We start from the raw sequence: 72,089 nt of genomic DNA, 5'->3' as shown, positions 1-72,089 counted from the left end.
CCTTACAGTAGCCTCTTGTCCAGAGGATAGGTTGCACATCAGGACAATCAGAGGCTGTGGTACCCCCATTTCTTTTAAAGCATTCTATAATTTTCATGATCTACACAGTCAAAGGCTTTGCTGTAATCTATAAAGCACAGGGTGATTTTCTTCTGAAATTCCTTTGTCTGTTCCATTATCCAAAGTATGTTTGTGATATGATCTCTGGTGCCTCTTTCCTTTCTAAATCCAGCTTGGACATCTGACATTTCTCACTCCATATATGGTAAGAGCCTTTGTTGTAGAATCTTGAGCATTACTTTACTTGCTTGGGATATTAAGGCAATAGTTCGATAATTGCTGCATTCCCTGGGATCCCCTTTCATTGGAATTGGGATGTATATGGAACGCTTCCAGTCTGTGGGCCATTGTTTAGTTTTCCATATTTCTTGACAGATTTTAGTCAAAATTTGGACTGATTCAGTCTCAGTAGCTTGTAGCAACTCTATTGGTATGCCATCTATTCCTGGTGATTTGTTTCTTCCAAGTATTTTAAGAGCAGCTTTCACCTCACATTCTAAAATTTCTGGTTCTTCATCATACGGTTCCTCCGTGAATGAATCTGTCATCTGGGCGTCTCTTTTATAGAGTCCTTCAGTGTATTGCTTCCATCTTCCTTTTATTTCATCTCGGTCAGTCAGTGTGTTCCCCTGTTGATTATTCAGCATCCCTGCTCTTGGTTTAAATCTCCCTTTCATTTCTCTAATCTTTTGGAATAGAGCTCTTGTTCTTCCCTTTTTGTTGTCCTCTTCTATTTCTATACTGTAACTATTGTAATAGTTCTCTTTGTCCCTACGTACTAGTAGCTGTATTGTTGCATTTAGCGTTCAGACTGTGTTTCCATCTCCTTTTGCTTTTGCTTTCCTTCTCTCTTTAACCATTTGAAGAGTTCCTCCATATGGATAGGCTTGATTACCTTTACCTGTGATGCTCTGACTGATTTCCTTCCATTATTAGACTGCTACGTCTTAGGGAAGCTTATCTGCCCCTCCTCCTTCTGCCCTTTCCCATCTTCTCTTCTTCGACTGTCCCAAAGAGAGGAGACACCTTTGTCTCTGCTCTCTCTCTCCTAGCCATGAGGGCAATTCCCAAGCCTGAGTGTTGCTCCTCCAACTTAGTTAGTTAGTTAGAACTAGGTATGCCTTTCTATCTACTATGTATTTCTGTAAATAAAGTAGCTTTTCTTATTTTACTAAGTCTTAAGTCTCAGTAATCTCAATGCAGGGTAAAAGCCTGATTTCTTAGGCAAATGCACACACTGGCACACAAGCATTTCAGACTGCTGACATTCTTTGCTAACATTTATACAAATTTACATAACAATATGGAGGCAAGCTAGATACAGGCCAAGTTCAAGGTTCTAGTTTTGGTGTACAAAGCCCTACACAACTTGGGACAGGATACCTGAAATATTGTCTTCCTCCATATATACCCAGTCGATCACTGCACTCTGCAGGCAAGGGCCTCCTGCAGATACCATCTTATCAGGAGGTCAGCTCCACACAACGTAGGAAGTGGACCTTTAGTATTGTGGCATTGACACTTTGGAATTCCCACCCTTAAATATTAGACAGCCATCATCTCTATTATCTTTCTGGTGCCTACTGAAGGCCTTCCTCTTTCAACAAGCCTTTTAAGTAGAGTCTTTATCCCAGTCTGCGACTGTACTGGAATTGTTTTCAAGATATTTTTTAAGTTGCTTTTTAGATATGTTTTTAAGATGTTTTGTTTTAACATGTTTTAAAGTCTTTTGTTTTTAAGATGTTTTAAATTGCTTTTAGTGTTTTTGTTTGCCGCCCTGGGCAAGAGAAAGAGCAGGATATAAATTTAATAAATAAGAATAACTAAGAATAATGAAGACCAGACATGTCTGGGAGGGAAACAGATGGGACCAAGCAAATAATACTCTGTATCTCCGATCTTGTAATGGAGGGTAGGGGTTTTTTTGGGGGGGGGGGAGTTGCGTTCAATATCTTTTAAACAAATAACAAAAAAGCACATTAGCAGATAGAGACATTCTTTTTTTGCAGGCTGCAGACCTCTGCTGGAGCTGGTGGGTAAAGATCCTGCCCTGATGGTGTCTCCAGTTGTGACCCTCTTGGACTATTCACTGGTTAGGGATAAGAATACATTTCAGCAATTCAAACAATGGGAGCCCAAAGGGTCACAGCTTGGAAAAGTTACTTTTTTTGAACCACAACTCTCATCAGTCCAATCCAGTGGCCATGCTGGCTGGGGCTGATGGGAGTTGTAGTTCAAAAAAGTAACTTTTCCAAGCTCTGCAAAGGGTAATATAGCTTGAAAGACTATTTGAAAGGGGCTAGTCAATTACAGAGAACAGAGTACATCAACTTCTGCAGGGTACAATATGAAATAGTTCACCTGCATGCATATGCAGAAAAATGTAATGTGGTTGTTAGATGCTGGATCAGCACAAAGGTCATTAATGATGGCTGAGAATGTTTGTGTCCAAAAAATGATGGAATGGAAAGAGATGATGGCAAACATATACAACTGACTAACATCAGAAAACTACAGTAATTCCAAAAAGTTGAAAGAAGGGTGGGAGGTTGATTTGAAGATGGATATGGTTAAACTGGGATGGGATGCCATATGGGACCAAGAAATTGGACAAACTGAAGGAATCTTCACTTAAACTGACTCATAGGTGGCATCTCACCCCAGCAAAGCTATATTAATGTATGTCTCTCAAAATGTGTTCGAGGGCTTGGAACAAGAGGGCACATTAAAAGATGGGACTGTGAGCATGTACACAAGTTTTGGGGTAAGAAGATTTGCAGAATTGTCTGCAACTGGTCAGCAAATAATTCCTCCTATCCCGATGTTGGCATCCTTTGATGATGATCAGCAGATAATATATTGCATAAGGATTTAGTGTGACTCTTCTTAACATTGTTGATGATGCAGGTTGCCAGGCATGGGAAAATAAAGATTTCACAGCACGGGGTGATATTCAGCGGTAATGCTCTCTCAGAATAAATTTATGGACAAGGGTATTAGGTAAACAAGACAATTTTCTAGACATTTAATTCCCATTCCTGGCTTTTGTTAACAGAAGTGGGAGAAAGTGAGACTACCACTAGCACAGACATTCTGGAGACTATCATAAAGTGAACTGCAACAGTTTTGTAGCATAACACTGACACATACAACATACTGACACACATTCTTCTGAGCAGAAATGTTTATTGAAAAAATTACTCCATACAGTTTGGTTCTTGGTTCTTGTTATTTATTGTTTATAGTGAAGACAGAATATAAACTTAAATTATATACTAGGAAAAGTACTCTCACAATAATCTCTACAAGTTCAGGGAAGAACTTGCTCAAGACTTCCTTGTATTTTGGTATGACCAAGCTGAAAATTTGATATGGATATCTATTCCCTTTTAATAAAACACCAAATTCTATTCAAGATAAAAATGACAGAAAAACAAGTTCTGCAGACTTAAAGTCTTTGGCACACATAGTAAACAATCGTTGAGTGGCCATTCCTTTTGTTGGACAGATTGCTGGTTAAGAGCCCAGAATATGTGACTAATAGTGAGTAACTGTTAGGACATGGTCTACAAATTGGAGATCTCTCTTGAGACATCATGAAGGAGACATCTGGGGAAGGGGAGTCCCTTCAAGCTAAAGATCTAGTATGTGTATGTGCAGATGAAGCCCACATGGGAAGAAGGATGGGATGATAATGATGATGATGGTGAAGATGATGATGCACTTTGAAAGAGACAGACTCAGCGACAGAGAGATCAATGAGTTAACTATGATGGTGCAATGCCTCTTTCCGGAGATGTGAGATGGGAATGGGATAGAAGAGTTTCTGCCTTATTGGAGAACTTGCCTCAGCATATACTCTACTTGTTATATTTGTCAGTAAAGAATATATATACTCAAAATACATAAATCTCCAGTATTTCAGTAAATTTCAACCAAATGAAACCAAAACTAGATAATGCTGCCCTATGAACTTCTAATTTCTGGTGGAGTATGCAACAACATGGAAGTGTAGCACATGTAACATTTTTTTTAAAAAAACCTGTGATATAGCTGCACATTATATCCTAAATTCATTAAATTTAATGACACTACTTACATAAAGTTATTCTACAACCAAACTGACTTGCTTGTATAAAAAACATTTGTTTCCCTTTACTTTAGTAAGTTGAAGCTACTATATTGTGTGACTTGCCCTTTGTTTATTCTACAGTGGGTGAATAATGTAACACATTGCATTAAAATAATTATGTACAGTAGGGCCCCACTCAGACAGCGGGTTATGTTCCGGACCCCTGCTGTAAAGCAAAAACTGCTGTAAAGCGAAACCCACTGAATAGAATGGCACGCGATGCCCGAAAACTGCCGTAAAAGCAGAACAAGCGCTGTATGAGTGAGGCTTTAGTCTAATTGCATCTAATGGGGTACAATTGCCCCTGAAAGACCAGGTCCGCAGCCTGGGGGTCATTCTCGACTCCCAGCTGTCCATGGAGGCTCAGGTCTCGGCTGTGAGCCAGGCAGCGCTGTATCAACTCCATCTGATACAGAGTCTGCGCCCCTACCTTCCCAAACATCTGCTCCCATCTGTGGTACATGCCCTGGTCTCCTCTCGCCTAGACTACTGTAATGTGCTCTATGTGGGGTTACCCTTGAAAACGGTCCGGAAGCTGCAACTGGTACAGAATGCGGCGGCTTGCCTGTTTAAAGGCAGCCGCCAGCGAGATCACATGACTCCAGTGCTGAAGGAGTTGCACTGGTTGCCAGTTGTTTTCTGGGCCCAATTCAAGGTGTTGGTTTTGACCTTTAAAACCCTATACGGTTTCAGCCTAGTCTATCTGAAGGAACGCCTCCAACATCATCAGGGATGCCGCTCAACAAGATCAGCCTCAAAGGCCTTCTCTCTATCCCACCAGTTAAAACAGCTAGACTGGTGAGGACTAGGGAGAGGGCTTTTTCAATTGTGGCCCCCACTTTGTGGAATTCCCTCCCAAATGATCTCCGCCATGCCCCGTCTATGATGAGCTTCCGCTGGGCTTGAAGACCTGGCTCTTCAGACAGGCTTTTGTGGTGGGTTAGGTTTTATTACTACTGTTTGAGATTTTAATGTTTTAATGTATTTGTATGTTTTTATTCTGTATGTCGCCCAGAGTGGCTGGACAACCAGCCAGATGGGCAACTAATAAATTTAATAAATAAGTAAATAATCAAGACTGCTGTATTAGTAAATCGCTGTAAAGCGGAGCCCTACTGTAGATATCAATAAACATTCTGTTTTGTTCAGAATGTATTGTATTTCTTTTTAACAACAGAAATATCACACCTTGTGCCAGGTGTGGGGAACCTTTGGCCCTCCAGATGTTGCTGCATTACAACTCCCATCAATCCCTGCAAGCATGGCCAATGGTCAGGGATGAAGGGAAGTGTAGTTCAGCAACATCTGGAGGGCCAAAGATTTCCTACTCCTGCCATATGTATTCTCAGATAAAGTATGAAACGTTCAAAATATTAAAAAAGACAACCCCAATGGGTTCCCATATTCTCTTGGCTGTCATATTGAAATCTGCACATTTTCTAATAAGTGCTTCACATCAGAAATCAAATGCATATCTGAAAGGGGGCTTTTAGTTCACATTTGCAATTTTCTTATCAGTAATTTCACTTACTACTCCAACTAAAGACACATTTTGCTGAACAGAAGCTGAATGAGTTGGCACCTTAGGTGTTACCTAGGTAACATTTGAAGCCGCCCTTCAGCTTATATAATGTGGAGGAGGGAAGTACAATGAATTGGAAAGCTACCTGAGAGTAGTTGGAAGATGCACACAACTCATGACAGCTAACTCCTTGGGGATCCAGCTACTCATTTATATATTTTATATTATATATATAATATATATTATATATTATATAATGTATATATTTCACTGTATTTTTGTATTGTATTCTGCCATATTTATTGTATGTACATCGCCTAGAGTGGCCACTGGCCAGATAGGCGACACATAAATTAAATTAAATTTATTATTATTATTATTATTATTATTATTGTTATTATTATTATTATTATTACTACTCATGCCTACCTGGTTGTAAATAAAGATGCGGTAGAGCAGCTATCCTTGAGATGGGCTCTGGGGGTGAAATGTGGGCTAGCTTGGTCTCACACCTGAGGATTAGAGTCACCTGGAGCTGTGGCAAACATGTAAGGTCACCCGAGTATGCAATCCTAAACCTTAGCAGAGCTTGGAAAAGTTACTTTTTTGAACTATAACTCCCATCAGCCCAATCCAGTGGCCATGCTGGCTGGGGCTGATGGGAGTTGTAGTTCAAAAAAGTAACTTTCCCAAGCTCTGAACCTTAGATACACCACCTTGAGGGGGGAGGGGCTTTAAGAAGTCCTGCTAGTCTGGCATATCTTGAGATAAGGCACTTCTAGTGAAGACAGGCTGCTATTTGGGGCATAAAACTTAACACCAGTTGCATTCCAGGTGCTATCAGCAAAACTTTCAATGATTCTTATGTTCCTTATCCCAGCACCATTTAAATTTATATTCAAGAAACAGCTGTGGAGGGGCTGTTTTCATGGACAAATTAGGGGTAAATTTTCAAAGATATAATTCACCATCCCCCAAAACTGCTGAACATCCTTCCTCACTGTGGGTAATTTCTTTTTCTCAGGTTTTGCCCCTTTAAGTCTGTAATACTATTCTTGACACACTTAACTGGGAGTCAGTTCCTTTGAACTGGATAGGAATTACTTCTAAGTATCAATCAGTCTCTTAATCTTTATTTACAGCCAACTGACCACTAATATATAATTCACTAATAGGCAAAAGAAACCTTGTGGTTTAAGAATGTATCTATAGCCAACAGAATGTACCTATAGCCAACATAGAAATATCAAACTTTAAAAAGCAGGGAAATTGGGCAGCTACCATAAATGCACCAGGGGAGCAAGGAGACCTGACCTCCTCTTTGAGATATTGTACTGCCCTACACATTTGTCAAAATGCAAACATAATTTGGGTTGGTCTTTCACAGTCCAATCCACTTCCTGCATAGCTTGGAAGAATTTGGTAACATGTGCCTCTGAGCATATGGTGAGTGGTAACAACACCTGCAATCAGGACTGCATCTCCAAAGATGGAGCATTATATTTTTTGTATTTTGTTGGTGTTCTTCTTACTTTGCTTCTTTTCTGGTTACTTCTATTTCTACAGAGAATCTAATCTAGAAAATTATATTTCTCTCATTATTCATCCTAGAAATCTGTGTCAAATTTATTTTTATTAATTTCAAAGCCTTTTAATTGGTCATTGTCATATGATGGTGAAGACAAACTGGAGGTTATATTCTATTTCTGTTTTGGGTGCATTAACAGTTGAATCTGAAACTGCAATTTGATGTAAAATTGTATTTTACAATACTTTGCTACTTAAGCAATGAATCTAGCTGTTGGAGAAAACAAACTTGGCCTCCCAAGGTGCATGTGTTCAGCCTGCTATGCTTAAATCGTTCCACTTAAGGAAGGGTGGGCACGATCAATTAAAAACATAGAGCACACTTAGAAATTTCCTTGAATATATTTTGTCTCCCACTGTTTTATCTTGTGTATACTGAGACACTCCTTATGTCCACTGGAGACTAATCTGCAGAATAGTCAGTGCCATTTTCCCACAATTGTTTTTGGAGGTTTTTTTAGTGTAAATTATGCAACGTGTTGCTGTACTTCACATATTCACAGAAACAGAAGCAAAACTTTTAAATGCAGAAGATGAAGGTCAGAGTATGGAGCAAGGTCAGTAAAAGGATTGCAGGTACTCTGTGAACATGGCTGATTTTTTAATTAATTTCAACAAATTATGAAATCACTGACAGAAAAAAGTCCAACACTGATTTGGATTTTTTCTCTTGTTTTACACTTTGAAATCCAGATCAGTGGTTCCCAACCTGGGAGCTGTGTCCCCCAGAGGGGGTGCAAAGTAATCCAGAGGAGGTCGCGAACAGTAATGAATTATTTATTAAATTTTTTTTTAATCTTCACTCCCTGGATGCTGGATGCTCCCCACTGCTGCTGCAGATGACACCTCCCCCTTGCACCAACTGAGAGCAGAAGACTTTTGCTGAAGAGCCAGAGTGTCTTTCAGGTGCACCAAGTGCAGGCATCTGCCTATAAAACGTGTGGCAGATGCCAAAGGAGGCTGAGGGTGGAGCTACCAGGAAGAAGAGGGGATTGCTATCGCCAACTCCCATCTCCTCACACTGCTGCTGCTGCTGACAACGCCCTTATTCAGAACAAGAGGAGAGGGCTTTTCGTGAAGCAAAAAGAAGCAAGGTTGCAAGGAAAGGCTGCTTTCCCTCTTCCTTCCTGACAGCCAGACAGCCTGCCTGACTTTCTTGGCTTCTGATTCACTGCCATCACCGTTTAAAAATTATTTTTATTTGCGAGACTGCTCAGATCTCACCTTTGGCCTGGATGGAGCCAAGGAGCAGTGAGAAAGCCCAGGACTTGCTCACTCCCTATCTCTGAGGCTAAGTGTGTGTGTGCCAGCATCCCCCCTTTCTTCCACCTACACTCCGCTCCCACAATCTCTCTCTCCAAGATGCTGTTGAGGGCTTCCCCCTCCCATGTGCCTGAATGCATGCACGCCTTCAGGTGCTTGCAGGAGGGGCAGGTGTGTTTGTGTGCGTGCGTGCGCTGATCTATCTTCTGCTCCACGCTCATTCCCCAAGTGCACGCTAAGCAAGTCATCAGTTCTGATGATCATCCCAAGGCCTAAAAACCATATACCCAATTGCACTATAAGTCTCCTTTAAATGTGAGAACTAGAATGGCAAGCAAACTTCTGTTTATTCAGTGTCAGGATAACAGCTCTTGCACCATTCAGGCATTCCCAAAGTCACGGATTGTGCTCATCTTACTTATTATTTATATATTTATTTATTTATCATTTGATTTATATCCCACCCTTCCTCACAGCAGGAGCCCAGGGCGGCAGTTCCATACAGCTCCATATTAAATGGTCTTCATAAAGGTGTCCACCTCACTGATGTGCTAATAGAGCATATGCATAGCCCATTGATGTGAGGCAGATGTAATGTCAAATGACAGGCAAATACATTTATCCCATCCAAATGGAGTGTTGAAGATACACTGTTTTCAATTCTCTTTTATTAATTTTAACTTTCAAAAAAGCATTCAGCTTGCTAAGGAATTCTGCATTTGCAAAGTGGGCTGTTCTTCCCTCTTGCATTACAATTAAAATGGTTATACAGCCACAAGAGTGGCTGTATACTATAGTCAGCATGGATTTTTTGCATTCAGCAATATTAAATTGAAAATACCCCATGCCATCCTGATGCTTCCCATAAGCTCATTTCAAAACAAAACCTTACAAAACTTATAGTTCTGAACTCAGAAATGATTGTGTAACAACCCTCTAAATTTTCACAGTGATACACAAAACAGTCAGAGAGAATTGAGAATTCAAAGTTTAAAAAGACAGAGAGAAAAACAGACACCTTTTGGACTTTTTTCTGTCAGAGTTCTCATAATCTGTTGAAATGCATTAAAAATCATCCATGTTCACAGAGTACCTGTAATCTTAACCTTGCCCCATACTCTGACCTTCATCTTCTGCCGTTTAAAAGTTAAAAAAATGCCTGGCTGATTTTTAATTAAATTAAGAAATTTTGCATTGAACTCAGTGATAATGTTGGGCACATGCTCAGTTAGAACTAACTGGCAGTGTTCTAAAAGTCAGACTCACAGCTGCTGGGCTTGCCTAATCAGAGGGCCACAACCACACCAGACATTTATTTCATTTTAGACAGTCATGGTTTCCCCCCAAAGAATCCTGGGAAGTGTAGTTTGTGAAGGGTGCTGAGAGGAGACTCCTATTCCCCTGACAGAGCTCCAGTGGCCAGAGTGGTTTAACAGTCAGCCACTCTGATTGAAGCTCTGTGAGTGGAACAGGGCATCTCCTAGCAACTTTCAGCACCCTTCACTAACTACACTTCCCAGGACTCTTTGAGAGAAGCCATGACTGTCTAAAGTGAAAAAATGGTCTGGTGTGGATGTGGCCAGTGACAGCTTTGGTTTAAATTTGGGTGGGAGGCTACATGTGCCTGCTGTAGAATAAAAAGGCAGGGGAAACCCTGAAAAGCAATGATACCATACACAATATTTTCCTTTTGGAAAGGAAGGGGCTTCCCCGTTGCCCAGTGCCAACCCACCCAATCTCCTCCCCTCCCCTCCCCCAGTTAGTTTCCCCTTTCCTAAGCATGATTGCACAGAAGTAAATCCCACTGACTAAAAAAGCATGCAAATGATCAAACCTGCCCTCCCCTCCTCTTCCTTCCTATTCCCTCCCTCTTCCCCTTCCCTCTCCCTTCTTTCACCCCTCCCTTCCCCTCCCCATCCCCTTTCAATCCCCTTCTTCCCACTCCTTCTCCTCCTTCCCCTCCACCCTCCTCCTCCTCCTCCTCCTCCCCCATGGTCAGTTTTACCTATCCTAGGACTATGACCCCGGAACCAGGGTTCAGATCCCCCCACAGCCATGAAGCTCACTGGGTGATCTTGGGCCAGACACTGCCTCTCAGCCTCAGAAGAAGGCATTAGTAAACCATCTCTGAGTACCGCTTACCATGAAAACCCTATTCATAGGGTCGCCATAAGTCGGATATGACTTGAAAGCAGTCCATTTCATTTTCAAGCATGATTGCACTGGAGTAAATCCCACTGAACTCAATAAGCATCCAAATGATCAAACCTGCCCTCCCCTCCTCCTCCCTACCATCACCTCCTTTTTGCCCCTTCCCATCCCCTCCTTCCCCCTCCCCTTCCAATCCCCTCCTTCCCCCTTCCCCCTTCTGCTCCCATCTCCCCCCTTCTTCCTTCCCTCTACTCTTCCATCCCCTAACCTAGCCAATGATTGCACAGGAATAAATCACATTGAACTCAATAAGCATGCAAATGATCAGAACTGCCTTTCCCCTCCTTCCCCTGTCTTCTCCCTTCCTCCTCCCTTCTTCCTCTCCTTCCCGCTTCCTTCTTCTTCCTCCCCTGCCCACTCCAGGCTTCCCTCCCCATGGTCAGTTTTATCTATCCTAAACATGATTGCACAGCAATAAATCCCACTGAACTCAATAAACATGCAAATGATCAAACCTGCCCTTCTCCTCCCCCCTCCTGCCTGCTCCCATCCCCCTCCTCACCTCCCCATCCCCTGTGGTCAGTTTCGCCTATCCTAAGCATAGAATCATAGAATAGTAGAGTTGGAAGGGGCCTATAAGGCCATCCAGTCCAACCCCCTGCTCAATGCTGGAATCCAAATCAAAGCATTCCCGACAGATGGCTGTCCAGCTGCCTCTTGAATGCCTCCAGTGTCGGAGAGCCCACTACCTCTCTAGGTAATTGGTTCCATTTTCATATGGCTCTAACAGTTAGGAAGTTTTTCCTGATGTCTAGTCAAAATCTGGTTTCTGCAACTTGAGCCCATTATTCTGTGTCCTGCATTCTGGAACGACTGAGAAGAGATCCCGGCCCTCCTCTATGTAAATCCCACTGAATTCAATAAGCATGCAAATGATCAATCCATTCACAGCAAACTTGCACAGGATCCCATTTCTTACGTCCCAGATTAAAAAGCAGATAAATTGACTAATAGGCAAAAAACGAGGTTTAAGAATGTACCTATAGCCAACAGATATTTCTATCAACCTTTAAAAAGCAGGGAAATTGGGCAGCTATAGTGAATGCACCAGGGGAGCAGGAGACCTTACCTCCTCTCTGAGATATTCTCTGCCTCCTGAGTTTCTCTGCCTCCCAATTTGATCCTCAGGTCATATGTGCAGGAAGCTCTAAACGCTGCTACTACCTGGAGATGTTGGGGACCACCTTGACTGCAAGACCCTTGCCCTATTTGCTGGCCTGTCTCCACCTGGCCTGGGAGGGTGGGGCCCCAGCTGACTGACTGCAGCTATGAATACTGCTACTGCCTGAAGATTCCTGAGACCATCTTGACTGTGGGTGTTATTTTGGGACTTCTGTTTGGGCCAAAATTTGATTCTGCTGGTCTGTTATGTACCTTTTTAAATGTTGTAAGCTGCCTTGAGCATAGATTACTATGGAAAGGCGGCATACAAATAAACCATGGTGAATGGTGGCAACACCTGCAATCAGCCCTAATAAGAGAAACAAGACATGTGCTGATCTTGTTTTAGCAGGGAGGAAGCAACAATATTAAAACAGTTGATATTGTGTTTAATTTACTTAGCAATTTTAGTGAAGTTTTCTATAGTAAATCATTTTCTTTTGCTTCTATTTCTGTGAATATGTGAAGTACAGCAACACTTTGCAACACTAAAAAAAAACTCCAAAAACAATTGTGGAATAATGGCACTGACTATTCTGCAGAATAGTTTCCAATGGACATGAGGAGTGTCTCAGTTTGCACACAATAAAACAGTGGGAGTTGAAATATATTCTAGCAAAATCTTAAGTGTGCTCTATGTTTTTAATTGACCATGCACACCTTTCCTTAAGTAAAGTAGTTTAAGCATAGCAGGCTGAAACATGAATCTTGGGCAGGCTACGTTTGTTTTTTCCAACAGCTAGAGTCATTCCTGAAGTAGCAACATATTTTAATCCATCTGATTTTACATCAAACTGCAGTTTCAGATTCAACTGTTAATGGGCCCAAAATTGAAATAGAGCATAACCTCCAGTTTGAAACACAAAAGGCTTGGTTTAATTGACCAATTAAAAGGCTTTGAAATTAATAAAAATACATTTGACACCGATTTCTAGGATGAATAATGAGAGAAATATAGTTTTCTAGGTTAGATTCTCTGCAGAAACAGTATTAACACAGAAAAGAAGCCAAGTAAGAAGAACACCAAAATACAAAAATGTAATTGTCCATCTTTGGAGATGGCTTGCTCAGAGGCACATGTTACCAAATTCTTCCAAGCTACACAGGAAGTGGATTGGACTGTGAAAGACCAACCCAAATGGTGTTTGCAATTTTACAAATGTTTAGGGCAGTACAATATGTCAGAGAGGAGTTCAGGTCTCCTGCTCCCCTGGTGCATTCACTATAGCTGCCCAATTTCCCTTGTTTTTAAAGTTTGATAGAAATATCTGTTGGCTATAGGTACATTCTTAAACCGCAAGGTTTTTTGCCTATTAGCGAATTTCATTTAATTGCCTTGTTGAAGTCCCTTGATGTAAGCCTATGCACAACTGGGCATTATGTTTCTCCGGTAGTACTGTAGAGCTTAACCACATCTGTTGGTTCCTTGTAAATCATCTTGTAAGCTCTTTCTTAAATTTATTCCAAAGAGCAAATGTCACTTTCTGAAAGAGTGGGTGGCTGGAGAAACCACCTTCATTAGCTAGATAGAATGTTCATTTGACAGTCCTGAAAACAGATCCTGATATTCTTCTCAAAGCATCCTGTACTCTTTGTCGGTAATGCAAACTCACAACAAACATCTGACAAACTGTCTCATGATATTCTGATTAGCAAGCTAGCTAAATGTGTGCTGGATGGAACAGCTATCAGATGGATCCACAGTTGGCTACAGAATCATACTGAAAAAGTGCTCAGCAATGGTTCCCCCTCAAACTGGGGTGAGGTAACGAGTAGGGTACCACAGGGCTCGGTTCTGGGCCCAGTGCTCTTCAACATTTTTATTAAGAATTCGATGAGAAGGTGCAGGGAATAGTTATCAGTTTTGCAGATGATACAAAATTGGGAGGGATAGCTAATATCCTGGAGGACAGAAACAAAATTCAAAGGGACCTTGATAGGCTGGATCATTCGGCTGAAAACAACAGAATGAAATTTAACAGGGATAAGTGCAAAGTTCTACACCTGGGGAAAACAAACCACAGGAGACCTTCAAGAGGCAGCTGGACAGCCACCTGTCAGGTATGCTTTCATTTGGATTCCTGCATTCAGCAAGGGGTTGGACTCAATGGTGTTATAGGCCCCGCCCAACTTTTTTCCAGTACTAGCATGGCAGTTATACACATGCTTTGCACGCAGAAGGTACCAGATTAAACCTTCAGCATCTCACATAGATTGCAGGTGATGGGAAAGACCTTTGCCTGAGACTCTGGAAAGCTGCTGTCAGTCAGAACAGATAACAGTGGCATTGATTGGGGTTTTTGTTCTTTTAAAATTGATTTGGCAGAAGGCAGTTTCCAGCATTCCTTAAAGATATACTGCAAAGTCCAAGCATTCAAACACACGGCACAGTCTCGTGTTCATTATTGTACCCAAAAATGTGACAATTCTAAAAGACCTATGTGATCTTAGGTCAGGGTTGCGAACTACCATTTTCTTAGGCTATAGTTAAGGAATATCTCTAACTTCATCATCATGGACTGCCTTCAAGCCTATCCTGACTTATGGCGACCCTATGAACAGGGTTTTCATGGTAAGCAGTATTCAGAGGTGGCTTACTATTGCCTTCCTCTGAGGCTGAGAGGCAGTGACTGGCCCAAGGTCATGTAGGGAGCTTCATGGCTGTCTGGGGATTCGAACCCTGGTATCCCAGGTCGTAGTCTGTGATGTTCCTGTATTAATGTATATATGGTAAGTGCTGTTTGTATAGAAGATACATGGTAAGTGGAATGAAAGAGGAGGGGGGAGTAAATGAGCAGTAGAATGCTGGATGATTGGCTGAGTGTTTGGATGGCTGAGAGTATAAATGGAAGGATGACAGTTGAATCTGGGTGGACGTGAGTGGGTTGTTTGAGAGGTGTTTGGTGGACGTGAGTGGGTTGTTTTGGTGGAGTTTGGAGGTGGGTGTGAGTTGGTGTATGTCAGGAGAGTGTGGAGAAAGAGGGAGGTGGAGTTCGGATTAGTAATAAGTCAAATATCACAGTAATAGATGAAACCATAAGCTTGTAGATCATTATCAAAGTTATCTTGTTATTAATGTTATTTAATAAATACTATTTTGGTTTACCAAAGGCCTGATCCTTGGCTGGGGTTTCACAGACCAGAAGGGAGGGTAAGGTAATAACCAAGGCTGAAGGGAAACAGTAACAAATGGTGGCAGCAGTGAAGAGGAGAAGATAACATTATAAGCATCCAGAGCAACCCCGAGTTATGAGTTATCTGCATTGATACAAGGGGGTTGGGAACAGCATAGGCACGCAGTCACGAATGTAACCGGATAGAGAGACTCAGGCAAGGTCTCTGGGAACATTGGTTGTAGAACGTGACTGGTGGTGCTGCCTAGCAGGGGGATCTGGTGAGGTCTATGCTAGAGCGGAGAGAGAAACCATAAAAAAGGACAGTCCGGACTGGTGGAGTCCCTGGTGGTGCCTAGTGAAAGGCAGTAGCCACGAGCAGGTAGGAACCTGACAGGGAGAGCCAGGGAAGGGCGTCACATAGTCCAACACTCTAACCACTACACCATGCTGGCTCTCATCTCTAACTTATAAACTCATTATTTTCTATTTTTCTCTCTTTGCTCTACACAGGCAGTTCTTTGACAGATAAAAAGGGTAAGATCTTCCATATCCACAATTCCAATCAAACCACAACAGAGGTGGCCCACGGCATAACCATCAGCAGTGACCAGAACACTGACAGCTGTTCTGCCATGGGCTTTCAAAACAGGCTCTTGCCCTTTTGCAAGGTCCGTGACAAACGGTTACGCACTGGGTGGTGGTGTACTTACAAGGCAGGTAGAGTCATGAGTGAGACTACACCTGCTACTCTTCTGTCTCCTGTGCCCCAAAACTGTGTGATTCTGAGTCCTCTACCCTTATGGAATGGTTTATGGAAAGTAGCAAAGATGATGAAATTGATGAATCGTGTTCACATTAGAGAAGGATAAAACAGTTTGTATCTAGCGTCTATCTATCTATGCTAAATACCACCATCTAGTGGATAAGAAAAATAATTTATAACACCTTGTAAATATAATAGTGCCTCTTCACAGTTTACACCTGAGGCAGCTGGCTAGTTTACGGGGGGGGGGGGCGGGGAGGTTTGCATGCACAACTCTGTCATGGAGAAGAGGAATGGCTCAGGAAGAACGGCTGTTCCCATCCCAACATTTGCCAGCTGAGGTGGTTGCCACACTCTGCCTATTGGTAGAGCCGGCTCTGACAGTTCCAGACACATTCAAATTGTAAAGACACAGAGAGAACCATTCTCAATTACTCCCCCCCCCACAACTATCATACACCCTCACCAGAGACACCCCATTCCCGAGTGCTTTTCAGAAATCTTGCAAAAACCTCTCTGTGTGAGCTGACTTTCAGCTAAGCCCAAAACGTTGGGAATATTTTAGTACTTGAACTTTAAAAGCCTTGTAAATAAAAACTTTTTTGATACCTCAGGATGGGCTGAGCCAAAAGCTCTTACAGGAGAACATTTGGCTTCAATGGGGGTTGGGTGAGGCAAAATTCAGGCCCCCAAACAGGAGAAATGTTGCCAATTGTGGAAGGACATCATTATCAGAATCTGAGGAGACTACTGTTTTCCCCTTCCCAATACCCCAGAATGATCTATCTATCAATCTATCGATCTATCTATCCTGCCTGCCTGCCTTCTGCCCAGGGTGGCAAAAACAGATGGCTGAGGGAGGAGCTCTGCTCTTGCTGCTAGTACCTCTGGAAATGGCAAACATGTAAAGAAAAAGTTGGAAAGGAATTGTCGCATCTACTAGCAGTAAGTGTCCCTTGCAAGCAGACACTTAAAATAGGAAGCAAGGTCATTCAGTCTGCTCTGCTAAAAGACCAGCTCCTCAGTAAAAATCATCCACATTAAACTATAAACAGCAGAATGTTAAAACCTCATAAAAGTAGAACCAGCAGGTTAAAGCACATTGTAAAACAGCTAAAAGGCAAATTGAAAGGCCTTCACCGGGCACTGAAAAGATGGCAAAGTCACTATCATGCAAGTCTATTTAGGGAAGGGTACTTCAAAGACTGGGTGCCACCACTACACACAAAAAAGGTCATGCCTCACATCATTCACTATCTTGCCTCAGATGAAGGGGAGACCCAAAGAAGTGCCTTTGAAGATCTAACGGTCCAGGCAAGTTCATGAAAGAACAAGCAGTCCTTGAGGTACACTGACCACAAGCCATTTAGGACAGGGGTAGCGAACCTTTGGCTCTCCAGATGTTGCTGAACTATAACTCCCATAATCCCTGGACATTAGCCATTCTTGCTGGGGCTGATGGAAGTTGTAGTTCAGCAACATCTGGAACACCAAAGGTTCCCCACCCCTGAATTTGGGCATTAAAGGCCAAACCATGCATTTTGAATCTGACCCAGAAGCAGACCAGAAGACAGTGTAGTTTTTCCAGACTCATATTGCTGTATGCACCCCAATCTCCGAGCAGTGCGAGACTTCCAGGGGTTTCTGCACTTGCCCAGGGTTCAATTTCCTTGGAATTATTTATGGCAACGCACTCCAAAGCTCTGGATGACCACACCCAATGATTTCATGTAGATGTTGAACAGCATGGGGGACAGAACTGACCCCTGTGGAACCCCATACTGGAGAGTCCAGGGTGCCGAGCAATGTTCCCCAAGCACCACCTTCTGGAGCCGACCTACCAAGTAGGAGCTGAACTACCGCAATGCAGTACCTCCCACTCCCAACTCAGCCAGTCTCCCCAGAAGGATACCATGACTGGTTGTGGGATACTGCGTTTTCTGCCTTACTCATAGGAATATTGTTGTGGTTGTTATGGTATTGCATTTAGGAAATCATCACTGTCTTTTGTTTTTCTTTTTCTATTTGCATTTCATTTATCTCTGACCTCACTCCCTTACATCCATAGAAGCAACAACGGTGGTTCCATGTGCTCAGCTCAACCCCCTTAAACCCACTGATGATCCACCTTGTTATTTGCATGACAGTTTATTTCTTGGCCAATAGTGGTAAAAAAGAATTCACATACTGGGAAGTGTGGCTGCAATTGCTGTTGTTCCCTGTCTACTGCTTATGAAAGTAGACCACACCATGTATTTTTTTCTCTGTCAATTATTACTCACTGGGATTGGATTGGCTGTCAAAGTGAGTTTATAGCGGCCCATAGAGTAGGCAGGAAAGAGTAGAAAATCTTCTTAACTCTTACTCATTTCTCAAACCTCTCTCTGCAGTGAAGGGTCAAGTCTGTAAAGAAGTTTAGAGCAGCCACTTTAAAAGGCAGGCAGGGCATTCCAGGTAGGGGGTTGCCAACCCTGCTTTGATATGGATATCTTTGCAGAGGATACATAGTGAAGCCTTACCAACAGCACAATCCTAACAATATCTACTCAGAGGTAAGTCCTGTTGAGTTCTATGGGGCTTAGTCCATTGGTAAGTGTGTTTAGAATTGCAGCCTTCCATCTTTACTTCTGAGTGCTCCCATCTAACATCTCCACAACATTAGGCTTTCTTCCTACAATGGCCTTTAGTGACTGGGCTGGCCTGAAGGCACTTAAACCCTTCTTGTCAGAAGCAAGTAGGCTAGATTAATTGTTCCTTACCCAGGGTCTCTAAGCGGATGAGAAGGAATGATTCTGTCACTTGAGCTGGACCTGAAAACACCTTCATTTAGCTAAGATTTCTGTCTTAATTTCCAATCAGAGATTCTTTTTTGTTTGAGTGGTATGCTCCAAGCAGCTTTAGTTTATGCTTAATGTATCATTCTTAATGATATCACTAGGGCATGCCCCCATGACATCATTAGGACACGCCCCCATGACATGCTAGGGCACACCCCTAAAATCTCAGGGTTTGGGATGCTTCTGACCTGGCAACCCTCAGGCAGAGTGGAGGCAGTGGCAGCACGGTGGTTGTCTGCATGGGGATGTGGTTTGGGAGCTCCAGGGCTGCTGCCAACTCGGAGCTCCCCTGATCTCACCACCACAGCCTTGCTCCACCCCATCCCTGTTCTGATAAGCACAGCACCAATCCTAGCAGAACAGCGCTACCTCCACCTCACCCTCACATGAGCTACCACGGTCTGTGTCTGGTTTATAAGCTGGATGGCAGGGCCTGTCTTTCATTTTTATTTATGTAAGCCTTTTCAGGAAATTATAATGTTCTGAAAAGTAGGATCAAAATATAGTAAATTAATAAATAAGGGGTGATGGGCAACTTCAAGGCCTCTGCTCTCCCTTCTTATGGTTCTTTGTCTTTAAACCAAACTTGGATCAGACAGCATTTCAAATAGAGGAGTGTCCCCTGTAAAGTAGGACATATGGCCACTCTAAGTATGTTGGCTTGCAGGGCCCACACTGTTCCACTCCAATGTATCAATCAAACATTAAAACATCAGCTTTGTTTTTGGAAAATGAACGTCTCAAGTAGTACAGAAATTAAATTTTATTATTCAGTCAGTTCACAAGCAAGTGCAAAAATACATTATAACAAGCACAAAACAATTGTGGCATCAATGTGTACGAATTTGTTATAAAAGTAAACCATGGCACCCAATATCTAGACATGTTTGTCTTGTGAAATGTTAACATAACATTGTTTTTCTATATATCAAACATTAAATTGTCTGCTCAACAGATATTTAGATTATGAGCATGATTCAGACATTTCTGATGTCCCACTGGTACATGTGCTTCACTTTCCACTCCAATCAGTGAGACTTAAATGTATTAAACATGACTGGATTCAATATTTTCATTTTATATTGCAAATCTCTAAGAACTCAGAAGAAATTGCATCTATATAAATTTTATTGGAAATGTATTTTATTTTCTGATGATGAAAAATGGTTAGCCAGAGAAAGATTCTGTCTTATCTTCATTAACTCAGCCACACAAGACTAGAAACAATGTATTAAATGATTGCCTAGAGGCAAACTGTGGGAGCGGGGCTGGTGAGATATGAATAGTTCCAGTCAGTGAATGTCCGTATCTTCTTCATTATCTGTTCATTCAAATCATTGCACACTCTGCTTTGGTCAAGCATCTGGTGCTGCCTTCATCTTTTCAGCTGCTCATCCATTCTCTCACTGTTTTTATGAAATTCATGTTTTGCAAATGACCTCAAAGAGGGATGCTGCTGAGTGCATCCGATAGAAAATGGAAAAAGGCATTGCAAGGTTAACAACAATGATCCAAGGTTCAAATCCAAAAACCATTTCTTCCAGTCCATTGTCATACTCCGGGCGGCAGCCAAAAGCTGGTGGAATCCAAAGCTTAAATTAAATGAAAGACATTTTAAAATGAAAATAAATATAAATGTTACCATATCATGAGATTATACAGGAAACAAATTTTAAGATTAAAGAAACAGGAATCCTTTCAATACTCTGACTAACCTTTCAGTTGCAGAAAGTCACATTTTTTACTTTTGATTAAATGTTTATTGATATGTTTCAGGAATTCCAGTTGCCCCATGCCAAGGTCTTTTGCCTCAAATCATACATAGTAATTTACACATTATACTGATTCTGGGGTAAGCACTAGTCCAGCAGCACCAAAAGCGCACATACAATAGCTGATCTAATCTGAGTTTTAGCACTGGCATAAGCTGGCCCCTAATGCTGGATCCTATAAACCGGGATGGGGAACTACATTTGGCTGGAGGGCCAGATCCAAAAGTGGTCAACCTTCTGCATGCCACTTTGCAGTCCCAGGGGGGCTGCACCAAAAAGGAACAATGGAACACAACTTAAAATATGCTTGCTGTTGGTTTTTTGCAGCTGATGGGAGCTACTGAGTGGATCTGATCACTGACCCAAACAGCATGGCTTGGATTTGGTGCCAAATTTAAACAGCGCTGAATGCAAGCCACAGCCGCAAAGCAACCTAAGGCTGCCTATTGTTCTTTTGCAGCTTTGACTTTATCTGTCCCACACCTGAAATCATATTAGTTAGGTGAGTGACAGGTGAGTGTGGCCGGCCCAAAACAGTCTCATGGGCCAAACTGGGAGGACTGGTGCGCCTAATTAGGCTCAGCAGCTAGAGGTTCGCTCCCACAACTATAAATCTTTACCTCAACACGGTGGCCATAAATTACTCTCTGTCTCCCTGTATGATAATATCACATATTGCCCATATTACATTAAAGTGCAGGTGGCGGTAAGGGCAGCAAAGAGGGAATTCTTTGCTGCCTCTATTGCATCAGCAGAGTGCTGTCCCAGGAGGTTGTTCCAGGTGGTCCGAAGCCTGGTCGGTCCAGTGGCTCAGGAACCCTTGGAACAGTCTAAGGCCTCCTGTGACACATTGGCAAAGCACTTCGCTGATAAAATCGAACACCTGAGGAGTTCGATTCCGTGCGCCGTGGATACAGTGAATGAGCTAGAGTTGGCCAGTTGCAAACCGGTCAAATGGGATCGATTTCGGCCTCTTCCTTCTGAGGATGTGGACATGGGTACTAGGGAGAGGGCTTTTTCTGTGGTGGCCCCCACTCTCTGGAACTCCCTCCCGTTTGATCTCCGACATGCCGCTTCCCTGGATGTATTCCGCAAGGCCCTGAAGACGTGGCTATTTCAACAGGCCTTTGAGATCTTTGGGATGGGTTAATCGCCATGATTTTGTCATCTATTATATGCTGTATATGTAAATGTTTTTATAAATGTACTGATGACTGTCCAGTATTTTATTTATTGAGATTAATGTGACTGCATTTGATACTATTGTATTTTATCCCATTTTAATGTACGTCGCCTAGAGTGGCTATCAGCCAGATAGGCGACACACAAATTAAATATTATTATTATTATTATTATTTGAAATTATTTGACTTACTTTTATATAATGTGTGCAATTAAGAAAAAGACTTTCATTGATTTAGTATGGCACCTCAAAGTCTACCAAACTGAAATGTAACTGAAAAACACTTTAAAAATGTAAATATACTGCCTTCAAGTCGATTCCGACTTATGGAGACCCTATGAACAGGGTTCTCACTGAGAGGCAGTGACTGGCCCAAGGTCACCCAGCGAGCTTCATGGCTATGTGGGTATCCGAACCCTGGTCTCCCAGGTCGTAGTCCAACACCTTAACCACTACACCACACTGGCTCTCTAATGTAAATATACTGCCTTCAAGTCAATTCTGACTTACGGCGACCCTATGAATGGGTTTTCATGAGGCTGAGAGGCAGTGACTGGCCCAAGGTCACCCAGTGAGCTTCATGGGTATGTGGGGATTTGCACCCTGGTCTCCCAGGTCGTAGTCCAACACCTTAACCACTACACCACACTGGCTCTCTAATGTAAATGTACTGCCTTCAAGTCCATCCTGACTTATGGCGACCCTATGAATAGGGTTTTCATGAGGCTGAGAGGCAGTGACTGGCCCAAGGTCACCCAGTGAGCTTCATGGCTGTGTGGGGATTTGCACCCTGGTCTCCCAGGTCGTAGTCCAACACCTTAACCACTACGCCACACTGGCTCTGAAAAACACTTAACTTTCTCTTAATTTGTGTTTAGCAGAGAAGTGGAAGATGTAACCCTTTACTACTGTATCTGTGCTAGAGCACTTCATCCTAATTTCAGTATGATTTATCTATGAGCCAGTGTATTTCAAGTGGAAACACACTGGCTCATAGATCATTTTTTCAACAAACCCATCAGATTTAATATGAATTAAACTCTAAATAATTAGCTCAACCGGTCCATGTTACATCAACTGGTCCATGTTACATCAGTGTTTCAAGGAAAAGGGACGCACGTGGGAGGAAAGGTGGCCAACTTTTCAGCTGGCCTCTGACAGCTGTGCTTTTAACAGCAGCTGTCTGTTAAGATGTCAGCAGGTGATTATTTTTATCTCTAGTCCATCAGAAGTTTCACCTGGCCTTTGGCTAAATATGGTATGGAAGAGTTTCACCAACAGATCTCTCCAGACCAAACTGCTGATACAGACATAAAAGACAACTAGCTTTTGTTTGGTCCTGGCTACTGGAATGGTTGGCATTATTTTTGGATAATAACTTACCGAGAGATTACATAGGAACAAAAATGCAGCAATGTTCTTCAGGATGCTTCTTTTGTTGTTGTCTGCAGAGTTTCTGCTATAAAGTGAAAAAGCAGAGGTGGAGGGAATGACTGGGCTATTGCCTTGGCTTGTGTCTTCATCAAGAGCGCCACTTCCACTGCTCTCAGGCAGACAGTAGTTTCCATTAATGTATGGTCCATTTTCAATGCCGTCTGTTCCGTTATATATCTCTTTGTAAGAAGGTGCCCGTGAAAGAGTACTTCCTTTGGACACAGTTAGTATTCGAAGCGTTTTAATATCGTCATTAACCTTTTCATGCTCACGGTGTATAGACTCAATTATAAAGACATTCTGAATGTATTTCTCAATTATAACAAGGATAGAATACGGCAGATTGTACCATGTGTACGTAGGGTGAGATTGAGCACAGATAACTGCAAGGATGGAACCCCAAGAAAGGAGCCAGGATCCTGAGGCAGTTCCAACCAGTAAGTCTGCATCAAGTTTCCTAGCTGGGTTTTTGGAAACATCCAATGATTTTTCTTCAAGTCTGTAAATCAGAAGAGCAACTATTCCAGCTGTGCACATCAGTGTCATTACTGTGATAGCATATAAATAAAACATCATAAGTGCTATTTCACTCTTTCTTTTTGAACCCCCAATCTGAATCACATAGACAACGACAATTGCTATTGTTGTAATGAACACAACCAGCCCTAAAATGGTGCCCAATGTTTTTCCTTGAAATTTGAATGGGGTCTTGTGTTGCTGAAGGTGTTCAACTTTGCGCCCAATATTCTTCCATAGCACGTACAGCATTGTGGATGCCAAAATGTGATACTCAATGTTGAAGGGGTACAGGTAATATATTCCTTGAGAAAATATTGAGCAGAGGGCTGCTGTGGTACAATTACACTGTGGTGCATGATCATCCAATTCTAGAAAAAGAAAGAGACCAAGATATGAGAGTACAATACATTATAAATATCATTTTAACAAAACAGTCCATGAATATGAGCCAAAGGGAGTTTAGTGCCCAAAGTAGCTATCGAAAGGGAACAGCTAATCCCCTAAAGTCTCTCTTACATCATAACTTTTGTGATTTCAAAGATATTTTACCCAATTTATTCATGCACTCACCTGTGACACATAGCTAACATATATATGCAAATATAAACATCACCAATATATTCAGTTTTAAAACAAACAGTAATCCTTTAATATGTTTACAAAATTCTGAGCACTACTTTTGCTTGATGATATCAGATTATATTAGAAATCCCTAATTCAGAGCAGGGGCAATGTTTTAGTCATATCAAAAAAACAGACTGTGGATGATAGCTAACTAAGTCATATTTGGAGTAAACCCATTGAAATCAATGGACCTAACACTGGATATTAGGGCTGTGCTCCATGTTTGGCCAAGGACCGCACCAAATTGGGCCTCTTCAGAGGCATTTGGGCCTCAGCTGAATTGGGTTCCAATAACACTGGATCACTATGGGTTGGGTATGGTGGCTGTGAGTGATCCAGGGCTATCAGGGGGCAGGACAAAGGGTAAGAAGAAGAGGCAGGCATGGGCAGGAAGGAGAAGGTTGGACAGGAAAGGGACCTCTTTGCAGAAGAAAGAAGGCATCTGCCTTTTCCACCCAATCTCTCCTTGCCAGGTCTCCCAAGTCCCATGCACCAAATTCCCTACATGTGGAGTCCCTGCGCAGGGAAGCCTCTCACAAAGGAGCTGTACCCCACACCAGGGGATCCTCGTGCTTATCAGCTGATGATGAGAGGATTCATTCTGCATGGTGCTTGTCGCTGCTTGTTCATGGGTGGCTTCCCTGCATGCAGAGAAGCTGCTCGTGAAGCAGCAGCAACCAACTGCTATGGTCAGGATGGAGCTGTTCTGCTTACCAGCTGGTAAGCAAGACAATTCCATCCTGCACTGGTTGCACCTGCTTGCTCTCAGTCTGGGGTGTGTGTGTGAGAGGAGACATAGTGTTTCCACCTTTCCCCCATCCCAACCATATTTTTAATTTTAAAATCCCTTAGCCCCAGCCTCCAAATAACTTCAGGAATGGATCCAGGGCAGAGTGAATGGTTCCATCTTTGGAACAGGGTGAACTGGCCCTCCTGTGGGCCCACAGATCAGGGGCTTGAGGCAAATAGGGAGGGATGTGCACAGCCCTATTGGATATCACCCTTAAGACTTAGTAAAATAAGAACAGCTACTTTATTTATAGAAATACATAGTAGATAGAAAGGCATACCTAGTTCTAACTAATTAACTAAGTTGGAGGCGCAATGCCCAGACTTAGGTATTGCCCTCATGGCTCAGGAGAGAGAGCAAAGACAGTTTACAATGGAAAGAAGTTTGGTAGAGAACAGCACAGGTAAAGGTAGGCAAGCCTAACCAGCTGGAGGACCCTAAGTCTATCTTCCTTCTGGAATAGAAACAAAAGAACCCAAACAGGAGTTGCTCTCACCCCACTTCCAACAGCCCTTCTCAACAAGCGTTTGGTTCAGCCCAGGAGGTTTATCCTGTCCGGCAACTTACAGTATCTGACTTTGCCCAACTCCTTTGTCAGAGTGTCTGCAGTCATGTCTTTTGTTGGACAATACTCCATCTTGAGTAGTCCTCTGTGGTGGGTATCTCTAATAAAATGGTGCTTCACGTCTATGTTCTTGGTTCGTGAACTCACCCCTTCTGACTTCATGAGTCTGGTGCATCCTTGGTTGTCTCCATTCATTATGACAGGCCCAGGTATAGAGATGCTTAATTCTTTGAACAGTTCAAGTAGCCATGGCAACTGTCTGCTAGCTTCAGAAGCTGACACATACTCTGCTTGTGTGGAAGAGTGTGCTACAGTCTTTTCTTTCTCATTTATTTATTTATTAATTGATTTATATCCTGCCCTTCCTCCCAATAGGAGTTCAGCTGATCACTGAATCTCCATAGTAGAAGATGTTTCCACTGGTGGATTTTCGATCTGTAGTGTCTTCAGCCCAATCAGCATCTGCATATCACACTAGTTTGGCATGTCGGGTAGCTGCTAACTTCAGTTTCATAATTGCAGTGCCCTTCAGATATCTCTCCACTCTCTTGATTGCTTCCCAGTCCTCCTTGGTTGGTGAGCTGGTTTTTCTGCACAGATATTCCACTCCTACCCCTACATCTGGCCTGGTAACAGTGCTGATATACAGAAGTTTCCCAGTGGCTTCTCTTGTATCTCTCAGCTTTTCCTTCCGCATCTGACTTTTTCTTGAATATCCTTTTGCAGCCTACAGCTTTTCTTATTTGAGGAAGCTTGGTCAGTGTCCAAGTTTTATTCTTGTGTAGAGCTTCTAGTTCTTCTTTAGCTGCCTGCCTCCACCACTCTCTGGGAGAAACAGCAGGGAGCAGAAAAAGAGGAAGACCAAACAAGAGATGGATTGATTCCATAAAGGAAGCCACAGACCTGAACTTACAAGATCTGAACGGGGTGGTTCATGACAGATGCTCTTGGAGGTCGCTGATTCATAGGGTCACCATAAGTCATAATCGACTTGGAGGCACATAACAACAACAACAACAACTCCACCACTCTCGGCTTCAGGTTTGCATAAGGCTTCAATCTCTTTCCAGGTCTCTGGCTCTGGAAGTTCATCTCTCACAATGTAAGCAAGTCTGTCTGGTGGTGCACCTTTGTTGGTGCGTTCAGAGCATCTGAGTGCTGGCACTTTGGCTGCCCCTTCTGGCTCTGATGCCTCTTCTGGCTCAGACTTCTTGCCTTCCTCTGCTGGTGTATTACTGTGATCCCTTCGGTTGTGGAAGAATAGCTCAGTTCCTTCTTTCATGTTGTCATCTGTTTAGTGTGTCGCCCCTTCTGGTTGGTGTGCACACTTTCCTTCATCAAAGTGGACAGCTCTGTATACTCCAACTTCATCAGTTTTGGGATCTATGACTCGGTATCCCTTCTGCATTGAAGAATATCCAATGAATATTCCTTCCTTGGCAGTGTTGTCAAATTTTGACCTCTTTTGTTTCAGGATGTGCACAAAGGCCTTGCAGCCCAATATACGAAGGTGAGACAAGCTTGGTGTCTGATCATGTCATACCTTGAAAGGTGTTTTGTTGGTTGCAGCTGTCAAAAGTCAGTTCTGCAGATAGGTGGCAGAAACCGCTGCTTCCCCACCCATTACTTCTGTGGTAACTGTGCATCTTCCAACAAGGAACGAATCATCTGTCCAGGAGTTCGCTTCATGTATTCCGCGACCCCATTTTGTTCTGGTGTATAAACAGTAGTCTGGTGCTCTATGCCTTCCTCACATAGAAAGTCTTTCATAGCCCTGGACACAAATTCTTCTCCATTGTCAGATCTTATCATTTATGGCTTTCTGCCAAATTTGTTGGATACAATTCAGACATAGTCTTTCAATTTTTGAAGTACTTGACTTTTCTCTCTCAGAAGATACATTGAGGAATACCTTGTGTAGTCATCTGTGAAAGTAAGCATGTATAAATTTCCACCCTGTGATGGCATTCTAATGGGTCCACAAAGGTCTGTGTGAATTAATTCTAGAGGTCTTGTAGCTTTCCTTTCACTTTTCTTGGGAAATATTGGTTTCACACTTTTTGTCTTTATACACCATTCACATTTTTCTGTACATTTACATTGTCCAATTTTAATGCCTCTAGCCAAATTTTCCTTCTCTAGAGCACCGATTCTGGCTAAGCTGGCATATCCCAATGCCAAACATGTACACATCCAGAATCACAGGTTTCTTTGGCTGTATTTGCACGACTAGTTTCAAAATATTCCAAATGCAACAGTCCATTTTTCAATTTTGCAGTACAACATACTTCTCCTTCATCTAAAACTTGGCAAATTTTGTCAAGTAAATAAAGTTCACCTCCAAGCTGCATTATTTTAGTGACACTTATTAAATTATCTTTAAATGCTGGAACAAATAGGCAATTTTTCAGTTCAAGCTCTCTGGTGCAAAGTAGCTCCACAGTGCCTATTCCTTGAGAACAGAAAACATCTCCTGATGCTGGAATTACATTCTGTGTATGGGGGCTAAGGTTCTTAAACATATTTTTATTATTTACCAAATGAGCAACAGCCCCAGTGTCAATTAAAAATCTGGTTTTATAGTCATCATTCTTTTCATCAGATACATAGTAACTGGAATGCTTCACTTGAGTTTGGCTATGTATTTTTCTTTCAGCTTGCTTCTGTTTAAAATCAACTCATTTTTCTCTGTCCCTTCTAGAACAATCTCTTTGAAGGTGATTAGAAGATTTGTACTTGAAGCATCTTCCTTTATGTATCTGTGCCCTGCTGTGGCTTCAGGGCATGACTCATCTCTCTATCCTGCCTTTGATTGCTTTTTCTGTTCACAGTAAAAATGGCTTTTTCAGACAGAGCTTGTTCCTGTCCCTTTTTTTAGTCCTGATCTTTCAGATATGCCATAATCTGATCCAAATTCTGATCTGTCTATTGAAGTATGCAAGCCATGATATAATGGTGTTCATTTAAAGAGGCCAGGAATATTACTTTTTGTAAATCTTCATCTGAAGATCTTCTGCAGCTTTCTAATTCTCAAAGCAGACTTGTAAATCTCTCCAGATGTGGATTCAGATCTTCTCTATCAGATTGTTTCAGCGTGTACAGTGACTTATAGAGGAACATCACATGATTTTGTGGGGCCTTGACTGACTGCAGCTATAAAATGTATCATTACCTGAAGATGCCAGAGACCATCTTGGCTGTAAGACCCTCTCCCTGCTTGCTGGCCTCTTTCCACCTGGCCTGGAAGGGTGGGACCTTGACGGACTGCAGCTGTAAAAAGTATCACTACCTGAAGATGCCAGAGACCACCTTGACTGTGGGGTGTTGCTGAGGGGCTTCTGTTTGGGTAAAAGTTTAATTTCTGGTGGTCGGTTTTTTGTTTTGCTGTTATTGAGATGATGCTTCTGTATTTTATTGTTGGATTTTATTAGGAATTATAAGGATGTATCAATTTATTTTATGTTTTTATGATGTTTTTGTTAACTTATTGACCATTTGAATTTATTTCTTACCATGAGTTGTGTTTTTTCTGTTCATGTTGTGAGCCGCCTTGTGCATAAATTGTTATGGAAAGGCGGTATACAAATAAACAGTGATGATGATGACGATTTTTAGATTTTCTCTGATACACCTTTTCAAGCTTTTCCCATATTTCTTTAGCATTCCTACAGTCCATGCAAACATTTAGTGCCTCCTCTGATAAAGCAGAAATAAGGAGACTTCACTTTGGCATCCTTACGCTTCCAGGATGCAGTGGCTGCTTCATCTGCTGCTGAGGGTTCAGGATCAGTCAGGATTCCATGCAGATTCTCCCCTTCCAAAAGTATGGTCATTTGAAGACTCCAAATCACATAATTGTCCGTCTCCAGCCTTGGGATGCTTGTCTTAAGTGTTGGTTCTTCAGCTATCTTTGTTCTGCTTTTCTTTCTCTAACCTAAAGTCTCCTTTTATTTCTTTTGTAAATCACACACAGTCCTTAGCCTTTTTAGCTTTCAGGAACAACTTGCAATTCAATTTAGCTTACTGGGTGGTCATAACCCTTTATTATGGAAATATTTATGCGGAGTGATTCAGTGGTCTGAGCTGTGTGTGTGCCAGTGTGTGTATTTACCTAAGTAGCAGGTTTTTACACTGCATTTAAATCACTGAGACTTAAGACTTAGTAAAATAAGAAAAGCTACTTTATTTATAGAAATACATAGCAGATAGGAAAGACATACCTAGTTCTAACCAACTAAGTTGGAGGCGCAATGCCAGACTTGGGTATTGTTCTCATGGCTCAGGAGACAGAGCAAAGACAAAGATGTCTCCGCTGTCCTCAGAAAATCGAAGAAGAAAAACAAAGGAAGGAGGGGCAGGTCAGCTTCTCTGGGCATATCAGTTTACAATGGAAGGAAGTTAGGTAGACAAGAGCACAGGTAAAGGCAGGCAAGGCTAGCCAGCTGGAGGGCCCTAACTCTATCTTCCTTCTGGAATACCAACAAAAGAATCCAAACAGGAGTTGCTCTTGCCACACTTCCAACAAGGTGTGCAATCTAAATAAGACACAAGGGAAAAGGAATGGAGGGGAAAGGTAAATGAGCAAGATCAGTTAAATGGAAGAAAGACGTTTCAAATAACTGATAAAAAACATCTCTTACACCAGCCAATAGGATGAAGCAGATTGATGGCAAGGAGGTAAACATCTCCGATGATAGGAAGCAGCAAGGAAGAAAAGACACAACTAAGGGATTGAGAATGCAATTTTGGGATTAAGGAGAACAAGGGCACTTGAGAAAAGAAACCAAGAGGAGCATGGAAAGGGATGACTGGGCAGACAAGTGGGAGCAAGAAAATGAAGACATCTGAGTTTAAATAGAATATGGGGAGGCGGGGAGGAAGAGGCAGCCGATGTATAGAGGAGAAAACAGGGACAACGTGTTCGTAATGGCAAGTGGAACAGATTAGGCCCAAGGTTCCCAAAGTGTTGCCTGTGGACCACCAGCAGTCTGCAAGGTTCATTCAGGTAGTCCGCAGCAGCAACTTTAGCATCTATCATAGTGCATTACAATTGCTGAACTGATGCAGTGATCCACCAAGACCCGCAACAATCTTGAGGTGGCCAGGGGTGGGGGGAAGGTTGGGAACCGCTGGAAAAGGCAAAGTGAAGAATTCAAGCTGGGGGGAAATGATTTGGGGGGAAAAGAAGCAAGAAGACCAAGCAACAGATTGTTGCCATAGTTCATCTTTTGTCTCCTTCCTACAACAGCTGGTTTCAGGACAACCATAAAACATGATGGCAAAATTTCAAGGGTTACACTTATCTTACCTATTGTTATGTTTCCAAACCCAAGAGTGATCAATCTTTCCTTGTGTTCATTAAGCTGATGCTTTGATTCTGTTAACACACCATTTGTCCACAAAAGCAAATTTGTAAATACTGAATGGATCACTCCAAACCTAGAAAATAAATAATGCAAATGCATTATTGACAACATTCTGTAAAACACGCTCATGAACTATTTTATTTTCCAATATTTATTATTGGTGCACAAGGAGAGAACACTACAGTGTTGTCCCAATATTTTCCTGTTTAAAATACACACCCTGAAGCTTAAGCTAGCACTTAAGACATCCAAAATATGGGTTTACATTATATAACAGGGGAAATGGCTCATCAGATTTGCACATCACTAAAACCTCAATATAGGTGCCTTTCGAAGAATATTTAAGAAGTGTAAGAATTTAAATTTTAATAAAGTGCATATTACTCCAGCTTCATTGGTTCCCAATCTGTTTCTGGCCTCAACTGATGTTAAGTACTTTCTTCTCTTTTTTGGAAAAAAAAGGATAATACAAGAAATCCTGTTAAAAAAAATATAAAGTGTACAAGAGCTCCAACATCATCTAAAAGGAATTACAGATTATAGCAAAGCGACAGATCACACACAAAGCTTGCGATTACCCAAAGGGGGCCTCTGGGAAGATGGTGGGTTTATGCTTGTACCACTACAGATCACATATATAATAAAACAGTACTAGCATGAATACTACTTCTCTGCTGTAGCCTTTTTTAAATAAATATAATATGCCATAGTCTACAATACCAAAGATCTGCTACGAATGCAGTTGAGGACTTCCATGCATTTGTGATTCCCATCTGCATTGCCATAAGGATGAAAGTGACTAGCTGTTTTTTCTTTTTTGCATGACAATTATTTTAGTTACATAGAGACATAAAAATACATAATGCCATATACAGTGAAAAAAAGGAATCCAAAAATATCTACGCATCTGTTTCAGCAAAGCTCATATTATCAAATATTTATTTATTTATTATATCACATTTTATTTTATTTATTATATCATGCTTCAGCTCTGTGGGATTCATAATTCAAGTCATTATGAAATTATAATTTCTAATATTTCATTGTTTCTCAGAAGTATATTGAATCTAATAAGACGTGACTAAACTGCATCATGTATCTTTTTCCTCTGTTGTATTATACATAAAGACAATTTTCTACAAACAAGTTGTCTTATGTCCAGAGGTATAGTCATCCACAGTCTGGGGAGGGGGGTCTTAGAACCCTTACTTTTTTGGGAGCAGGGTCCCAGCAGAGTCCCTATGTCTCCAGCATCCTATGATGGATCAGCATGAAAGGGGAGTGTGTTAGCCACTGAGAAGAGTCTTCTAACATGCTTCCTCGTCCTGTCCTGTCACCAACAGCTTAAATAAGTACAGAAAACAACAGTACAACTGACCCTCTTCACGTGTGAAGCAAGCAGTTAGAAGGATCAGCCTTGTAATATTCACTTTTGTCTTCAAACTTTAAAAGAAAACTGGAGGAAACAGGATCACAGCATCTCAAAAGAGACTTTGAAGTGCACAAGCAAATAAGACTTAAAGAAAAAAGAATTTTTTTACTTCCACTGACTGATAACAAGCACTGGCAATTGTTAACGAAGGCTGGAACTCTGATTTCCAACCCAATCCAGACACATTCTTCAAGGGAGAGATGAAGTAGCTGCTTGTGCTTCACTCGGAAGGCCCACTTCATGAACTGAGAACTACTAGGCATACAATGACTAGGATTCAGGGGGTCTTTCCAACTGAGCATGCTATGATACTATAAAAATTTCAAAACGGAGATGTGAACTATTATTTCTAAACATTAACATTCCTCTACTCCAATAAACAGGTACACATAAGATTTTCAGTACCAAGAGTTTCTTAGGTTTGCTGATATTTTCTAGGTTGAAAATAAAAGACACATTGTATTTATTTTACCTCTCCAACGTTTTGAAGGACTGGATAATATCCTTTGCATGGCACCATAAGAAGTACACCTGAAAATAAGTATGAATAAGAATAATTGGGTCGTGTGGAAAAAGTGGTGCCGTATTTGCTATGTATGTACAAGGTATGGCAGGGATACATACGTAAGAAAAATGTGCAAGAGATCACTAAGGATTCACACCTACTCAGATGTAAAGCAGCTAACGCACTGACAGGGCCTCTTGCTTAAGCCCTATGCAGATGGCCTGCTCACACATTCTGCCAACATGTGGGTGACAACCAGTGACCATCCCCATCCCCTGGAGTCCATGCTGACAGGATTCATAGAATCATAGCATAGTAGAGTTGGAAAGGGCCTGTAAGACCATCAAGTCCAACCCCCTGCTCAATGCAGGAATCCAACCTAAAGCATACCCAACAGGTGTGACGGCTTTCAGAAGATCTGGAACCCCAACTGCACAGGGTTCCAGATTGCATGAAAGCTTTCACATATACAGCTGTATGCAAGAAGGCTTCCTCCCTGCAGAAGTTCATGCTGTATGCATGGATCCCAGACACAGGACCAGTTGGCACAAGTGATATGAGGAGGGCTTGTTAGTGGGGCTCTACCCCACCCCCATTCCCCAGTTATGTGTTGACAGGATGTGTGAGCAGCCGGTCATCTGCATAGAGCTTTAAGGCACAGTCCCACCTAAAAGTACTGATTGAAATTTTGTGAGAAATAGATATAACTGTAGTCTGCACTAAAAGCAATACAGGTGCAAAATGGTAACATTAAACCTTTGTGTATGTTGCATACCTTTGTTGGTTCAAGTCTGGGGCCACCAGCATGGCACCCACCCATGTAATGGTGGCCTTCAGGACTTCCTATGGCACCCTCTGAGCCCCTGCACTTACTGTCCTCTTTATCATGAGGTGGCAAGGGTTGTTACCTTCCCCCCCCCTTTCTATTCAGCTGCTCAGGGTGCTGGCGTGAGTCTTTAAAAAAGACAAAGTTGGAAGAGGAAGAGTCTTGCTTGCTTGCTCGCTCTCTTACACACACACACACACACTTCCTCTTCCAGTTATATGTGCTTTTCAAAGCTCAGATCAGCACCTCAGCAGCAGAGCAGAAAAGGGGTGACCAAAAAGGTGGGAAGGAAAGCAGAGCAATCTGGGAGGATGGGGAGGAGAACAGTCAGAGGGGAGTCAACAGGGTGTCGCAGAAGTCAGGAGGGGGGAGGAGGGCTAGAGAGAGGGAGAAAAGAATAGCATTGAGAGAGAAGGTTTCAGACCCTCTTGAAATTGTACACGTTTTTTCATGGCTCCTCCACATAACCATAACCAAATCATCCTTGACTGAACTGTAAAAATCATGCCTTCCAGCCCTGCCATGGTACAAAAATACATGGGTCCTCTCAAAACCACCATCAAATCGTAGGTCACTTCTGTGTAGTGCACACAGATGCAGAAAGGACAGTCATGTGTTCCATCAAGGACAGGGCTTTCCGGTAAGTACAGGTGAACCCTCGTTTGCTCCCATAAAGGCACTGAGCAAAAGACTGTGTGATCTGATATGCGTCGTGCAGCGGTTCCTAAACTTTTTTCTCCACGGACCACTTGAAAAATTGCTGAGGATCTTGCCGGACCACTCCGTGTTTTTTTTCTCCTGTTGTAGCAACTGTGCTACGTTGTGCTGTGCTGTGCTGGATGCAGTGTAATTTTTAATTGCATTTATATTGCTTCTTTTGTTTCATATATTGTATTTCATTGTATTACAATTTGAATTCCATGGAATTATATAGAGTTCAAATTGTGTGTTTTACATACATGCTGCGGACCACCTGAATGAAGCTCGTGGACCACTGTGTGGGAAGCCCTGCTCTAGTGCAACGGCTCTCACTATTGGGCTGAAAGGGTGGTATTAAATGATAGCCCTGTTCAAAATAGACCCATGGAAGTGAATAGACGTTACTAACTTAGGCTCATTAATTTCAATTAGTCTACTCTGAGTAGGTCTTCCTCGAATACAGTACTAAGTCTTTGCTATGTAAAGTAGTTTAATTCAACTACTTCTCGCCACTTGAAGTAGACACTAGCCAAAATGAAGTTCAAGCACAAGGATTTTATACATTGCTGGTGACGTTCTGGGTGTTCTGGTTACATTTGCCGTATAACCAGATGTGTACTATGTAATTTATTTTGTTTGAACTTTTTAAAGCTGAGGAAAACAAGCAACAAAAGGCTGAGACCGAAGGGGCATGGGAATCATTGGAGTTACGGGGAAGACTGAAAGCCTTTGTTTAGTTTTGCTATTTCAGACCCAGACCAGTAACAGGAGTGTTATTCTCTTTGCTTCAGGTTCTTAGATCATGACCATCGCTGTGATGCTGAAGTATTTGCAAGAAGTGTATTATGTGGCAATTACATATGGTTGTAGCTCTCTCCCTTTCCCTGTTCAATTCTACAGTATGTATGGGTGGCTAAGATTACCTTTCTGCTTCAAGGTTGACTGCATAAAGAAGGAAAGGACATTTGTGTTGTTCTCCACAAACTGCATATACAGAAGGGCTAGAAACAAACTGACTCTGTCTGAAGCAAGAGACCATTATTTTGCTCCGTTTATTGGAAAATCTGGCCAATTGCTATTTTCTGCCTCACTGCGAAAGATTAGTTTACAAAATGAAAGGATGCTGCATGTGTACAATATGGAATTCAATGTACAAGTCACTATAAAACCAACAAGTTCCTAGAACTAGAAGAGGTAGCAGATGATTTTAGCGTTGTTATTGTCACAAGCACAACCCACTGGGATTTTTTCCATTGCCAGCCCTGCTGAAATGAAACAGAGCACAGTCATGATCTTGCATAGATATCAGTCATTTCAAAGGAGCTGGCATAGAAAAACTTCATGAAAAAGCATTCTTTGCTATTATGTTTTAGGATTAAACCCTATTTTCCATCACAAATTTCATAAAGGGATTTTCCTGACTGGCTAGTGTTTCACAACTGTCTTGATGCTGTTTGGAAGGCACTTGTGTCCTTTGAAGAAAAGATTAGATGGACCAGTTAACTGAGCCAATGGGACAAGTTCTTAGGCAGTAGGCATAAGTGAGGACAAAACATAACTGAGAACTGCGCAGAGGAGTTAAATGGCCCCACGTTAACTCAGGTATGTCCACCTAGGCACTCAGCGCAGCACTGTTCTAGCTCAGAGGGGCGGGGAGAGGGGTTCCATCTCCCTCACCCATAGACTGAACCACACTGTGTCTGGGTTTGAAGGACTGTTTATGGAGTTAGGCCAGAGAGACAGAACAAGGAAATTGTTGGTGTAGCATTCACCCCACTGCATCCCAACTGAGCTGGCAGGGGTGATCACAGATGTGATGTTGGAGAACCCTTTCAAAGTGGTGTGCGGGGACATCAATATCTACACGAAGGCTGCCTCAAACAGGCAGGCTCAGAACTCATGGCCTCTTTGACAACCATGGGGCTGTCTAAGTACGTCTCTGACCCAACACATCTGGCCAGACATACCCAAAACCTAGTTTTTACCACAGGGTGGATTGGTAATAGTCTATTGATTTGGGGATCATTCTCAATTTTGCAACGCACTTTAGGGACAAAATCACTCAGCTTTAGACAAAGTTGGACATCACAGTTAGAGCAAGTCCAGTGGAAATGTCAAGAGCATAGAATCATAGAATAGTAGAGTAGGAAGGGGCTTATAAGGCCATCGAGTCCAACCTCCTGCTCAATGCAGGAACACAACGTCAAACATACCTGACAGGTGGCTGTCCAGATGCTTCTTGAATGCCTCCAGTGTTGGAGAGCCCAACACATCCCTAGGAATTGGTTCCATTGTCATACCGCTCTAATAGTTAGGACGTTTTTCCTGATCTTCAGTTGAAATCTGGCTTCCTGGAACCAGCCCATTAATCCGTATCCTGCACTCTGGGATGATCGAGAAGAGATCCTGGCCCTCCTCTGTGTGACAACCTTTCAAGTGCTTGAAAAGTGCTATCATATCTCCCCTCAGTCTTCTCTTCTCCAGGCTAAACATGCCCACTTCTTTCAGTCTCTCCTCATAGGGCTTTGTTTCCAGTCCCCTGATAATCCTTCAGATCCTGTGAATCTTTCCCAGTTTGTCTGCATCCTTCTTAAAGTGCAGTGTCCAGAACTGGACACAGTACTCAAGATGAGACCTAACCAGTGCTGAATAGAGGGGAACTAGTGCTATACGCAATTTGGAAACTACACTTCTGTTAATGCAGCCTAAAATAACAGTTGCCTTTTTTGTAGCCACATCGCACTGCTGGCTCACATTCAGCTTGTGATCAACAACAATTGCAAGATCTTTCTCACATGTTGTATTGCTAAGCCAAGTATTCCCCATCTTATAACTGTGCATTTGGTTTCTTTTTCCTAGCTGTAGAACTTTACATGTATCCCTATCAAATTTCATTCTGTTGTTTTCAGCCCAATGCTCCAGCCTATCAAGATCACTTTGAATTTTGTTTCTGTCTTCCAGAGTATTATCTATCCCTCCCAATTATGTATAATCTGCAAATTTGCTAAGCATTCCCTGCACCTCCAAGTTATTAATTAAAATGTTGAAAAGCACTGGGTCGAAGCCCTGTGGTACTCTGTTTATTACCTGTCCCCAGTTTGAGAAGGAATAATTGATCAGCACTCTTTCAGTACAGTTCTGTAGCCAGCTATGGATCCACTTGATAGTTGTTCCATCCAGCCCACATTTAGTTGGCTTGCTGATCAGAATATTATGAGGCACTTTGTCAAAAGCTTTGCTCAAGTCAAGATATATTATATCCACAGCATTCCCACAATCTACCAGGGAGGTTACCCAATCAAAATATGAGATAAGATAAATCTGGCAGGATTTGTTCTTGATAAATCCATGTTGGCTTCTAGTAATCACTGCATTGTTTCCAACGTGCTTACAGATTGATTGCTGTATAATCTGCTCCGGAATTTTCCCAGGGATTGATGTCAGACTCATTTGTACTTCCCAGGTTCCTCCTTTTTTTTTTGAAGATAGGGACAATATGAGCCCTCCTCCAGTCATCCAGCCCTTCACCCATCCCCACAATTTCACAAAGATAATAGACAACTCCAAGAGTTCTTCAGCCAGTTCCTTCAATACTCTAGGATGCAGTTCATTGGGCCCTGCAGATTTGAACTTGTTCAAAGTGATTAGGTATTCCTTGACCATTTGTCTATCAATCTCAAGCTGCAATCCTGCCCCTTCAACTTCATTTTTCCTAGGAGTGTCATACAGCCTCTTTTGGTAAAAGACTGAGCCAAAGTATGAATTGAGCACTTCTGCCTTTTCTTTGTCATCGGTTTTCATTTTGCCATCCTTATTGTGTAGCTGTGCCACCATCTCTTTTCTCTGTGGATGTACCTGAAGAAAGCTTTTTCATTCCTTTTAGAGTCTCTCGCTAACCTCAGCTCATTCTCTGCTTTAGCCATAGTTGCAATTCTGTGATACCTCCCTGTACTCTTCCTTTGTGGCCTGGCCTGCCTTCCACTTCCTGTATGTGTCCTTTTTTGTTTTCAGATCATCTCCAAGCTTTCTGTGAAGCCATATTGGCTTCTTCTGCTGTCTTCCCCCTTTTTTCCTTGATGAAATTGTTTGCCATTGTGCCTTCAGAATTTCCTTTTTTAGAAAATCCCACCCATCTTTGATGACTCCTTTCATTAGGGTCGCCACAGAACCTTGCTTATTATTGTTCTGAGTTTGTTAAAATCAGCTTTCCTGAAGTCCAGGGTACATGTATGGGTACTCTCAGCTTTTACTTCCTTTAAAATCAAGAACTCAAATGTAACATGCCCACTTTCCCCCAGATTTCCTGTAACAGCCACTTCATTCACTAAGTCATCTCTATCGGTTAGGATCAAGTCAAGGATAGCTGATCCTCTAGGTCCTTCATCCACTTTCTGTGGGAGAAAGTTATCACCAATACGTCAGGAATTTCTTGGAGGGGCCATGTTTGGCAGAATTTGTCTCCCAAAAGATATCAAAGTACCTGAAGTCCCCCATTACTACTACATCATTCCTCCTTGAAACATTGGCAGTTTGCTTCTCAAAAGTTTCATCCTTGTCTTCTCCTTGATTGAGAGGTTGGTAATAGACTCTAACCACCATACTACTTTTTCCCCTTGCCCCATTTATTTTAATCCAGATCTTGGTGGGGCTACCAAGCTCATCCTCATGTACCTCTGTGTAGGGATATATATTTTTAACATACAGCATGACACTGCCTCCCTTTGTATTCTTTCTGGGTTTTTTGAACAAGTTATATCCATCAATTGCTGTATTCCAGTCATGGGAGTCATTCCACCAAGTTTCAGTTATACCTTTCAAGTCGTATTTACCCTCCTGGAGTAAAAGTTCAAGATTGTCCTGTTTGTTTCCCATACTCTAGGCATTAGTATACAGCCATCAAAGACCATATACTTTATTGTCTGGCTTCACCCCTACATCTTTATGAAGACTATTACTGGGCCCCATTAGAGTTGTTCTCTCAATTCCTGTGCATAAGCCTTCATCGATCGTTACCTTCAAGTTTATGTCTCCCTCCTCCGTAGGATTCAGTTTAAAGTTCTCCTGATGAAGTTCTCCATGCTGTGGCCAAACATATTCTCCCAGTCCTTATAAGGTGCAACCCATCACCTGCCAGCAGTCAATCTTCCAGGAAGTGTAGCCTGTGGTCCCAGAATCCAAATCTCTCACATCGACATCACCTTTGTAACCAGTCATTCACCTGGAGTATTTTTCTTTCTCGTTCTACTTCTTTTCTAAGTATCAGAAGGATGGATGGAAAAAACTATCTGGGCCCCAAAGTTCTTGAATCTCCTTCCCAGAGCTTCAAAGTCTGCTGTGATTTCTTTGTAGCTCTGCTTGGCAATATCATTTGTTCCCACATGGATGAGAATAACGGATGCATGTCAGTGGGCTTTATGAGTGGTGGCAACCCTTCCATCACATCTCTAATCCATCCTTCAGGGAGGCAGCATACCTGGTGAGTCCATGGGTCTTCTTGGCATACTTGGGCTTCAATCCCACACAGTAGGGAGTCTCCCACTACTACTACTCTTATCTTATTCTTGTTGTGGGGCATGGTTTCATTGCCTTTGCTTGACTGAGATCCAGCCTCTCGCTTGCTGTCGCACGGGGTCTCCTGTAATTCTTCCTCAGCAGGCTGCCATCCAAACTCATCCTCAAGTGCCTGAAATCGGTTCCATAGTTCCACTGGTGCAGGGTGCCTTCTAGCTGTTCTGCTCCTGTCACCCTTTTCCATGGAGTTTCTTCCACTTCGTTGTTCCTCTCCTCAACACTCTCCTCTTCTGCTTCGACATAGCCTTGTTCTTCTACCTCCTGTACTTCTCTTTGCTGCTGTTTTTCCAGCATCCTGTCTAAAAATCCTTTGCCTTCTCTTACACTCTTGAGCATGGTCACCCACCACTCCAGGCCTCTCACTTTTTCTTCCAACAGCACCACAAACTTGCACTTGTTGCACATGTACACCATTTGTTCTCATGCAAGAAAACAAACATTGCACACACCTTGCAGGTCAGCACCACTGGAGTGTCCTTTCCATCCATTATTGCTATTACCTTTTTTCCCTTTTTTCTACTTGTATTGGAATGTTCTGTGCTTTGTCCTGTCCTCCTTGAAGGTTAACAGGAGAGTCCCACTGGTATGTGGTGCATACTAAAAGAAAATGTTTCATTAGGGACCTCCCCCTTGACCTCTCCTGTTATACTCCTGTTAGCTCTTCCTGTTAGATCAGTCTGTTAGCTCACTCTCTGAGAGCAGGCTTGCTTGTATATTCTCTGGACCAGCTGGACAGCTCCCTCTGCTCTGTTCAGTCAGGAGTCAGGAAGCAGAAAGTACTATCTGTTCCATCTGTATACTTTCCATTAGTGTCCTGAGAATGTGGACAAGTGTCTTGAAATGTGGACAACCACCTGCCCCCTTGACCCCTACCTATCTTGGCTTCTTAGAGCTAGACATAGGGAAGGTGTGGGGAAACTTTGACCCTCCAGATGTTGCTGAAATACAACTCCCATCAGCCCCAGCAAGTGTGACCAATGGCCAGGGGATTAACTGGGTTAGTCCAGGCAGTGATTAATGTTTCACTGGAGGTGGGAAAGGTAGGTGGTAGTGCGTTGTCCCCTCCATAAGGAGACCTCCCTGGACCCAGAAATGTTCAACAACTATCTCCCAATGGTGAATATCCCCTTTTGGGCAAGGCACTAGAGAGGGTGGTGGTGGTTCAGCTTCAGGCATGCTTGGAGGAAACAGTTATTTGGATCCATTCCAATCTGGCTTCAGGCCTGCTCATGACATTGAAACCATCTTGGTCTCCCTGGTTGATGGCATCTGTCAGGAGAGAGTTTGGGGGAGTGTGTTCCTGCTCATTCTCCTTGATCTCTTGACAACTTTCAATAATATTGACCACCATATCCTTTGAGAGCATCTCAAGGAAGTGGGGGTTGGGGGTACTTATTTCAGTGGTTACACTACTAACTTCAGAGCCATTTCCAGAAAGTAGTTATGGGAGGCCACTATTCAGTGCCAGCAGAGCTGTCCTGTGGTATCCCACAGGGTTCCATTTTGTCCCCCATGCTATTTAACATCTATATGAAGTTGCTATGAGCTCTCATAAGGAAATTTCGGGTTGGGTGTCATCAATATGCAGATGACACCCAACTCTACCTCTCTATTCCATCTGAATCAGGAGAGGCAGTTGATGTGTTGAATTGGTGCTTGGAGGCAGTAATGGACTGGATGTGGGCCAATAAATTGAGGCTGAATCCTGAAAAGACAGAGGTGTTATGTGTCCAGAGTTTTCATTTCCAGCTGGTGGAAAGATGGCCTGTTCTGGATGTGGTTGCATCTCTTGGAAGAAGCAGGCCTGTAGCTTGGGGGTACTCCTGGAGCCAACATTGTCACTGGAAGCTCAGGTGGCCTCAGTGGCTAGGACTGCCTTTTTTCAGCTCCAGCTGGTTCACCAGCTTCAGCCCCTTTTGGACACAGATGACTTGGCCACAGTACTCCATGCTCTGGTAACTTCCAGACTGAATTATTGCAACGCACTCTATGTAGGGCAATGTGCTCTACATATTAGTAATAGTAATAGTAATAGTAATAGTAGTAGTAGTAGTAGTAGTAGTAGTAGTAGTAGTAGGTTTTATCTACAGCAGCCCCTAAGTTATGGAATTCCCTCCCCACAATATAATATAATAATATTATATATAATAACAATATAATTATTATATTTTCCATCTACTTGTCACATGATGAATGTGTAATTGTCTAAGATAGTGCAGCACAGGCTGGAAGGAAGGAAGGAAGGAAGGAAGGAAGGAAGGAAGGAAGGAAGGAAGGAAGGAAGGAAGGAAGGAAGGAAGGAAGGAAGGAAGGAAGGAAGGACACAGGCACACATCTAAGAATAATCCAAAACCAAATGCTTTTACCTGCAACAGTGTATGTACTGCATGCGTAACAGGAAAAATACCTTCCGTGACTGATAAGCAATCTGAAAATCCAATGAAGTATCCAATTTTAAAAGAGTCCATAATTAAAGTAATGACTGCAAACAAAGTAATTGCACCTGAAAGAAATTTTAAAAGAAAAAAAATGTTATTCTGAAGGCAATATCTTTAGATGTTATCGACAGCAAGTAAGAAAAAACACTAATATGAACATTAATGTGGAAATACTGAAAATAGAAAGAAATAATGTTCTCACACTTGTGGAGCTCCCTTCCTTCCCTGGTAACTCAAAGTCTGAACTATTAATAGATGGTTGTACCACAGTTAAGGAGTGGTTTTAATTCTGTCATTGTGATTTAGTGGATATTAATCCATTTTTTAAATGTTGTTAACCACTCCAATCTCTTGGGATGAGTGGAGCTAGAAATCCAAGTACACTAAAATGAAATCCACAACTCACTCACTTCAAACTAATATGATTACTTTGAAGTACATGGGTAGAGGATTACAAATTAAGGACACAATCCTGTGCAGTTACCTGGGAGTAAGTCACATTAAACATAGCGGATTTTACTTCTCAGTAAACATGCACTATAACATATGAATCAGAACACAATTCTTTACTCCATCAGGGGGATTTTAGGATATGGAGGAAGTTCTGCTGTGCCAGAGATATGCCTTAGCCAGTGGCACATATCCATGTAGCACTGGCCCAACTCTGCTACCAGAGTCACCAAAACGGGTGACATATGCCAAATCCTATATACCTCCCAAAAGTGATTCTGCCTTTCTGAAATGAGCATTGCATCATACCAACTTAAGAGACAGTAGAAATAAACAACCATCCAATGTAATCAATAGAGGCAACAACCACAAGCTCCCTCACCTCGTTGTGCCGTGCGTATTCCATCACAATAGGTCAGACCCACCCCGCACCCAGTCACTCGACACTAACAGCAATTTATAAACCCCTAGAAGGGAGACCTCCGACTATAGGGTACATGGCATGGGAAGATCTCTCTCTCTCTGGCTTCAGCATGCAAGGGAGAATTTTGGTTATCAGAATGTGATACTTTGTACACACAGAAAATTGAGCACTTTATACAAACAATCTAATCTCAGAACAAATGTAGAAAGATCCCATTAGTAACACTTGTCCCACAACTCTTACAGGCACTCTGTTTCTCCCCATACAAACACCTAACAGCAACCCCCACTCCACTCTTACAACTGGAAAGCAAGAACAAATCAGCCCACACAAGGAAGCAAGGGAAGGCATTTGTGCTAATTACTGCAAATGTCTCCCAGTCCCTGTCATTTGTGAAAACTCTGCCTTGGCTAAACTGCACTAGTGAAACAATCCTTCATCCACAACACCTAGGAGCAGTGTTTGCCTTGCCACACATTCACTCCCTTACACAGGTCTCTCTTGGTGAATTCTAATCACTCCACTCCACCCTTTGCAAACCAGAGGCCACCACTCATGAAATCACTACTCATAAACACTTTTGCCTTGTAGGATTACAGCCTGGACACACAGAACAGAATAAAAGTCACTGCACACACACAGTGTTCCACTGCAACTCCTTACAGGAAAAGGAAAGTTTTGTTTCATCACTACAGTCTATCTGCCCAACTTGCATAGCTGAGGCAAGGGTTCTGGAAGAGTAAACAGGTGGCACCATTCTCTCTTTATGCAACTGCCTTCATCCTTGCCTTTGGGCTCTCACTGGGAACTCTCCCAGGTCCTGCAGATCCCAGCCGCTCCCTACTTCCTGAAATCTATTGCTAGATGTCTTTAAACAGAGACAGACATCTGTGAGCTCTGCTCAGTACCCTTCTCAACCTGACTAGTACAAAACACAGGCAATTTATTTATTTATTATTTTATTTTAAAAATTTATATACCGCTTGACTGTAACAAAACCTCTAAGCGGTTTACAAGAAATATTAAAATTACCCATAAAAATAATTAAAAACAAGTAATTAAAATATTGGAAAGATAATTAAAATTAGCAAAAACTAAAAAGATTAAAACACATCAACATCTATGTATCTGAATTGGCTTGCTTAAACAAAAATGTTTTAAGGAGGTGCTGAAAACAATACAATAAAGGCACTTGCCTGATGTCAACAGGCAGGGAATTCCAAAGTGTAGGTGCTGCCACACTAAAAAAAAGATTTCTCACAAGTGCAGAATGAGTAATGGGGCACCAGTAACACTGCCAGTCCTTTGCCTGGTGCATGCATGTTAACCTCAGGCTGCCACATCATGGGTCTAGTATACATATGTTATATACTGGCTGCTTGACAGGGGAGGATTTGTTGTCCTCACCATTTTGAATGGAGAGAGAAAGAGAAAGCAGAGCTATCTTTATGCAGCCAAAGTCGGCATAAGACAAATCAGGTTTAATGATCAAACCACAGTATGGGAAGAAAGAAGTGAAGGAAAGGTTTCTCCATTTGCCCTCCCTCTTCATTCTTCCCTCCCATAATAACACTCATTCATGCTCTCTGGCATACATCCATGCAAGGAACACGTTCTCTCCCACATATGCACAAAGATGACTCCTCCCCTCCCCCCATCTCCTTGGAGGACTAGTAACAACAGTATCAACTGACTGCAACTGAGCATTAATAAATAAGCAAAACTATGCCAGACACCTTAAATGTGGAAATTAGCTGACCTTCCAGAATTCCTGCTCCCTAAACATCAAGCAGAGGATTGACCTGAATTGGTACGAGGCAATGCAACACCCTGTGCTCATCTCCAGCCAGACCAAATCCAGCAGTAGAGCCCTCCCTGCTCCTCCTGAATAGACACCTTCTGCACCCCTTACCTTGATCTCCAGGGTGTGGGAGTGAAAAGTTCTGTTTCCTTTCATCCAGCAGAGATCAAGGTAAGTGGGAAAAGTGGCTTTCGGATCCCAGTGAAATGGGACTGAGATCTTCAGTACGTCTTCACTCCTGAAACCATAAAGGAGACTCATCATGGGCTCGGGCAAAGAATGAGGACAGGCTACCCAAGGCAATCCAGCCCCCGTAATCATTTTGAGGATGCATTGCAGTTGATCATGCACAGTCTTTCTCCACACCAAATCTTCTGAGGGGGAACAGACTAAGGTTGGAGGAAATGAACCATGGACGCTGGCAGAGCATGTTCAACAAAGCTCAGCCTCAGAGCAAGAGGCTTATCATAGAATCATAGAATAGTAGAGTTGGAAAGGGCCTACAAGGCCATCAAGTCCAACCCCCTGCTTAATGCAGGAATTCAAATCAAAGCATTCCCAACAGATGGCTGTCCAGCTGCCTCTTGAATGCCTCCTGTGTCGGAGAGCCCACTACCTCTCTAGGTAATTGGTTCCATTGTTGTATGGCTCTAACAGTTAGGAAGTTTTTCCTGATGTTCAGTCAAAATCTGGCTTCCTGCAACTTCAGCCCATTATTCCATGTCCTGCACTCTGGGACGATCGAGAAGAGATCCTGGCCCTCCTCTGTGTGGCAACCTTTCAAGTACTAGAAAAGTAAACTCTTATCTCTCCTCAGTCTTCTCTTCTCCAGGCTAAACATGCCCAGTTCTTTCAGTCTCTCCTCAAAGGGCTTTGTTTCCAGTCCCCTGATCATCCTTGTTGCCCTCCTCTGAACCTATTCCAGTTTGTCTGCATCCTTCTTGAAGTGCAGAGACCAGAACTGGGTGCAGTATTCAAGTTGAAGCCTAACCAGTGCTGAATAGAGGGAAACTAATACTTCACACGACTTGGAAACTATACTTCTGTTAATGCTGCCTAATATAGCATTTGCCTTTTTTGCAGCCGCATCGCACTGTTGCCTCATATTCGGCTTGTGACCAACGACAATTCCAAGATTCTCACATGTCGTATTGCTGAGCCAAGTATCCCCCATCTTATAACTGTGCATTTGGTTTCTTTTTCCTAGCTGTAGAACTTTGCATTTATCCTTGCTGAATTTCATTCTGTTGTTTTCAGCCCAATGCTCCAGCCTATCAAGGTCCTTTTGAAATTTGTTTCTGTCTTCCACTGTATTAGCTGTGCCCCTCAATTTTTTATCATCTGCAAATTTGTTAAGCATGCTCTGTACCTCCTCATCCAAGTCGTTAATAAAAATGTTGAAGAGCACTGGGCCCAGGACCAAGCCCTGTGGTACCCCACTCGTTACTTCCACCCAGTTTGAGAAGGAACCATTGATAAGCACTCTTTGAGTATGATTCTGGAGCCAACTGTTGTTCCATCCAGCCCACATTTAGCTAGCTTGCTAATCAGAATATCATGGGGCACTTTGTCAAAACCTTTGCTGAAGTCGAGATATATTATGTCCACAGCATTCCCACAGTCTACAAGTGGGGTTACCTGATCAAAAAATGAGATAAGTTTAGTTTGGCAGGATTTGTTCTTCATAAATCCATGTTGGCTCCGCTTCACTTCATTGTTGGCTCCTAGTAATCACTTGATTCAAGCTGGTTTCTCCTCAGCCATCCACATTCCCTAGCCTGGCCAGCCATTGGCTAGCACTTACATGCATGTACAACTCTTGACTAGGTTAGCTGGGGGAGAAGTGGAGAGTCAAAATTGCTCCCACCATTTTTGTGCAAGGGCAGGGGTCTCCAACAATAGAGACTCTTTCTTCTCCCCTCATTAGGATAATAACCTTTTTTGGTACGTATGTATTTAATAACCCGCCTTTCCTCCAAGGAGCCAAAGGTGGCATACGTGGCTACCCTACACACCCTTATTCTTACAACTCTGTGAGGTAGGCAAGGCAGGGGTATAATGAATGACTTGTCATCATCTAAGCAATCTACATGGCTGGGTGGGGATTTGAACCTGGGTTTCCCTAGTCCTAGTCCAACACTCTGTTCACTATACCACACATCAGACAGAAAAAGATGTTGAATTAGTACAGTGTTGTCTTAATGGTGATTATAAACACATGGATGTACTCTTTGGGGCATCCAGGTAATATTGTTAGCAACTGCAGTAAGAAATAAACAAAGTATAGGATTTGAAACAGAAATAATGTTCCAGTATCACCTTTTGGTATTTCTTGTACGTGTGTCAGTGTCTTAAAAGAAATGAGAACTTGTTTATGTAAATATTGTCTTCAGCACGCACCTATGTATCCCCAGTAGCCTGACATTTAGTGCTAGCGAAGAAATACCATAAGGAAAACTTGTTTGGCCTGCTCAACTTCCTGCATCTGTACCTGTCTCCCCCCCCCCCCCCAATGAAACTAATAGCAGCTTTGGAACAATTGACAACATGGCAAAGGGCATGGGAGGAAAGGGTTAACACGCCACCAGCTGATCTTCAAAGTAGCCCTGTGGGGTTACTAATTATAGGATATCTTAATTATGGTTTACCCCCCAGATACATATTTTTGTTGGCTCATCCTATTACATCTTACACCACAGTTAAGAATAACCATTCTCAGAAAGCCTTTGCTGACTATTTTTCTACTGAGTTTTCCAATGGATTTTCTTATTTTATTTTTGAAGGGTAATTCTCCTAATTTATTTATCAATGATAAAGTGGGTTCTTCCTGGGGCTAATGACTAAGGCTGCAATTCACTACACACTTACCTAGGAGTAAGTCCCATTGAACGCAATGGAGCTTACTTCTGAGTAGACATGCATTAGATTGCACTGTAAGGCTGCAAAGTAAGCCCTACTGAATTCAGTAGGATTTACTTCTGAGTAGACATGTTTGGGATTGTGTTGTTACACTGTAAGCCTTACAGTGTTACTTAAAAATAGATACCACTTTAGCCCTCATGACAGAGAATGATTTTTTAAAAATATCTGTGCAAATTGGATTGGATGGGCCTTCTTGTGATCAAGTCAGGTGGCAGCCTGCTCACTCTCTACACATAACTTTATATCCCTTTCCACGTACCTATGTGCCTAGCTGTGCAGAATCCCCATCCTTCCCAAATCTTGATCTCTCCCAAAAATTTCAGTGGAACTTACTAAACATGCAGAAATGGGGCTGCAAATGGTGATTATGATTAACCTGTAATAGATTCTCAAATACTCTTTCCAAAGCCCATATTTTATCTAATTTAGCCAGTGTGGTGTAGTGGTTAAGGTGCTGGACTAGGACAGGGTTCGAATCCCCACACAGCCATGAAGCTCATTGGGTGACCTTGGGCCAGTCACTGCCTCTCAGCCTCAGAGGAAGGCAATGGTAAACCCGCTCTGAATACCGCTTACCATGAAAACCCTATTCATAGGGTCGCCCATAAGTCGGAACTGACTTGAAGGCAGTCCATTTCATTTTCAAAGCAATCCTAATATGAATTGGAGCATACAATATACTATTCTGCAATCCTACACATACGTACTTGGGAGTAAGGTCCATTGTAATCAATGATGCTCAGCTCCAAGTAAATTTGGTTAGGACTGGTCTGCAGGGCTGCAGTTTTATTCACACATTTATAGAATAAGACTACAATCCTAAACACACTTACTTGAAAGTAAATTCTCTCTAAATCAGTGATGCTTTACTTAAGTTCCACTGGTTAGGATGGGACTGCATACTTAGTTCAGAATGAACATCCAAAAGATTAAGCCATGGCTGGATTATAATGGTGCACCAGGGTTCATTCCTGCACAGAGGGCCAGATTCTGAGCTTTATTTTTTTAAAAAAATAAGTAAGTCTCTAGCCCTCCTGGAAGGAAAGTTATGAAGCAAAATGTGCATTCGGCTTTCTAAGTGATTACTGTGAGATGAGCAAGCCTAGCTGCTCCCGTTTTTCTGTGTGTATAGCCAATGAGTGAAATGTCAGGGTTGTGACTCTGGGGTCCTAAAAAGCTGTATTTCTCTCTTTAGTACACTTTTATTTCTTGCTTCCGTCTCATTTTCTAGTCCTTGGAATCTCCATAGTTTGCTCTTTATTTATTTATTTCTAGCAACCAGGATTCCTATTTCCTGTGTTGGGTTCATTTGAGATTAGGTACTCTCTACACATTATTTTGTGCAAATACTACTACACAGTAAGTATAGGTGGATGTTAAAGACATCCCCCCAATAAATGCAAAATAAATGAAATGAAGATAAATGAAAACTTTGCAAAGAGGTTTAGGCCATGTCTGTTGGTGTGCGGGAGTTGCAGTGCAGGCACTCATTAAGAATTTACTGTATAGTCAACTTACATACAATGTAAGTATGGCATACATGTCCACTCAGACACAGGTGTCTCTGTGTTTTATTGGGCTTACTCTGAGGGAAATGGGTACAGGGTTGCACAATCAAATAATAATATTAAAACAATTAAATATTAAGAATAAAATAAACATATTCTATATTTAAAATCATCTCAGTGGTTTTGCAATTGGGAGACATCACTGAAAGGTAGGAGCAGCTTTTATTTTTTTACTGAGCCATTAGGAAAAATACTGACTCTATGCTTCTCCTTACTATTTTATCTGTAAAAGTAATATAGTAAAAAGTAAAACAAAACTAGCTTTAAATGAAAGCAGATCACTCTGCTTTCCACAGTCCCCCACCCCCAGTGACTGCAGGCCTCAGATAACTCTTCTTAGGAATCAATCCCCAACGCACACTAACCTGGCTCAATTCAACACCTATGCATCTGAAGCATGCAATATAATCTATCCAGATTAAGATTGGTTGAAGCCTTGGAGCTGCACTAATTTGCATAGGATGATGGGAGAAAAACATGACCCATTATAGTACAAATAATCATCACCCTGGTTAAAGAGCCAACATGTAATGCTTATGATATAAGCATTCTTTTACAGTCATTTTATACCTCCTTCTGTATCATGGGTGGGGAACCTCCACCTTGCGAACAAACTTGGCCTTTCAGGCCTCCCCATTTGGACCGCAAGGCCATCTGGGGGAAGCCACACCTACCTGCTCTACACCTGACATCATACATTACATCAGGTGTGCGGGGCATGCAAGGGCAGGGCTCCAAATGGACAATTAGGAGCTTAAAGTGGACTCCCAGTTACTTTGTTGGAGTAAGGGGAGGTAGGAGTTGGCGCTGCTCAAGGAAGGGGAAGCAGTTTCCATTCAATGCACTGCTCTTTAAAGCCACCCTAGGTAGTTCCTTTCCACCTCCAACATCAAGGGTAGAAAGGAGAAGCATGGGAGGCTTGCCAAGCATAGGGCTAGCAACGCCCTTGGACTGTGGTTCTCATCCATGGGAGCCCTGCGCAAAGGATTTTGGCAAGTGGCCAGGACAACCTGCCTGTCAATCGTGATGAAATAATGAAGTAATGTTATTGGCAGGTAGCTTGTCCTACCCACCTGGCAAAGTTAGCCTGTGGGGTGGGGGCAGACTGTTAAAAAGGCTCCCCATCCCTGTTCTATATGTTCACAACAGCTATGTGAGATAGGCAAGGCTCAGAAATGGTGACTGGCCCAAGGCAGGAAGTGAGCAAAAGCAATAAATGAGTTATGTGAATTTAAAATGTGAAAGTGCCCAATCTCTTCTTTTTTGTTGGTAATTTTTTTTTTGCTGAGAGTTGTGAAACTCTACAAGCTCAGAGTATTTTTTGTGGTCCACGAAATTGAGTGCCATAATAAATCGGTTAAAGATGCCACGAGACTTATTTTGTGGTCCCATATTTCATGCATTTCTTTCTGGGGAAAGGGGGGATTATTTTGGGAACTATACCAGGGCCCCCAACTGCCTTCATTTGGACTTGGATGGAGCTCTTGGGCTGCAATCCTAAGCACACGTGCAGACTGATCCTGTCATATATATCCAGAATTAAATGTGTATAAGATTTATTTATTATTTATTTATAAAAATACTTGTATACTGCTATTTTGTTGAAAACATCAAAGCAGTTTACAACATGTTTAACACAACAACAACCACAGAATAAAAAACATTAAAAATACAGTAAGAACAAAGGTCAACTGTTGCCACAAAAAGCATGTTCTTAATTGCCTGCAAAAGCCTGGGGGAACAGAAAGGTTTCCAACAGGTGCTTAAAAGTTAAAACAATGGAGGAGAATATGTGCCCAGGGCTATGCCAGACTTTCTCCAAGGCATAGAGCACCAGACTACAGTTGTCTACAACCCAGAACAAAATGGGGTTGCGGGACACATGAACTGGACTCTTGGACAGATGATTTGTTCCTTGTTGGAAGATGCACAGTTACCACAAAAGCACTGGAGAGAAGCAGCGGTTACTGCCACCGTGCATCTGCAACCAGCAAAACACCATTTGAACTATGGCATGATAGGACACCAAGCGTGTCTCACGTTCGTGTACTCAGATGCAAGGCCTTTGTGCACATCCCGAAACAAAAGAGGTCAAGACAACGCTGCCTAGGAAGTAATATTCACTGGATATTCTTCAACGTCGAAGGGATACCAAGCAATAGATCCCAAAACTGGTGAAGTTGGGGTGTACAGAGCTGTCCACTATGATGAAGGAAAGCGCACACACCGACCAGAAGGGGCGCCATACCAAACAGATGACAGCAAAATGGAAGAAGAAGCTGAGTTATTCTTCCACCACAGAAGGTATAATAATGATACACCTGCAGAGGAAGGTGAGAAGTCTGAGCCAAAAGAGACAACAGAGCCAGAAGGGGCAGCTGAAGCACCAGCACCCAGACAGACTTGCTTACCTCGTGAGAGATGAACCTCCAGAACCAGAGACCTGGGAAGAGATTGAAGCCTTACCCAAAGCTGAAGCTGACAGATGAAGGCAGGCAGCCAAGGAAGAGCTGGAAGTGCTACACAAAAGTAAAACTTGGACACTGACCAAGCTTCCTCAAGAAAGGAAAGCTATCGGCTACAAGAGGACATTCAAGAAAAATCCTGATGCTAATGGAAACGTTGAGAGATACAAGACAAGCCATCAGAAAACATCTGTATATCAGTACCATTACCAGGCCAGATGTGGTGGTAACAGTAGGATACTTGTGCAGAAAAACCAGCTCTCCAACCAAGGAGGACTGAGAAGCAATTAAGGATTCATCAGACTCATGGAGTCAGAAGGGGTGAGTTCACGAACCATAGACGTGAAGCACCATTTTATTAGAGATACCCACCACAGAGGACTACTCAAGATGGAGTATTGTCCAACAAAAGACATGACTGCAGACGCTCTCACAAAGGCGTTCGGCAAAGTCAGACATTGCAAGCTGCGAGACAAGATGAATCTTGTGGGCTGAACCAAACACTCGTTGAGAAGGGGCATTGGAAGTGGGGCAAGTGCAACTCTTGTTTTGTTCTTTTGTTCATGTTCCAGAAGGGAGATAGAGTGAGGGTCCTCAAGATGAATAGGCTTGATTACCTTTACCTGTGATGTTCTGACTGACTGACTTCCATCTGCTTAGGGAAGCTTATCTGCCCCTCCCTCTCTCTCTTCTTCGACTGTCCGAGAGAGAGAGGAGACACCTTTGTCTCTTCTCTCTCCCTCCTGAGCCATGAGGGCAACTCCCAAATTTGGGTGTTGCACCTCCAACTTAGTTAGTTAGTTAGAACTAGTATGCCTTTCCTGTCTACTATGTATTTCTATAAATAAAGTAGTTTTTCTTATTTTACTAAGTCTTAAGTCTCAGTGATCTCAATGCAGGGTAAAAGCCTGCCACTTAGGTAAACGCACAAACGCACACACGCATCTCAGACCGTTGACAATCTCTGCTAAAATATACAGATTTACATAGCAGTGGTCAGGGACATCACTGCAAGCATCTTGTCCACATAATCAGGCTCCATTAACTGGAACTGATCCCACAACACTGGGTTTGATGTTGCATTGGACACCTAGGCTGGCACTGTTGCAACGGTAGCATCTAAATCACTATGGAGCTTTGTCCCTAAAACTGTTTAGCCAGCCAGTTACAGCTGGACACTGTATGCTTCATAGGTCTATCCCCTTGGTCAGGAGTGACCAAACTCCAGACCACACAGAACAACTCAGCAGCGTGCTTGTAGGATGCAATGGAGGCAGCAAAGTAGGATCTCTTTGCTGCCCTTACCTCCATATATAGGAGGCCCAACTGTGAGTTTGAACACATGCTCAGTCTGGTCCAGAATGAGATCTATGCCACTTAAGCTTTAGACCTCACCCGGTCCGTTTCATTAACTGCAGCTCCTCAGTATACCACACAGCAAAGCTGGCTCCATGGCACCGGGAAGGGCTCTTTGGAGCGATCATAGCAATGGCCCTATGAGTCTCATTATTCCATAGTGAGACTAGGGCCTCAACAGGATCAACTGCTCTATCCACTGGAAAATCCCTCAGAGCATTCAGGAATCTATCGGATTCCATCTTAACTGGTGCCCCACCCCTGCAGGGGAGAATTTCCGCTGCAAGACCAAATCGCACCAGAAAGTGGTCTGACCATGACAGTACCATCCCACCAATTTCCGGACCACCACCCTCCTCACATGGAGTGAAAACTAGATCGAGGGTATGCCCTGATCTGTGTGTTGTACTGATGACCTTTTGAGACAGACCCATAGTTGTCATGGAGGCCATGAACTCCCAGGCTGGATCTGAGACAGCCTCAGCACCATTCTGGGTTCCTCCAACACCACACCTGAGCCAACCTCAGCCAACTCAGCCAGGGAGGCTATTGAGCAGCAGGGTGGATAGTACACCAACAGCATCCCTAATCTGTCTCTTTGGCCCAACATCAGATGCAGGCCTCCCAGTCCCGCTCCAAGAGAGAGGGGTTTCCGGGTGATAGAGAGTGAACTACAGCATGGACTACAGCAACACGTCCCCCCCACCCCTCCAGTCTGGGCTGATGTTGTACCGAATACCCAGGTGGGCAGATCTGTATCAGATCTGGGCTGCCCAGCTCCCGTACCCAGGTCTCAGTGAAATATGCCAGGTTGGCCCATTCATCCATGAACAAATCATGGTTCAGTATAGTTTTATTATGGCCCTACCTGATGTAAAACCACTAGACTGTTGGGGACAATGATAGAGCTTCCATTAGTATTGAGTGTAGGGGAGACCTTAGAGAGGAATGTCAGGTGCAAGCACTCCTCCAACATCTTCTACCATGCCTAGCTGTCCCCTCGATCACTGGATAGATTGCACAACAGTCCCTCCAAATACTCCATATTTTCCCTCTAAGACACATCATATATGTAGAAACACTGCTAGAATTTTTAAAAAATCAATATACCAGGCTATGCAGACATCAATACACAGCAATTAGACCACAATACAATCCACCCTAGATATACCCACCCTCCAGCAAAGGGAACAAAACAAATAAGCTGGCATCCCACACCATCTGTCATCTGGGGCATATACAATCATTTCTCTACCCTTGTCTCCCTCCCAGATGGGATAACAGCCTTACTAGGAAATAAGTCCAACTGAGGGTTAAATACTGTTTAAAGTCCCATTCACTTCATCTGAAAGTGTTCAGACGGTAGGATAACTCTGCCAGTGAAATACTGGGCAGCGCAGGTGTCTAATCCTCTGCAACCTCCCTAGCCCCTAAAGGCCACTGACTGCTGCAGAGGCTTGCCCAGACGACCAGAAACGCCCATTCCATTCACTGGCTATGGGGCTTTCCCTGCGAGGGCAGGAGCAGGCAGACCCGCGCCGTACCCAGAGACCGGACATTCGGGGCGACCTGGGCTTCTGTCCTCCTCCCGCGCCCTCCCGGGAGGTCCCGCACTCACACTTGAGCCAACGCGCTCCGGCGTGGGTGTCCTTGTCCTGGATGAGCCTCTGTTGCGCGTAACGGCGGCAGATGTACCAGGCCATCCAGAGGAGCTGGAGGAGCATGAGGGTGGTGAGGTAGGAGAGGACGGCGCTCTTGGCGACCCCCTTGGCGTGCACCGCCCAGGCGAACATCAGCACCAGCCCGGCCAGGAAGAGATGCAAGCCGTACTGGCTGCTCAGGATCTCGGCGTTTTTTTGCGGGTAGCCTCGACCCCCGAGCAGAGCCAAGCGGCCGCTGCCGCCGCCGCCGCCTTTGGACCGCCCCGGCGAGGGTGGGGCCCCCTCGGCCGGCTTCTCCAGCTCCCACCCGTCCTGCTCGCCGGTGCTTTCCTCGGCGCGGCTCTTCTTGCCCTTCTGGGTGGATTTGGAGGGGCCGCCCGCCTTCCCTTCGACGACCATGTCCGGGGTGGCGGAGAGGTGCTCTCCCCAAAGGGGAAGCGAAGGCACGGGGCCCTGAGCGGGGAGGCCCCGTCAAGTCGTGTGGCTGGGCACAGCGCGCCTGTCCCCGCTCCCAGGAGCAGGAATAGCGAGCACAGCTCCTCCGCCGGGGCCTTTCGCCCTTCTCCACGACCAGCGGCGGGATCCCCTCCGGCAGAGCGAGGCGCTTCAGCCTTTCTCTGCAGTTGGTCTGATCTGCCGCCTCTCCTGTCCGCTCGACGGAAGCACTGCCGCCGTTGCCCTGCTGCGCCAAGCGCTCTCTTCACCTGAGACCCCGCCGCCACGACGGAGGCGTGCTGGCCTCGGGGCTGGAAGTGGTCCTGATGTCACTGGGTGTGCCGGACGGGGTCGGGTTTCAGTCGCCACGGATGCTGGGCTCCAGACCCGTTTCCCGTCTATCTCGGCCCCCCTTGGCTCGCCGGAGGGCGTCCTGTCGTGACTGGATTGATGGGAATCTGCGATAAGGGCGACTCAGTTGCCCCAGAGTCTACAAACCCGCGTTCTTGCCTGCCACGGCGTTTCTGAAGGCAGAGGTGGCAGCCATGCGTATGCTGGCGGTGAAGAGCATCTCTGCCTCCGGGGCTTTGCGCGCTGTAAAGGATCGCAAACGCCCCAGCCCTACAAGATACGAAGCAGAAACTCGGGAGGTAAAGCCCTCCATCTCTAATGGGCCAGACACCTCCAAGCTTTAGCCTCCGAAGTACTATGGAAACCCCTTTACATCCTGAATGTGTTCTCACTATGTGTTAGAATGTATGTATCTAGACAACAGGTAGGTCGGGGCTAAGCACAAAGGTTTGGAAATAGGGGGTTCAACGCCTTCTTCACGTTATAGGCGGAATCCAGCCCGATCTAAAGCCTAAGATGAGCCCTGCTGAGACAGATCTGCATCCTGTTTCCGACTGTAGCTAACTTCTAGAAAACCCACCAGCTAGGCTGAAGGAAGGCAGTCGGTGAGGGGTTTTTATGAGGTGATTCCAAGATGCTTCCTGTAATTCAAGCACTGGTAGAAAGCCAATGAAGATGGGTGATGTGATCAATAGGACAACATTGTAGCAGCCACACTTTAAATCAGCTTCAAAGGTAGTAGCTCTATGTAGAATACATTACAGAAATCTAGTCTGGATATTAAGACCTCAATAGATGACTGAAGAAACTCTTAAAATGGTTAAAGAGAGATAGAAACACAGTCTGAACCCTATATGCAACAATACAACGACTAGTGCGTAGGGACAAAGAGAACTATTACAATAGATACTGTATAGAAATAGAAGAGGACAACAAAAAGGGTAGAATAGAACAAGACCCCTGTTCCAAAAGATTAGAAAAATGAAAGGGAGATTTAAACCAAGAGTAGGGATGTTGAATAATCAACAGGGGAACACACTGACTGACCGAGATGAAATAAAAGGAAGATGGAAGCAATACACTGAAGGACTCTATAAAAGAGATGCCCGGATGACAGATTCATTCACGGAGGAACCGTATGATGAAGAACCAGAAATTTTAGAATGCGAGGTGATTGGAAGAAACAAATCACCAGGAATAGATGGCATACCAGTAGAGTTGCTACAAGCTACTGAGACTGAATCAGTCCAAATTTTGACTAAAATCTGTCAAGAAATATGGAAAACTAAACAATGGCACACAGACTGGATGTATTCCATATGCATCCCAATTCCAAAGAAAGGGGATCCCAGGGAATGCAGTAATTATCGAACTAGTGCCTTAATATCCCATGCAAGTAAAGTGATGCTCAAGATTCTACAACAAAGGCTCTTGCCGTATATGGAGTGAGAAATGCCAGATGTCCAAGCTGGAGTTAGAAAGGGAAGAGGCACCAGAGATCACATCGCAAACATACGTTGGATAATGGAACGGACAAATGAATTTCAGAAGGAAATCACCCTGTGCTTTATAGATTACAGCAAAGTGTTTGACTGTGTAGATCATGAAAAACTATGGAATGCTTTAAAAGAAATGGGGGTGCCACAGCCTCTGATTGTCCTGATGCGCAACCTATACTCTGCACAAGAGGCTACTGTAAGGACAGCATATGGAGAAACTGATTGGTTCCACATCGGAAAGGGTGTGAGACAGGGGTGTATTTTATCACCCTATTTATTTAATCTATACACAGAACATATCATACAGAAAGCAGGATTGGACCAAGAAGAAGGAGGTGTGAAAATTGGAGGGAGAAATATCAATAATTTAAGATATGCAGACGATACCATACTACTAGCAGAAACCAGTAATGATTTGAAACAAATGCTGATGAAAGTTAAAGAGGAAAGCACAAAAGCAGGACTACAGCTGAATGTCAAAAAGACTAAAGTAATGACAACAGAAGATTTATGTAACTTTACAGTTGACAATGAGGATATTGAACTTGTCAATTATCAATACCTCGGCACAGTCATTAACCAAAATGGAGACAATAGTCAAGAAATCAGAAGAAGGCTAGGACTGGGGAGGGCAGCTGTGAGAGAACTAGAAAAGGTCCTCAAATGCAAAGATGTATCACTGAACACCAAAGTCAGGATCATTCAGACCATGGTATTCCTGATCTCTATGTATGGATGTGAAAGTTGGACAATGAAAAAGGTGGATAAGAGAAAAATCAACTCATTTGAAATGTGGTGCTGGAGGAGAGCTTTGCGCATACCATGGACTATGAAAAAGACAAATAATTGGGTGTTAGAACAAATTAAACCAGAACTGTCACTAGAAGCTAAAATGATGAAACTGAGGTTATCATACTTTGGACACATAATGAGAAGACAAGATTCATTAGAAAAGACAATAATGCTGGGAAAAACAGAAGGAAGTAGAAAAAGAGGAAGGCCAAACAAGAGACGGATTGATTCCATAAAGGAAGCCACAGACCTGAACTTACAAGATGTGAACAGGGTGGTTCATGACAGATGCTCTTGGAGGTCACTGATCCATAGGGTCGCCGTAAGTCACAGTTGACTTGGAGGCACGTAACAACAAGAAGAAGAAGTCTGGATATTATCAAGACATGGGTGAGAGTGGCCGGATCTGTATCCAAGACAGAGCTCAAGGAGCATATCAGCCTAAAGAAGAAAGCACTCATGTCCACACAATTGTCTGCTGGATATGCAGGAGCAGCACCAGCTCCAGGCACACTTTCAAGTGCTATTGCACTTATCAACATCTGTTCTGTTTTGCCTGGATTACACCAGTTTGTTTGCCCACATCCAATCCATCCTGATTTCTGCAGGACTTCTGCAGTCTCCCTGTCATCTGATGGAAAGGTGAAGTAGAGCTGGATGTCATCAGCGTATTGACGATACTGTACCCCAAATCTCTAGGCAGCCTCCACCAGCGTAGCAGCAGTGGGGTAGTACAGCAGGAATGCAAGAGAATGCAGTTCCAGCACTTTTTTCACAGCATAAACTATGACATAATGGTTGGACTAGCATTTGTCAGTTTTGTACATTTGGGGGATTAGCAGGCAGGTTTGGCCTGGCACATGATCCCTTTTTGAGGCAGACAGGCTCAGACAGTGATCGACTGATTTATTGATTAAACCTAACCCAATGACCTTTCTCATCCAGAAATACCTGGTATACATCTACCACTATACACTCAAAACACCTTCCTCTAAAATGATATGTTTTAAAATATACAGCATTGGTTCTAAAATTATTGTGAAGTCCAAGTCAGAAAGTGAAGAAAGCATCTAGGAGCAATTGTGTCTTTTGCCAGGGTCATTTCTCCATTCCAGAGAAATGAACTAGGGCTTTGACAGGACCACTAGACAGGGCAACATAACCCCTCCCCCCAAGTTATCAGGAATTCATGTGATCTCAGGGAGTGGACCAGCCCAGCCCTGCAGCATTTTGGAGCTCTGTAAACCCAACCACGTAGTGATCCGTTGATCAAAAAGGAGTGATCCCAGCTCACCCCACCCACAGAGCACGGACACATCACCTTTCTCTTGCTCAGAACAAAACACCAAATTGTGAGTATAATCAGTCAAGAGTCAAATACCAGCTAAGACATGATTGACATGGAGCACATAGCATCGGAACCTGCACCAGATGAAGGGACCTTGGCATAGTTGTTGATGTCCCCCAAGACAATAAGCCTGGTGGTCAATACCACTGCAACTATCTGAGTCATGCCAGACAGGGAGACTGTTAGGCAACAAGGCATATGGTTCACCAACAATATCTCAACAAGGAAACACCACTCAAAATCAGAGGATTGCCAGACAGGGCACCTGGAAAGACTGAAAAACAACAAACCATAGCAACTCCTCCTCTTTGCGTACCAGGTCTAGTCTGCTGCTGCACTGTAAATCCTGGTGGGCATAACGCAGACAAGTTAACCCACCCACCCTTGTCTACCCAGTATTCAGTGATGCATGCCAAGTTGGCTTACACAACCAGGATTTTACACTGCATAGCCTTTTTTTCTATTTACTGATGTAGCTTTCAGTACCACTACTTTAAGACTGGGCGAGTTATTGTCATGGCATCCAGGGCATCTCTGGAAGAAGATAATGATTTTTTGGAAGGAATATAACAGCAGATACACATATCCTCACTATGGGAAAACTGTAAAACTTTTTTACATGGGATATTTGTTATAATTTATTTATTCATAAAAATATTTATATACCACCACCTCACAAAACATTATGGTGATGATTTATCTCAATGGCAGTTTTTAAGGGGGGGGAGATCAAGAAAAGAATACTAGAAAAATATATTTAAGAAGAGATTTATTGAATAAATGGAAAGATATACCTGATGAAATTAGCTTATATAAGAAACAACTTGGTGTGTTAGAAACAGAAGATGCAGAAGTCAATAGAATTCACTAAACTTTTTTTGCACTAGGTAATTAGTTTGCTTGAGGAGAAATTATTGGCTGAAAGGGTTAAGACAGTGGAGAATAAAATAGGGATGGTAGCAATATGGACTTCAGATAAGATTAAAGTGAAATCAGAATAAATAACTGAATTTGATATTTTAAAAAATAAGTATATAACTTCCAGTAATCCAACACAACAACAAATTGGAAACATTAGAAATGATTCCAGTAAAACAGAGTGAAAATAAAAAAGACCTTAAACTGAAAGGTTACTCAGGATGGATTTAAGAAAGTAATAGATGGATTAAAGAGAAGTAAGAGCCCTGGATTGGATGGGATAACTGCTGGATATTATTTGATTTTTATGGAAGGAGTAGGAGCCTTGGAATGGGTTATTAATGAAATAAGCATTAACAGGGTTCATGAGTCATGGACTACTGCAAAAATAACATTAACACTGAGAGAGGGTAGCCATTATATTTTGCCCATTTGCATTATTAAATCAAGACTGTAAAATAATGATATATTTTTCTAGTATTCTTTTCTTGATTTTTTTTTCTCCTTTAAAAACTGCCATTGGGATAAATCACCGCCCTAATGTTTTATGAGATGGTGGTATATAAATATTTTAATGAATAAATAAATTATAACAAATATCCCATGTATGAAAGGTTTACAGTTTTCCCATCGTGAGGATATATGTGTGTCTGCTGTTATATTCCTACCAGAAAAGGCCTTCTTCAGTAGAGACAATTGGCTGCGACAATGGACTGGATGAGGGCTAATAAACTCCAGACAAGACTGAGATGCTGCTAGTGGGTGGTTCTTCTGACCTGTCCTGGATGGGGTTGCACTCCCCCTGAAGGAGCAGGTTCGTAGTTTGGGGGTTCTCCTAGAATCATCTGTCACTTGAGGCTCAGGTAGCCTCAGTGGCACGGAGTGCCTTCTACTAACTTCGGTTGGTGGCCCAACTACATCCCTATCTGGGCAGGGATAACCTGGCTTCAGTTGTCCATGCTCTGGTAACCTCTAAATTAGATTACTGCAATGCATTCTACGTGGGGCTACCATTGAAGATGGTTCGGAAACTGCAGCTTGTGCAAAATGCAGCAGCCAGATTGGTAACAGGGACCAGACGGTCCGAACATATAAAACCGATTCTGGCCCGCTTGCACTGACTGCCTTTATGTTTCCGAGCTCGATTCAAGGTGCTGGTATTGACCTACATAGCTTGGGACCACAATACCTGATGGAACATCTCTCCCGATACGAACCTACCTGTACACTACGTTCAAGATCAAAGGCCCTCCTCTGGGTGCCTACTCCGAGGGAAGCTTGGAGAATGGCAACAAGGGAGAGGGCCTTCTCACTGGTGGCCCCCAAATTATGGAATGATATGTCTGACGAGGTGCGCCTGGCGCCAACACTGTTATCTTTTCGGCGCCAGGTCAAGACTTTCCCCTTCTCCCAGGCATTTTAGCATGTGTTCTATATTGTTTTAAATGTTCAAATTGTGTTTTAAATTGTTTTTAAAAGATGTATTTTAAATTGTATTTGTTTTTAGTTATTGTAAACCGCCCAGAGAGCTTTGGCTATGGGGCATTATACAAGTTTAATAAATAAATAAGTAAATAAATAAAGATTACATAAAATTCCACCCAAAATAATGCATGCCGTTCAGGCACAGTTTGTGAAAGGAAGAATACTGAAATGAAAGATAAAAAGAGAAAATAATTTAATAGATAGTTCTAAAAATAATCAGCAATCTTCTGTTTTTGCCTTCTTGAATGCTAAGAAAGGTTTTGACATAGTGGAGCATAATTACCTGGATGCTATCATGGAAGAAAATGGAAATAGATGCTAGAATCGAATATCATGTACTCCAAGACAGGAGGGATGGGAAGAAGTTCTTCTTCAGGAAGTTGGAGTCAATTCAAAAAGGTTACAAACTATCCACCACAGATATAACCCATAATTAGATCAATTGCCATGCCCATTTTCAAGGAGGAAGGATGCAAAATACATCATAATGGTCTTTTTGAAGCAAGGGCTCCCAAGCATTCTGACTCCCTACTTAATTAAGAAATGTGTGACTTCCAAGATGAAAACACAGAGAAAGATTGTGAATTTACCAAAATATCTTGTTAGTATGGTGGAAGGATAGCACGGATAAAATGCTGGCTCATTTTGAGATGTAGCAAAATCCTCCCCAATCCAGGAAATGACTAAGCAAAAACAACTACTTTCATTCAATAGCCAGAGGAAAAATTCTGAGATATACATATGTGATTGAAACATTTTCCCCTTTGGCTTATTAACAACTTAATAAGCACAGGCTGATGTTTGTGAAATACCTTTTCTGGCAATATGATGCAATCTTCTAATAAGGAAGTAATATTGTGCTTCCCATTGTTGTGTCTTATTTTTGTGCAATAAAGCATCTATTTTAAAGGTGTCAATCCTATCCACATTGTTCATCTATTTAAAGCAGGAATGACTAACCTTTTTTGGTCCAAGGGCTGCACTAGTGGTCATCCACCCCTCCAAGGGCCACATGTCAATGGTGGGCATATATGCATACATTTATTTATTTATTTGATTTATATCCCACCCTTTCTCCCAGTAGGAGCCTAGGGCAGTAAACAAAAACACTAAAAACACTTTAAAACATCACCAAAGAAAAGACTTCAACATACTTACACATACACAAAACCACACAGACCACACATATACATTCTGAAAAAGATTGGACTAGGAACTGGAATGGAAATGGACTGCCTTCAAGTCGATCCCGACTTATGGCTACCCTATGAATAGGGATTTCATGGTATGCAGTATTCAGAGGGGGTTCCCCATTGCCTCCCTCTGAGACTAGTCCTCCCCAGCCGGCTAGGGCCTGCTCAGCTTGCCACAGCTGCACAAGCCAGCCCCTTCCTGGTCCGCAACTGCCAGCTGGGGGGCAACTGGGCTCCTTGGGACTATGCAGCTTGCCCACGGCTGCACAGGTGGCAGGGCACATGGGGGTGATCTTTAGCTGGCCCTTGACACCCAGGAGACACGAGCGGGGATTTGAACTCACAGACTCTGGACTCCCAGCCAGGCTCTCCTCCCCACTGTGCCAAAATCCCCACTCACCCATGAAGCTCACTGGGTCCCTTGCAGCCTAACCTACCTATAGGGTTGTTATGAGGATAAAATGGGAGAAGAACCACATATGCCACCTTAATCTTGGAGGAAAGTTGGGATATAAATGTACTAAAGAGATAATATACACATCAGGAACACAGCCCCCTCTCACACACATGCAGCCATACACTCACATATACATACTGTCAAACACATATACTTACATGCTCTACTCTCCCCCTTTCCAAGGATCCCACAAGACGCAGTAATGGCCACCAGCTTGGATGGCTTTAAAAGAAGATTAGACAAATTCATGGAGGACAGGGCTATCAATGGCTACTAGCCATGATGGCTGTGCTCTGCCACCCTAGTCAGAGGCAGCATGCTTCTGAAAACCAGTTGCCGGAAGCCTCAGGAGGGGAGAGTGTTCTTGCACTCGGGTCCTGCTTGCGGGCTTTCCCCAGGCACCCGGTTGGCCACTGTGAGAACAGGATGCTGGACTAGATGGGCCACTGGCCTGATCCAGCAGCCTCTTCTTATGTTCTTATGATCAGGAATAGGAAGCACTTCAAAGGAATGCTTCTGAATACCGCTGAAAGAGCTGTTTAAGAAGGAAGCAGCAAACAGCTCACCAGACATAGTGGTGCTGTCACTTACAACTTTAGGGCAACCCCCCCCCAAGGAATATCCCATAAAATCAAAGGAACCCCATGGAATCATGGCATTATAGTAGGGGGCTTAGGGGAGCACTCATTTTTTTTAGAAAAAGATCAGTGGGGAGAGTTTTGGGGGGCAGAAACCTTTCTGGAGGTCTTGATACAGGCCATATATTAGCCACTCGGATTTATAGGTTATATCCATTGCTCTTACCTACTAATTGATATTGGATGCTGCATCAGGTAAGTAAAGCTGACTTTAAGTTAGATCATCTTATAAAGCGTGAGAAAAACCCTTTTCCCTTCAATATTTCTAACACTACTGATATTTTTTAAACTAAGTATCAATGTACATGCAAAATAAAGCAATTTTTTGATGGGGGGTCCTAATTTCACACATTATCTAAGCTGGCTTTACTCACAGAAGAAATAATGGGGATGGAACAGAATGCTCACTGAACACATCAGTTCAGTGCCCTGAAGCTGTGAAAACTACCTTGAGAGTTTTAAGGAAGACACTAAAGGGCAACTGTAGCACCATAATGCCATGATATCAATCTACTGTTAATGCAAACATCAAATATTCATCTAAAAATATACTATAGAACTGAAGAAATGGCAGAAAATGATTAAGGTGCAATCCTGCACTCCAAGAAATCCTGAAGATCTGCCAGCCAATGTCATGGACAAACTGGTGGAACTCTATGCTGGCATATCTGCACCAAAGGCACAATTCCATTAGCAGAGGGACAAAAACAGGATGCTGATTGGGGTGCAATGGATTAGAACAGACACATAACAAATCATTTATCTTATATTACCTCAGACCCCTGTTCCACTTCTGATGCCAGCACAATGTTACACCAAGCTCAGATATGGTTTAAGTAAAAAAAAAATGAACCCAACGGAGAGCAAAAACCGTTTGCGAACTCTGTCATGGTGGAGCACTGAATCAGCCAGTGCCTGCATCCAATCACTGCATGGCAACATCTGCATAAACCACCAGCAGGTGGAACATAACTCAGATAATAGCAGCATGTGACTACAGTTTGCTGGCATCATGTTGTGCACACGTTTGTGGTAGGAATTATAGAGAAAGGGCACTTTGCCCAAGCACCTGGGTTCTGAGGAAATTAAGGAGACCACATTGCTAACACTTGTACCCCATCCCTTGAACTCTTACAGGTGCTCTGCTGCAGGATTCCTGACATTTGACACAATGCCCGCTCCGCTCCTGCAAGTGGGGATGAAAGGACAAGGCACCCCACACATATGCTAGAAGTATAAGGTCTACAAATGTTTCCTGTGTCTTCCTCCATCTTGCCATATGTGAAAACTGTGCCTTGGCTAAACTATCGGAGAAACAATTTTCCACAATAGCTGGTAGGCATGCTCCCTCACATGCAGGTAAGCTCTCTGCTGCTGAAAACCAAACATTGTTGTCACTCCCCAAACATGCATGAGCACTTTTGTCTTACAGGATCACAGGTTGTCCACATGGAATAGACCAGACATTGCACACCGAGTTCCACAGCAAGCCTAACAGGGAAAGATAAAAGTACTGTCTGAGTGACTACCCAGTTGAGGGACGCTGAAAAGCATTGCAATAACATCTAAGTGAGTATTCTCTTACACACACACACTCTGCTTCCACTGGCGGTCCTGTAGCAGGAACAGCAGCAAGGATGCTTTGCAAACGACAAGTGAGACCCATAGCAGTGGCCAATGCAATTCCAACTGTTCCTCTACATCCATGCCAACCTGTTTTATTGTAGACTGTATTTTTGCAAGTTGCTTGACAGTTACGTATTTGTGAAACTGTACAAACCATGGGGATGGAACAATGGGGTAAACTCTCCCTGTTGCACAACTGTCTGTTATGCAGCCTTCATAGCCAAAGAAACCCAGCTGAGAGATTGGCAACCTCATCAGAGTTCATCAGAACTCACCGCATCTCTGCCACTGTTTAATTAGTACTTTCAACGTAACTGTAGTTTCCTAGTAACTGGATGAATACATGCACATCGTGCTCATTTATGCTGGCCTTTGAATAGGAGGATGCTCCAGAGCACAGGATTTCCCCTTTTTCAGCATGGTCAAAAGGCTCCTCACCCAGTGCACCTCCACCTCCAGTCTCACGTATGTCTCCTCCCAAGAGTATTATCTAGGTGAATCTGCTGTGGAAACCATCCTTTTTTCCTTTTGCCTTGTTCAGTTAAAAAGGGTGATTAACAGCCACTTGTGTGTGAGTAGCATAAGGTAATTTGAATCTATGAATAGAGGGATTTCTAGAAGCATTCAGTTAGTGTTCTTCCTACCTACATCATGATAATTCATTCAGGGCTCCTCCAGGTGACCTGTTTACTGAGCATTCATCCTGATTTGATTGCACAAAGTTTATGTGGAGGTTACACTATACCCAGTCTTTATTGAACATCCATTCTGATTTCTTTGTGGGATTATACAACGACAATTCATTCTGATTTGCTTGTGAGGTGTTCATACATGTTCTTTAATCATTTGTTCATTCTACCCCTTTCAATACATATCTCCATTACTTTCCTAACCACAAAACAGCATTTGTTTTTAAAGCTGTTTTTTTCTAGTAGGGCATCAGAATATTTAATCTATTTTACTTGCACAAACCTAAATTTCCTGGTATGTACTTGAAGCCAACACATACACACAAAATACTAACAGCCTAGAGGCACTCTCAGAGGATATTGTAGCAAACCTTGTGTCTGGTGGGCTGTGTGTGTGGTGAAGTGACAGAATGGAGGCATTTCTCCCACTGCCGTGTATGGACTGGCTGTCCCTACATAGTTTATGGGATGCCACGATCAGTATACCTGTGTGGCTGCTGTGTGCCAATGGTGCTGCCATGCGAAGGGAGAGGCTGGCAATGGTACTGTTGTCTCTCAGATTTGTTCTGCTGTGATTTTCTTCACATTCCTTTTCGGAGGATCCCAATTACATTACACTGGCATAACTGTGTATATATAAGTGACCACCAGCGGGATGATAGAACCACTCTGTTCAACAAATAAAGAAACAGGGGGCTTGTAATGGATTATTGAGTCTAACATTCCTTCATTAGATATTCATCAACCCCAACTGGCAACGGCATTTTTTTTCTCTCATAGTGACTATGCTAAGTCATTTGTTAAGTTTTTTATAACCCAGCTCTTACCTATAGGCTTCACATAATTTGGGTGATGTGGTTAAAACACTCCAAACTGACCCCCTTCAAAATAACCCTGAAGCATCATTTGCATAGTACACCTTAATCCCTCTTGCAACCTATAATCCAGATGATTGCTAAGTATATGCCTTTGTTATTCAGGTTAATCTCTTAAACGTAAGAATTTTGCTTCAATTGTTACAAGATCAACATGACATTATAATTTCATTATTACACAATATTTGAAAGCTCAGTTCTGCATAGATATGTTTGACGTGGTATAGCACATTTTGTTAACCACAGGATTCTCTTCCACAAGTAGTAATGAACTGAAGTGACATATGTTGTACCCATCTACTTCATATTTCATGAAAGAAGAAAAAAATCTAATGTTTCAAAACTGAGACAGAACCAGCATTTAGCATGGAATAGATGCAGATTGTGATAGTGAATTGTTAAGGGAACACTGCCTGAACTTCTGCTGATTAAGCAGCATGTTCCTCCAATCCACTTGAATTTGACGGCCCTGGCTGTCATAAATGACACTGAAAACAAACATTTTACCAATAAATTCTGCATTGATTTGACAGATCTATCCATTTGAAAAACGTTTATAAGAGTGATTTGTATACAGTGATATATTTTAGAAGTGTAAAAATAAAGTAGAACACCTGACTGTAAATGAAAGAACATATCTAGCAATTGTATATAATGAAGTTTTAAGTCATATAACTTATTCCAAGAACTGATACATGTAAGTACATAAAAATAGATACACAAATACATACACAAGATAATTTTCAGCTTTTTATTTTAAAAAATCATAGTCTCTGAAGTCACGATGTAAACATGAAGGCAGGGTTGGGGCTGCTGAATACATACAACCATTTGAATGAACTGGTGACTCTACAGGGACAGCATTTCTGCAGCTGCAATTGAAGAGCAATTCAATACTAGAAATGTATGACAGAATTAGGAGATTCTGCATAGTATAGAGGAAGTGGATTGAGATATGTTTTCTCTCCTTCTCCCAATACTAAAACTCAGGTTCATCCAATTGAACTGATAGACAGTAGATTCATGACAGATAAACTTTTATTTCAAATAGCGCATAGTTAAACCATAGAATTCACTGCCACAAGATGTTATGGCTTTGAAGGGTGATTAAACAAATGCACAGAGGTTAAGTCTATCAATGACTATCACCTATTACAGAGTTATATATCTCTGAATACCAGCTGCTTTGGTGTGTGTGTGTGGGGGGAGCAACCGCAAAAAGGGCGATTACATTCAAACTTTATTTGTGGGCTTCCCAAAAGCACCTGGCTGGACCATTAGTCTGATCCTGTAGGGCCTTCTTTTATTATGATGGAGCAACTATGGATACATTAACAATCTGGTGATGTCAGTTCACAGAAGTGTTGCTTCTACATGGTTTGAACATGGTGCTCACAGTACAGAATGGGGCAAATACTGAATTAGCCCCTGACAGTCTAAGGACCTATGTATTAAAAACAAACACTGAAGTAAATTGTAAATTATACCACAATAATTGTATTTATTTATTTTATTTTATTTCGATTTCTATACCGCCCACAGCCAAAAGGCTCTCAGGGCAGTGCACAACATAGAGTAAAATACAATAAAATTACAAAGGTCAGTAAAAAGCATACATATTAAACAGTAAAACAGCCTGGTATAAATTGAAAGCTAAAAAATAAATTAAGTTAAAATGCCTGGGAGAATAAAAAGGTTTTAACCTGGCGCCGAAAAGATAAAAGTGTAGGCGCCAGGTGTACCTCATCGGGGAGACTGTTCCATAATTCGGGGGCCACTACTGAAAAGGCCCTGGATCTTGTTACAACCCTCCGAGCCTCTCTGTGGGTCGGGACTCGGAGGAGGGCCTTTGATGTTGAAAGTAGTGAGCGGGTAGGTTCATATCGGGAGAGGCGTTCCGCAAGGTATTGTGGTCCCACGCCGTGTAAGGCTTTATAAGTCAAAACTAGCACTTTGAATTTGGCCCGGAAACAAATAGGTAGCCAGTGCAAACGAGCCAGGACAGGTGTTATATGTGCGGACCGCTTGGTCCGCGTCAACAGTCTAGCAGCTGCGTTTTGCGCTAGCTGTAGTTTCCGAACTGTCTTCAAAGGCAGCCCCACGTAGAGCGCATTGCAGTAATCCAATCTAGAGGTTACCAGAGCACGCACGACTGAAGTGAGGTCATCGCTTTCCAGACAGGGGCGTAGCTGGGCTGCCAAATGAAGGTGGTAGAACGCATTCCGTGCCACCGAGGCCACCTGAGCCTCGAGAGACAGGAATGGATCGAAAAGAACCCCCAAGCTATGAACCTGTTCCTTCAGGGGGAGTGTAACCCCATCCAGAACAGGTTGAACATCCACCATCTGGGCGGAGAAGGCACTCACCAACAGCGTCTCAGTCTTGTCAGGATTGAGCCTCAGTTTATTAGCTCTCATCCAGTCCATTATCGCGGCCAGGCAACGGTTCAGCACATTAACAGCCTCACCTGATGAAGATGAAAAGGAGAAATAGAGTTGCGTGTCATCAGCATACTGGTGACAACGCACTCCAAAACTCCTGATGACCGCACCCAGCGGCTTCATGTAGATGTTAAAAAGCATAGGGGACAGAACCGATCCCTGCGGGACTCCACAATGGAGAGTCCAGGGTATCGAACAATGCTCCCCAAGCCCTACCTTCTGGAGACGGTCCACCAAGTAGGAGCGGAGCCACTGCCAAGCAGTACCTCCAACTCCCAACTCCGTGAGTCTCCCCAGAAGGATACCATGGTCGATGGTATCAAAAGCAGCTGAGAGATCAAGGAGAATCAACAGAGTTACACTCTCCCTGTCCCTCTCCCGACATAGGTCATCATACATGGCGACCAAGGCTGTTTCAGTGCCAAAACCGGGCCTAAAACCGGATTGAAACAGATCTAGATAATTGGTTTCATCCAAGAGCACCTGGAGCTGGCTGGCCACCACCCGTTCTAAGACCTTGCCCAGGAATGGAACATTCGCTACCAGTCTATAGTTGTTCAAATTATCTGGATCCAGGGAAGGTTTCTTCAGGAGTGGTCTCACTACCGCCTCTTTCAAACAACTAGGGACCACTCCCTCTCTCAAGGAGGCATTTATCACTTCCCTGGCCCAGGCGGCTGTTCCAGTCCTGCCAGCTTTCACTAGCCAACAGGGGCAAGGATCCAGTACAGAAGTGGTTGCACGCACCAGTCCAAGCACCTTGTCAACGTCCTTGAGCTGTACCAACTGAAACTCATCCAATAAATGAGGACAAGACCGTGCTCCGGATACCTCATTAGGTTCAACTGCCATAATACTGGAGTCTAAGTCCCGGCGGATGCATGAGATTTTGTCTTGGAAGTGCCCAGCGAACTCGTTACAGCGGGTTTCCGAAGATTCTATAATATCCTGAGGACTAGAGTGTAAAAGCCCTCGGACAATTTTAAAAAGCTCCGCTGGACGGTTGAGGGATGATTTAATGGTGGCAGCGAAGTGTCGCTTTTTTGCTGCCCTCACCACTTCTGTATACAACTTAGTGGAGGCACTTACCAAGGCATAATTGCATCCGTCGGGAGTACGCCTCCATCTGCGCTCGAGCCTTCTCCTCTCTTGCTTCATCGCTCTCAGTTCCGGGGTATACCACGGGGCTGCATGAGCTCTGCATGGGATAGGGCGCGCAGGAGCGATCGTGTCCACAGCCCGGGTCATTTCCACATTCCACAGTGCGACCAAGGCTTCGACAGGACCGCCTGTCTTATCAGCCGGAAAATCCCCCAGAGCCCTTTGAAAATCCTGAGGATCCATTAGTCTCCATGGTCGGACCAACTTAATAGGTCCCCCACCCTTGTGGAGGGAAAGGGTGGCTGTAAGCCTAAACTTCAGCAAGCGGTGATCTGTCCATGACAATGGGGTCGATGAAAAACTCCCCACCTCCAGATCACCATCTCCGTGTCCAGTGGCAAAGATCAAATCAAGAGTATGTCCCGACACATGCGTTGGGCCAGTAGCAAATTGAGACTAATGTGCTAGTTAAATATGAATACCCCAATCCAAAGTTCCATGGAACTTCAATATATACAAGCTGCTTTTCAAGAGTGGTGTCTGCCACTATTAAAGAAAATTTCATGCATGTTCCTACTGTGTGGCCGGAGCACACCACTGAAGAAAAAAGGCAATCTGCTCATTCAGATATCTAGAGTTCCTGCACATGCCACAAAGCTGAATAAGTTGATTATTCACAAAATTCATTTATGTTAAATATTCCTTCCCCCCCCCAGTTAAAAATGAGAGGCTTACAGATTGGGCTAAGTGCCAGCGTTCTATTGTCAGCCTCTGTCTTGTTCAAAATCTTTAAATATTTACCATGAGCAATGTCTTTACTTTAAATCTTTAAATATTTACCATGAGCAATGTCTTTACTCATGTTTAAGATCAGCATGGGAACCAGCACTATGTGTATGTAATTAAAGTAGTCCAGTTAACGTATGGCTTTATAACTAATCTTAAAATTAGCATTTTCCCACTTGTGATCCCCAATAACTGGTATTCAAAACGGTAAAGGTGTCCCCGCACTCGTAGTGCGAGTCATTTCCGACTCTTAGGGTGACTCTTGCGACGTTTACTAGGCAGACCGTATATAGGGGGTGGGTTTGCCAGTTCCTTCCCCGGCCTTTCTTTACCCCCCAGCATATGCCAGGTACTCATTTTACCGACCACAGATGGATGGAAGGCTGAGTGGACCTCGACCCCTTTTACCAGAGATTCGACTTCCTCCTTCCG

General features: G+C 43.0%; 1 protein-coding gene across 5 annotated transcripts; it reads right to left on the bottom strand.

The window, feature by feature from the left end:
* Positions 1-19,430: 19,430 nt before the first annotated feature.
* On the bottom strand, positions 19,431-67,117 carry OTOP1 (otopetrin 1). Of its 5 annotated transcripts, none has more exons than XM_061583984.1 (7): positions 66,941-67,117; positions 65,275-65,630; positions 42,305-42,441; positions 32,810-32,868; positions 30,848-30,978; positions 22,991-23,928; positions 19,431-20,244 (listed from the first exon to the last, which is right to left on the bottom strand). In XM_061583984.1, exons 2-7 carry the CDS (start codon positions 65,408-65,410, stop codon positions 20,074-20,076), a joined length of 1,572 nt encoding a protein of 523 aa, XP_061439968.1. In that variant the 5' UTR covers positions 65,411-65,630; positions 66,941-67,117; the 3' UTR covers positions 19,431-20,073. The 5 variants fall into 5 exon arrangements, with proteins under 5 accessions (XP_061439968.1, XP_061439970.1, XP_061439971.1 ...); XM_061583986.1 differs by having other exon boundaries at positions 65,493-65,630; XM_061583987.1 differs by lacking the exons at positions 65,275-65,630; positions 66,941-67,117 and adding exons at positions 45,163-45,289; positions 63,660-63,706.
* Positions 67,118-72,089: the final 4,972 nt, after the last annotated feature.

The sequence above is a fragment of the Rhineura floridana genome, chromosome 9 (genome assembly GCF_030035675.1).
Source record: "Rhineura floridana isolate rRhiFlo1 chromosome 9, rRhiFlo1.hap2, whole genome shotgun sequence".
In the NCBI taxonomy this organism is placed as follows: domain Eukaryota; kingdom Metazoa; phylum Chordata; class Lepidosauria; order Squamata; family Rhineuridae; genus Rhineura; species Rhineura floridana.
The sequence above is the reverse complement of the archived record's forward strand: the minus strand, read 5'-3'. Positions and strand labels throughout refer to the sequence as shown.

What these genes read in the sequence shown, in the direction of transcription:
- OTOP1 (XM_061583984.1), bottom strand. Translation starts at nt 65,410, where the DNA reads ATGGAGGAAGACACAGGAAACATTTGTAGACCTTATACTTCTAGCATA. An exon ending in CAGTACATACACTGTTGCAG is followed by an intron (nt 32,869 to 42,304) that starts GTAAAAGCATTT and finishes ACTTATTTTCAG; the next exon opens with GTGTACTTCTTATGGTGCCA. An exon ending in GTTTGGAAACATAACAATAG is followed by an intron (nt 23,929 to 30,847) that starts GTAAGATAAGTG and finishes TTCTTTTTCTAG; the next exon opens with AATTGGATGATCATGCACCA.